Raw genomic sequence first — 72,089 nt, 5'->3', positions numbered from 1 at the left:
ATTCACAATAATAAGATAATATGTTTCACTTTCAGCAGAATGAACTTCTTAAAGCTTTTCTTTGATTGCATGAATTGTATGAAAAGAAAAACCATTATTGGAATTCACTTATTTTCTACCTGAAGCATTTAATGATGCTAATGTTATCCTCGCATCATTTAACTGTCTGTGATTTTTTTTTTTCTCATAAAGCCACCACATTAACTACCATCACTTTAGGTTTCAAATATGTTAAAGAAAACTTGGAATAGACATAAACACCACTAATTTAAAATAACAGGTAACTTTATCTTAGATAAAAAGATGTGTTTCATGGATCGATATATAAACACACCTTCTGTAGTTGCTTCTGTACCATCCATCATAGTGAATAGCAAATGTCAACAATGTTTGCAAGTTACACATTCATCGTCAACTATCTGGAGAGATGGAAATTCAGTATTTAATTTTTCATTAAACATGCACTCTCATTGCTGCTGAAATAATTTATTGCAAAATAGAAGTGCATCATAAGACATAAAAAATAGTAACTTGATTTATTATTTATAACCAATAAAGGACAAAACAATTCTAGCAAGAATTTCCAGATTCTTCCATGTGAGTGCTATGGCCATACTATTTATCCTCTATTTCGTTCATGTCTTGGTCTTCTCAGGCTGCCAAAACAAAAGACCATAAATGGCAACTTAACAGAAATTTTTTATTTCACAGTTCTGGAATCTGGAATTCTGAGGTCAGGGTGTTAGCATAGTCAGGTTCTAGTGTAAGCTCTTTTTCTGGCTTATAAATAGCCACCTTTTACTGCAAAGAAAGAGGGAAAAGGGAGGAAAGGAGGGAGGGAGGGAGGGAGGGAGGGAGACAGAGAGAGAGAGAGAGATCTTTTTCTCTTCTTCTAAAGTCACAGTTCTGTTGATTGGGGCTTTACCCTTATGATCTCATTTAACCTTAATTATTTTCTAGAGACTGTATCTCCAGGTACAGTCACATTGGAGGTTAAGGCTTCAACATAGGAATTTAGTGGGAGAAGGGGAGCATCTCTGACTACCCAAAACATGTCCTCATGACAGGCAAAATACATTAATTCCATCCCAACAATCCCCAAGTTTTAACTCATTCCATCATTGACTCTGAAGTCTAAAGTCTCATCTAAATATTTTCTAAATCAGACATGGAAGAGGCTAGAGGTTTGATTCATCTGATGCAAAATTCCTCTCTAGCTGTGAACCTGTGTAACCAGGTTATGTGCGTCCAAGATACAACAGTGTGACAGGCATAGGATAGCCATTCTCATCCCAAAAAAAGGAGAATTAAGAAGGAAGGAAGGGGTGATGGGTCCCAAGCAAGTCCAAAACCTAGCAAAGTAAATTCCATTACATCTTAAGACTTTGAAACAATCCTCTGTGGTTCAATGATCTGCCCTTCAGGCACACTAAGGTACCAACTTTATCCCCATGGCTCTACAGGGTAGAAGCATCCCCTTGGCTCTCTATGAGGGTTCCACCCACACAACTGTCTGCAAGGTCCCACCTCCTTCTCCCTAAGAAGGGCCTGTCTACCCAGCCCTCCATAAGGGCATCCCAATCCCTGAGACACTAGCAGCATTATCCTAGCCTGCTAAAGCCAGAGTGATGACTCTACCCATTAAAACAGAGCAGGAAATAGCTTTGTCCTTTGGGTCTGTGGTGGACTTGGCAGCTCTGATGATCTCTGACTTGCCCTCAGGGTCAGTCTTCCCTTTGTTGCATAGTTCTATCATCTGGTCCTGTAGAATCCAAATAGTCTGACAGTGTTCCTTTATTCATCCTTCTTTCTCTGTTCTCTTTAGTACAAACTGGCAGTATTTTGCTGGCATAATCCCCTCTGTATCTCTGGCTTCTTAAATCCATGAATAGCACTCTGGATCTCTTTATAAAATGGTTGTTTAGCCACACCCTGAGTGTTCTTTTGAAAACAAACTTTCTCATTGTTTGCAATATGGATAGGCTTCCAATAAAGCAGTAAAAAAAAATAGTAACTGTTGATTTATTATTTATAACTAATTCTTATTTTTCAATCCTTCAAATACTGATTATTTTTGACAATCTCTTCTTTAATTCATCTTTCCCCTTTTGTATTTTCCTATAAGTAATCAGGAGGAACCAAGCTGCTCCTTCAATACTTTGTTTAGAAATCTTCTCTACTAATTTCATCCAATTTTATCACTTGCACAAAACACTCCAACACCATTTGGCCAAGTTATCTGCTACTTTATCACGGGATTATCTTTTCTCCAATTTCCAACATGTGTCTCATTTCTATCTGAGACCTCGTCATAATCATTCTTGATATCTATATTTCTTGGATGCATCTCAAACTCTTTACCCTTTACTTATTATCTGGTTCCAAAGCCACCTCCACATGTTTAGGTATATATTGCAGCAGCATCCTCATTTACAGTACCAAAATCTAGTTAGAGCTCTCAAAAGAAACAGAACAAGCAAAATATGTGTATGTATGTGTGTACATATTTTGCTGTGTGTGTTTACACATACACACAGACACACACACATAGTTGGGGGAAAGAGAGATTTATTATAAGGATTTGGCTCATATGATTATAGATGCTGAAAAGATCTGTAGTTGGCAGACCAAGGAGAACCAATAATATAGTTCCAGTCCATGTGTAAAGGCCAGAGAACCAGGAGAGCTAGTGGTACAAGTTTCACCCCGGAAGCCTGACACCCAAGTAGAGCCAAAGTTTTAGTTTAAATTTGAAGGCATGAAAAAAAAAAAAAAAAAATCCCAGCTCAGACAGCCAGGCCACAGTTCCCTCTTATTCAGCCTTTTTTTTTTTTTTTTTTATTTAGATCTTCAATTGATTGGATAAAGGCCACTCACATTAGGGAAGGCAATCTGATTTACTCAGTATGCTAATTCGAATGTTAATCTCATTCAGGAATACCCTCACAGACACACCCAGAACAATGTTTGGCCGTGGCTGGATGTCCCTTGGCCCCATAGCGAACTCAAGTTGATGGACAAAATTAACCCTTACACTGCGTATATTTTGCATACACCTAGCTTGTAATTTCCCATGAATCCAACACTTGGTGGCTTGCCAACTTCATGAATCCACTAGCCTTAACATGTTCTAGGCTCAAATATTAAGTATTCCCCAAGCCTAGCTGATATTTAACCTTCAGTTCCTCATATGTAATTGTTCTCTCACCACAAGGATTTTACACATGATGTTCTTTATGTCTGAAAACACTATTTTATATGCACTTTACTTTTATTATTTTAATCATGTATATTAAATAACAAGTGCACAAGACAAACCAAAAATGAAAGAAGGGACCACCATATCATGGAATATCTGATGTGTCATGTCGAAAATTATCAGATTCTTAAGGACATTGGGACATCACTGAAAGAGTTTAAGAATGGGAGGTACATCATCAGATTTGACATTTTAAAGTTCCATCTAGTACTGTTGTGAAAAATAGATGAGCGGGAAGTAAAAGTTGATGTGAAGGGACTGTGAAAATCTCAGATGACCCAGGTAGGAGGATGCATTAACTTCTACCAACATGATAGAGGTGAGGATGGAAAGAAATTGATTTGAACGATATTTAAATGTGGACTTGATCGAACTTGTTGGGTCCTCAGGAGGGGAGTGTGGGCTGTGTGTGTGTGTGTGTGTGTGTATTTAGTCTTTGTGTGTGTGTATATATATATATTTAGTGTGTATATACATATACATATATTTAGTCTGTATATATATATATATTTACACACACATATACATAAAGTTTGAATAGAGAAGGATGTGTCAGCTAAGGAGACTATGAAGGAGCAGATAATGGCAAGAGGACAACTAGAAGAATGTAGTATTCTGGAAGAGAAAGGATGTGAAGATTTCAGATGGGAAGGCTCAAATGGAGGGAAAACTGCTAGAAGTCAAGCAAGTAGGGAGCAGTGAGTGATATATATAGTCACTAGTGATTTTAACAAGATTTTTGATGCTGAGATGGGGCAAAATTCATATTGGAGTAGATTGGGGAAGGAAAGAGAGATAAAAATAGCAAATGGAAAAATTTTTTAAGTTTTTCTGGGGAAGCGTGAAGTAACTGAAAAAGAGTTGGAGATATGATTATTATTTTGAATTGAAATTTATACATACAAATAAACACTGACATTTTCCCACCACTATTCCCCAAATTACATGTGGTGATTACAATTTAGAAAAGAAAACACAAATTGCCAATAATACGTCCTCTTAACATTGCTTATTTAACTAATATCATTCATAGAAATATTCCAGAGGATTTTAAGATGAAAGGGAAACAATGCACTGATTTCTTAAATTGGAAAGTAGTGACATTAACTCACAGTATTTCTTAAGTAACTTTTTAAAGCTAAATGAATCCTTGCTGAGTATAGCCATATGGTATACACTTTTGGGCTATGGGAATTAGGGTGAGTGGTCTTTAGGATTCCCTCACCTCACACAGAGGTGAGTAGCTCAAAATGAGAGCCTGGCCTTCTTCACACATCTGGAGTTGGTACATGGTTTAAGTTCTCAGTTTGCTAGTGTTTTGCTAATTTATAGTCACAATGAATTATTGTATCAGATCCCCTTGATGCCAATTTGTTCTTTGGGTCTGACACCACTTCTACTGTTTATTGATCTCTTTTTGTCCTTACTGTTCTAGTTGGGGAATGCTGAACTATGACTCTTAATATATAAATGTAGAGACTATTACATGTGCAATTTATTGATAAGTTTAGATTAAGTATAGGTTGCACAGTGGCTCCCAAAGGGCTAAACCAGAGCAGATAAACAGCTATATTAAGTCAAATTAATTAAATTAAATTAAATTTCATTGATGAAAAGAGATTGCCACATTTTTTGTTCTAATAACTTACATTAACCACTGAAGTAGTTGTTTCCATTTGAATGATAATTAGTATTGCATTAGAACAATGGGTATGAATTTTGGGTTTCAAAATGCAAAAACATTTTCCCCATCAAAACAAATATTCATTACACTTGGGCATTAAAGGAATTCAGTCTTCAGCTATCCTTTTCCATAAACAAATTCACTGTGTAGGCAAGGAAAAACTGTTCTAAGTTACTATTTAGAGGAAATAAGAATTTATATCAGATTCAGGTATTTTTTAAAGTGAAATATTCCTTTTATTATGGAATATGTGGAGGTCAATAAATAATGTGTTCTAGTGCAGAAACAATAACAAACTACTTCTTATAAGAAACTGCTCATTTTATAATGAAGCACATTTTTTATATGGATGTGTACCATTTGGTGGAATATACTCTCTCTAGAGCATTACATGTTCTTTGGGAAAATGAGGGTAGTCATTCAGTGAATGTTATAGAAATCTTTCAAGAGTCCAGTTGAATGTTTCAAAACGGTATGTTTCACTCATCCTAAATTTAGTGGAACTTGAAGACAGTTGATGTTTGGATATAGGTGATAAACATCTTGAATTTTTATTAGAAACCTAATAATAAAAGGCCAGTTAACAATTATGTAATACAGCTGTTTGGGATTTTTTGGCTTTCTGTCATTCACCAGCCACAATATTTAAATTCTGGCTCAGACATGCACTTAAGTATTCATTAGGAACAAATCGATAAAACATTTACTGCCAGGTTGTATTAAATAGTAGAAAATTGCTACAAATGAATACATTCTACAGTGTTCTTCTCTTCAGTATTCTAGAAATGTACCACCAAGATCAGAATTCTAATTGATATTTTATGTTAGAGAAATAAGTTAATATGAGTGTCAATTTGTAAGTAAAATTACTATCTTCCATTTAGAAATAGTTTACTTCAGGTTTTACACTGATTTCTAATATTTTTTCCCCAATAAGAAGGTAGACCAAAAAAGGAGATGCTCTGTTAATTATCTCATTTTACAATAAATTTACTTTTAATTATTTCATAGTTCCCATTTAAAAGGTAAGGCTTTAGTTTATTATAGTTTTAAAATGAATGTATGTGTATATATTTAAGTATACATGTATACATACAACCTTTCATCTCCACAAACCTAAAAGTCTTTTATAGGCTGGGCATGTGAGTCACACCTGTAATCACAGCACTTTGGGAGGCAGAGGCAGGAAGATCTCTTGCGCCCAGGAGTTTGAAAGCAGCCTGGGTAACATGGCGAGACCCCGTCTGCTAAAAACTAGCAGATAGTGGTAGTGGATGCCTGTAGTCCCAGCTACTCAGGAAGCAGGAGGGCCACTTGAGCCTGGGAGGTTGAGACTGCAATGGGCCAAGATTGCAACACTGCACTTCAGCCTGGGTGACAGGGCGAGACACTGTCTTACAAAAAATTAAATGTAAGTATTTTATAAACCTCACATTAAGGACTGTTTCTTATTTCAGATGATAAACTCAGATAATCCCTCTTCCAAGTTAATATAATGAGTGGTTGGTTGTAGAAAGGCAATGCATTCCCTGAAGTGACTTTCTCTGTAAACACCCTTCCTTCTTCTGACACATCATGCTTACTCCCCTCACCCCTGCAAGTAAGCCCAAATAGTTCATTCCCAAATCCAAAGTTTTACTCGGGCATCCGATTCAGATCAATCACATCTCGTCGGGTGTCTATACCACTGAGGTGACAAGGGAGAGTCTATGTGCCATGAAGAGGGAGCAATTTAATGGGTCAGAATCTCTCTGAAGATACCTACAACACCTCTGCTTACAATTTGCCCCTTATGTTGACCACAATACTCAAAAGTAATCAATCTATCAACTGTAAGTTTTTCTAAGGAGTTGAGAGAAAAGATATCATGACACTCATTGGGTAGTTATTAGCACTGCTAAACTGAGAGTCATCAAAGTATGACAGTTAAGAATAAAGTGCTTAACATTGGAGTGATTGGCTTTAATCCTGCTCTGGATTTTATTAAACTATGTGACCTCGAATAAAATTGATACATTTCTTGGACCTCAGGTTTCTCATCTTTACATTAAGCATTATAATCACTAATTCCCAGGGTTGTCATGAGGATTAAATCAGAGAATGCATGAAAAACTGAGCATGTAATGAGAAGAGTGCTATTTAGTTAGCTCTCTATAATGGTACCAATGTGGGGCTGATGAATATAGTCCTAGGAAATAATTAGAGAAGAATTTATAAATTTAGGATGATTCTAGATTTGGTAGAAATGGTCAAGTGGCTTTGAAAGAACAGAGAATCTTAACTAAAATATTGGTTAACTCTTACAAGAATCTGCAATATATCTCTAGTGATTACTTTTATAAAATCTTTATTAAAAGCCTGTAAGCAGCACAAATGCCTTGCATATTCGTTTCGTTGTATTCTGGAAATCAAGGAAAAATGTGCTCAATTCCACATCTGGGGTTGGGTGTGGGAGTAGGGTGTGTGTTTGTTTTCTGTCGCCACATAACAAATTATAGCATATTTAGCAGCTTAAAACAGCATCATCTTATTAGCTCACCAATCCAGTTTAGATGAATTTGAACGATAAACACTCATGTACTAGTTCACAGTTTATATGTCAGAAGTCTAGGCAAGTTTGATGGAGTTCTCTGTTTAGGATCTTCCAAGGTCAGAATCAAGTTGTCAGCCCAGCACCTTTCTAATCTGAAGGCTCTGGAGAAGGATCTGCTTCCAAGCTCTCAGACTGCTGACAGAATTCACATTCTTGCAGTTGTAGGACTAAGGCCTTCTCTGCTTGCGGGCTCTCAGCCAGGTGTTACTCTCAGCAATTAGAGGTCACTTTCCAGTCCTTGCACATGGCCTGCTCCATCTCCAAAGCCAGCACTGAAACCTTCTCAGGCTTTAAATCTCTTTCCTGCTATCTTTTGGTTAAAACGCTGCCTTAAAGGGCTCATGTAATTAGGCCAGACCCACCCTGATAATATCCCTTGTCATTATCTCAAAGTCAACTAACTTAATTACATCTGCAACGTCCCTTTTACCATGTCATGTAACATAACCACAGGAGTAACACCAGGGACAAAGGTTAAGGGGCCATTTAAAAATTGGAACCAACCCAAATGCCCATCAATGATAGACTGGATAAAGAAAATGTAGCACATATACACCATGGAATACTATGCAGCCATAAAAAGGGCTGAGTTCATGTCCTTTGCAGGGACATAGATGAAGCAGGAAACTATCATTCTCAGCAAACTAACACAGAAACAGAAAACCAAACACCGCATGTTCTAACTCATAAGTGGAAGCTGAACAATGAGATCACATGGACACAGGGAGGGGAACATCACACACCAGGGCCTGTCGTTGGGTGGGGGGCTAGGGAAGAGATACCATTAGGAAAAATACCTAATGTAGATGACAGGTTGGTGGGCGCAGCAAACCACCCATGGCACGTGTATACCTATGTACTAAACCTAAATGTATCCCAGAACTTAAAGTTTATAAAAACAAAACAAAACAAAACAATTCTGCCTACCACAGAGAAATGGGGATAGTTCTGGGAGCTGAGACCTAAGAGAGATCACGAGTTTTATCCAAGTACAGAATAGAAGTGATCATGAAGACACAAGCCCCAAGGGGACCCAGCAGAGGGACTTGGCTGACATCTGCCTTACACAACCTTGTTACAGATTATTTCAGGGCACCAGGAACCCTGACACAAAATAGATTTCACTGCCAAACCCATCAGTCGTAAGAGGGAAATCCAGAACTCCTTAATGGCAGGCAGCTCTTAGTGAAGGTTTCACATGCCCACTGGCAAGTCGTGTTTTCATCAGGATGGAACGCCATGGACACAAATATGCTGTAAATAAAATTGGAGACATATGTTGCTGGAAACACAAAATAGAGAAACTCACTGTGAATTGAGGAAAATAAACCTTAAGATGGTACTTTCAAGATATTGTAAAAATGTTGCAGCTCTTGACTGTGATTTTTATAACAGTGTAAGAGGATGACTATCTAAAGCTGTCACAAAGAGCTTCTTGAAAATAACTGAATTCAGAACATGACTAATAAAATCTCAGGGATGTATATCAAAGGGGAGACCCAGGAGACTCTCACCTTTCATCCTCCATCCTGGAGGGCCACTTGTTCCTAGTTAGGGGTAGGGTATGGAGATTAACAGGGGAATATAAGTTAATTTTGTTAATAAAGCATAATTTATATTGAGTAAAGTACACAGATAATGTGTCTGATTCAGTTAATTATAACAAAATGAACACAATGTAACTCAGTTACTTATCACAAAATGAACGTAAATGTAACTCAGTTAATTATCAAAAATGAACACACACATATTGTTCTAAATCAATAAAGAGACTGTCATCTGTGTTTCAGAGGCCTCCCCAAGCCTCTGTCCATTCACAGTGCCCCATCCCCTCCCTTGATAACTCTTTCCCTGACTTTTAATATCCTAGATGGATTTTGCCTGGTTTTCAATGCTATTTAAATGCAGTTATACACTACAAATTCATTTGTGCCTGGCTCTTTTGATCAGCATTATGTTGTCAAGTATAGATGTAGCTCATTCTCACTGCTACATAATATTCAATTGGATGAAGTCACCACAATGTATTTATCCATTCTACTGTGGTACATTTGGGTTGTTTCTAGTTTGGCTACTAAGAGTAGTGCTGGTATAAATATCCACACACAAATCCACACCTTCTCACACCCAATTCTGTTTGTTGTATGCCTAGGAGCGGAATCGCTACATCATAGTGAATGCATATATTCGGCATTAGTAGATGATAGCAAACCCTTTTCCAAAGTGGCTGCACCAATACATCCACACCTTCAGAAGCACTGTATGGATCTGTCCAATATATGGTATTGTCCATCCTCCTAATTTTAGCAATTCTTCTCTATGTAGTGGTATTTCATTGTGGTTTTCTTTTGCATTTCTCTGATAACAAATAAGGTTGTGTACTTTTAATATGCTTACTAGCTATTTGGATATTCTTTTTCTTTTTTTTTCTGAGACGGAGTTTCACTCTTGTTGCCCAGGCTGGAGTACAATGGCATGATCTTGGCTCACTGCAACCTCTGCCTCCCGGGTTCAAGTGATTTTCCTGCCTCAGCCTCCCGAGTAGCTGGGATTATAGGCATACACCACCACACCCGGCTAATTTTGTATTTTTAATAGAGACAGGGTTTCTCCATGTTGGTCAGGCTGGTCTCGAACTCTTGACCTCAAGTGATCTGTCCGCCTTGGCCTCCCAAAGTGCTGGGATTACAGGCATGAGCCACAGCACCCAGCCTATTTGAATATCCTTACATGGAGAGTGCTTATTCACTTTATTCACTTTCGCTCATGTTTCTATTGGGGTTTCTGTCTTTTTGTTATTAATTTGTGGGATTTCTATTTTTTTGGATTTGAGCCCTTGGTTGATTATAAATGATGTACAAAATATCATCTCCCACTTTTTGGTTTCCTATTCATGCTGTTTGTGGTGATTTATTTATTTATTTATTTATTTATTTATTTATTTATTTATTTTTGACACGGAGTCTCGCTCTGTCTCCCAGGCTGGAGTGCAGGGGTGCGATCTCGGCTCACTGCAAACTCCGCCTCCCTGGTTCATGCCATTCTCCTGCCTCAGCCTCCCAAGTAGCTGGGATTACAGGCGCCCTCCACCATGCCCAGCTAGTTTTTTTTCATTTTTGTTTGTGTTTTTTTTTGTTTTTTGTATTTTTCATAGAGATGGGGTTTCACCACGTTAGACAGGGTGGTCTCCATCTCCAGAACTGGTGATCTGCCCGCCTCGGCCTCCCAAAGTGCTGGGATTACAGGCGTGAGCCACCGTGCCCGGCCTGTTTGTGGTGTCTTTCTACAAATAAGAATTTTTAATTGTAAAGTCCAGTTTATTATTATTTTTTCTTCGTTCTGGTTAGTGTTATTTGCAAACTGATTGTGCCACATTTCCTGGGAGGTTCTACTTCCACTTAGAGACTAGAAAGCCACAAGATAGCATTGCTCCCATCCTGACAAAAAGAAAAGGCTGAATCATTTACAAAGCCATATTTTTTTGAAACCATCAGAGATCTGAGATTGCATGACAACCAAGTGAATTTAATGCCAAAATGACAGGCCCCTTTGAGGAAAATCAGGAAACTCAAATTGTTTCAGGTTTGGCGAGGCACAGGAGAAAGTGGCAGAAGCAAGTAAGAAGAAATCATTTCACATTTTCACATATGCCTAAGGGCTGCATGTGAGCTCATATGTCACTTTAGAGTAGGGGTACCCATGGTACGGTCTGGTCTGTGGCCTGTTAGGAAGCAGGCAGCACAGCAGGAGGGTGAGCAGTGAGAGCATTACCACCTGGGCTCCACCTCCCATCAGATCAGCAGCAGCATTAGATTCTCACAGATTCCACAGGATCGCCAGCCCTACTGGGAGTGTGAGCTGCACATGCAAGGAATCTAGGTTGCGTGCTCCTTAAGAGAATCTAACTGATGCCTCATGACCCGAGGTGGAACAGTTTCATCCTGAAACCAAACCTTGCTGCCCATGGAAAAACCGTCTTCCACAAAACTGGTCCCTGGTGCCAAAAAGATTTGGGGACTGCTGAATCTGGGAGCCCAGACAGAAGGGGAGTGCACACTCACTCTTAGGCTCATTTTCGTGGGTCTGCACTTGGGACTTACAGGACAGATTGGAGGCAAGCAGTAGAGTGAGAGAGTGGATCTCACTGGAGCAGGCATTCAAGGAGGGATCCACTGCTGCTGGGGTATAATACAAAACTTCATCCAGTTCCCTGGATCATTCACTCACAGGAAGCGAATGCCATAAGGGCAGGCACAGCAATCCTCCTTGCACCCCAGGCTACCAGATAAAGGGTGGAAGTGAAATCAGCCTGCTTCTGCTAGTAGGATCCTGGGTTCACGCCATTCTCCTGCCTCAGCCTCCTGAGTAGCTGGGACTACAGGCGCCCCCCAACATGCCTGGCTAGTTTTTTTTTTTGGTGTTGCTGTAGGTTTTTTTGTTTGTTTGTTTTTTGTATTTTTGTATTTTTAGTAGAGATGGAGTTTCATCACTGTAGATCCTACAGTGATCTGCCACTGTAGGAGAGACAAAGAGGAGAACAAGATGCTGCCCACAGTGGAGGTACATAAATTGCTAAAAACCAGGGGTATGGAAAGAATAGTGAGACAACCCTTCTGGCATCTGTACTTGATCAGCTGGCTGTAAGTATTTGGCTTTATCTCTGGGGCCTCCATCCTGTTCCATCACTATGTGCCTATTTTTATACCAGTATCATGCTGTTTTGGTGACTATGGTCTTATAATATACTTTGAAGTTGGGCAGTGTGATTTGTCCAAATTTGTTCTTTTTGCTTAGTCTTGCTTTGACTATGTAGGCTCTTTTTTGGTTCCATATTTGTTTTAGGATTATTTTTTCTCATTCTGTGAAGAATGATGGTGGTACTTTGATGGGAATTGGATTGAATTTGTAGATTGGTATTGGCAGTGTGGTCATATTTACGATATTGATTCTACCCATCCATGAGCATGGGAGATGTTACCATTTGTTTGTATCATCTATGAATCTTTCAGCAGTGTTTTGTCGTTATCTTTGTAGAGGTCTTTCACCTCCTTGGTTAGATATATTGCTAAGTTTGTTTGGTTTTTTGTAGTTTTTTTTTTTTTTTTTTTGGCAGCTATTGTAAAGGGGATTGAGTTCTTGATTTGATTCTCAGCTTGGTCACTGTTGATATATAGCAGTGCTACTGATTTGTGTACATTGATTTTGCATCCTGAAACTTTACTGAATTCATTTATTTGCAAACTGCATATGTAACAATGCACTAATATCTAGAACAAATAAAAACACTCAACAATTAAAACAAACAATCCAATTAGAAAATAAGTAAAATATATGAGAAGACATATTGTCAAAGAGGATTAGAAATGGGCACTTGTCCCAGAGAAATGAAAACTTGTTTTCACGCAAAACACTGGGCACTATTTTTTTTTGATAGCCTTCTATATAATAGCCCCACAGTAGAAAATATCTAGATGTCTTCAATAGGTGAATGGTTAAATAAACTGTGGTATATCCATACCGTGGAGTACTACTTAGCAATAAAAAGAAAGGATCTATTGATTTATGCAACAACATGGATGGATCTCCAGGGAATTATGCTAAGTGTAAAAAGCCAGTTTCCAAAGATTTCATGCTCTGTAATTCCATGCATACAACATTCTTAAAATGACAAAATTATAGAAATGGAGAACAATTTAATGATTGACAAGGATTAAGGAGTGGTTGGAGGTAGAAGGGAAGCAGATGTGGCTATAAAAGAGCAACATGCTGGGTGCTTGTGGTGATGGAAATGTTCTATATCCTCATTATATTAATGTCAATATTCTGGTTTTGATATTATACATTATTACAATTGGAGGAAACTAGGTAAATAATGCATACAGTCTCACTTTATTTTTTCTTACATGAATCCACAAATCTCTCTGTATTATTTCTTTCAAGTACATTGAAAGCACAATTATCTCAAAGTTTAATTAAGAAGAAGTACATAAGAAGAGAACACGACATGACTTAGCAAGGGCATTAGAAAAACCCAGAGATTTCAAGTGATATTTTGCACTATATAGTGAAATGATATTGTGTTACCAAAAACACCAAACAAATAAAACTCATGTAATTTTAGGCTTCATTCAGTGCCTAGAACATAGAAACTCGTGGTTTCTATTTTTAGCTGGCCATTTTTAAGTGGTATGTTGCTAAATTCTGGGTACTGCACTTTAAGAGGAAGTTAAAGGAAATTCAAAACCAAGATGTAGAATGAAGAAGACACTGGAAACCTTGCCATACATAAAATATTTGGAGAAATGACAGAGGTTACCCACAGGAGAGGACTCAGTGGTCACAGCACTGTACTCTTTAATTGTCTGAAGAATTGCCATATGGAAGAATTACACCTTCTCTGTAAGATCCTAAGAAATAAAAACAGGACAAACTGGCATAAGGCAAAAGGGAGATTTCAATTCAACATACTCTGCCCCTTACCTGGAGTGAGTGGGAATCCTCCAACATAAAGTAGGCCTATTACACTTGTGTAACTATGAACAGGCAAATGTGGGTTGGTATATTACAACAAGAGTGTGGGTGTGAGGCATGATTGCAACTTCTCAACTACATTGGCTTTCCCTGGGGGAGAGTTATCACCACAGACTTTATTCAGGGTATTCATTGGTGGGCTGGCCAGCTTGAAAAAATATCCAGTGGTTCAGCTTGAGTCTGTGTCACTCAAAATCCGGAATGACAGCATAACTTTGGTGCAGCTTGAGTAGAGATAGTTTATAAATATCTGCTTATGTCTCTAAGGAAAGTGGATCTGCACCAGATACACAACTCTATAGATGTGATAGGATATGATCTGCTGGTCTCTCATTACATTTAGAATGACCAAGGATAAAATTGGCCTATTTCATACATAGGGATCTTCTTCTGAAAGTGGTGTTCACACATTACAGAAGCAAAATGGTGATGTACAAAGATTATGGGCTATGGGACATTCTAAGCTTGATCTCAAATTCTGGTCATTATGCATTCTAGTTGTATGGACTTGATCCATAACCTCTCGGGAACTCAGTATCCTTAGTCTCTCAGCAGAGATGATAAAAATATCTACCTCAAAGGGTTCATGTGAGGGACTAGATAATGTATGCAAAGCACATAGCAATAGCAGAGTATCTAGAATCACAGCAAGCATGCAATAGATAGTATTACTTTTCTTTCCCTTTGCTTGGTTGATGAAGTGTTAGGTATGTTAGAAATGAAATTTGGTCATGTAATGGACTTTTGAACTAAATGAATGGCATTTAAGGCCCATCTATGCCCAAAATAATTATTACTGATTAGAAAGAGAGAGAGAGAGATGAAAACCAGTAAGCTTAAACTTTTCCTGGGAAAATCAAAATGTTAATAGGATATTATTCAACTACCATTACTTAAGTGTGTGAGTAATCCCCTAACTTCTAATCTTCCACTGGCTCAAGTGGTGAGCGGTTCTGTGTGTGGCCTGGGAATAGGCCCTCATCCCAACCCTGTGCCACTCCATGATCAGGTCCTTGAAGGGCCTTCTTCTGTCCACAAGCACACAAAATCACTTTAAAAGAATACCATTAGCTTTGGTGCTACCTTTTTCCCTGCCTGGTGGCATCATTCCACCTCTCCAGCCTTCTATCTTCCTTTCTGACTTTTCCTTTCATCCAACCTTTCTCTTCTCCCAAAAGTTCTTACGGAAATAATTGAAGACAAATATTAGTGTATACAGATTGGTATTAAGTATCTAACAACAGTGTGGTACGGCATCAGACAATCAGAGTAAATGCAAACAACAGAAACACTGAAACAAAGTCTTGAAGTTCCTCTTCCATGAGGCATTAACCCTTTAGTTGCTGGATCCTAGAGCAACCTTGTAGAGGGGCTGGGCAAGAGTAAATAACACGTAGGGGCCCTGGGAAGAAGCTATATATCGACCAATATGAATATTAACAATCTGTATAGCCATCCTGATGCATACATGCTCAATATCACCCCTAATCTGAGGGAAAGGGTGGGTGTATATCAAGTAAGGGTGTATGGGACAGGGGAGCAGTGAAGGTAGGATGCGTTCAACAGAAGCCTCAGGTACTTATATATACATTTGCCTGTGACTTACTCATAGTGAATCTTTAATCTTGTTGGGAGGCCTTTTCCCAAAATTTCTGTGGGCTTCCAGACAAGAATCCTCTATTTTTAACCTCCCTTCACATCCACCCACCTAATTCACGTGTACAGTTTAAGAATGCAAACTTATTCAAGTTTTAGCCTACAAAAATATAATTAGGAACCTCCCTTGCAAATCTGCTGGAGAAAAAAAAAAGCATTAAACAAATTCAATTTCAAATAAGTTAAAGTATATTTAATTTTCCTCTGCATGATATCATAGCTAAAAGGCTGTGATGCAATGGATGGAGAACAAATAGAATTGTGTTGTTTCTTATTGTCCTGCTAACTATTTATGTTGCTTAACTTCCCTGTAAAGTGAAGGAGTGTGGCTAAGACTATAAATTAATAAGTGTTTAAAAAGCACAAAAAGGGGACAGGAGTAGGAAGACAAATGATATATTGAATTGCCGGTAAAATAGGAGTGAACAAAAACATTGCTGAATTTAGGATATTTCTTAGTTTTGTAATTTTTGGGAAATTTTATTATAGCTTGTATTTAGATTTATTATGCTGAATATATGTCATGGCTAAAGTCCATCATTATTCATTGGGATAGTAGGTTGAAACTACATTAACTCTTATAGCTAAATGGTTTATTTTACTGATGTTTGGTATTCTCATTAAAAACAATTAACATTCAAAGGTAAGGTCAAGAGAAAAGTCAATAAGCCTTAGGATAAATGAAAGTCAAAGTAGAATCTATCATTTACAACCTTCAAGGAGAAATTTGCAGCTTAAAGATAATCAGTGAAAGTCTTTGCTAACATTGGTTATTGCTTGGTACTAAGCTTAAGGACATTTTTCTTCTTTATTCTCTTTGAACTTTTCCCACAAGGAGTATACATTAATTTTATTATCAGAATAATAAAAAATTCATTACAAATAATTAGAAAACCAGTAAGTAGAAGATAGAATACTCATCTAGTAATTTGATGTATTTGATGGATATTAGCCAGTTGGTAGCCTTGGGTCATTTTTGGAGGCTAATACATTGAATTTATATAATATAGCATATAAGTAATCAAAGTGATTTGAACTTTAAGTATATATGTGTATATTTTACAATGGGCTATAATATGACATAATGTAGTATAGAAATGGGAAAACAGGCTCTTGGATAAGTTAAATAACTTAATCAAACTCACCGTCTAGATAGTGTAAGAAAGAAAGATACATTTAGATGTCACATCTTTTTATTCCCACCTGGATATTGAGATCTAAAGCAACCTCTTCAGTCTTATAAATGTCACTGGGGTCACCACAGAGATGGACAGGTTCTTTAGATGACCAGAGGACACTTCTATCTCACTCCTTTTAACATAATGGAAATTAAAAAGCAGTCTAGATGAGGTGAATGCAAGAAATATGCTTCCAGGAAGCAAATCAAATAAAGGTCCTTAAAAAGAACCTAAAATTCCCAAATGACGGAAAATGACAATTTACTGCATTCTTTTCTCAGGAAAGAGAAAACAGTGGTATATGAGTTTCAGACAATAAGGAGATGTCACCCAAGAGGTCAAGAGCAGGCTTAGGACATGTGGGTGCTAAGGCAGGAGCAAGGAAATTTGGAAGTAGGCGAGGTGTGGAATTCAGGAAGGATTTTTCAGCAGCTTGTAGTAGGACTCCATCTTGGAGCTGAACTCCAATTTTAGTGTACAAAGAATAAAAAAGGATAGAAATAGAATCTCAATTTGAAGAAACTAGGTTACTAAGAAGCTTTTATTGCTTGTCATCAGACTCTATACAATAAGGTAAGAACTCAGTGATGGATTCTGGCATACAAGCAGAAAGCTACATTTAGGATGGCTCAGCATTTCCCAAGAGTTTTTAGACACTAACCTATGTAGCAAAGAGGGGGTTATAGCTATGCTTCTTATAATTATAGCTACAATTACTAAGATGTATACAATATCTGCTAAGCTTCAGACACTGTATTTTATCTTTTAATGTTGATTATTTAATCCATTCAACCATCTTCCAAAATTAATACATAAAATTTTATTAAATAGTAAAAACACATATCTTGTTCTCATCTTGATATTCTGATATTTTATGTTCATTTGATTTCTAAAGAAATAAGACTCAATGTTACAACATCTTCTCAGCCATACAGCATTCATTACAAATACAAGTTGTATCTCAAGGCTAAGTATCACATTAAATACCTACTGAGATGTGCAGGTCTTTATAAAACTCACCATTATTTGAGAGAAAATAGAGGCTGGTGAGGAGGCGTAAACTGACCAAGGGAGATCTGCACCATTCTGTCTAAAACTCAGAACCATTTTCTATATTTGATGCCTTTATCATTAACTTCTTGGCCATTGCATTGTGTCTTGTTTGCAATAGAGATTCCTAAGGAAAAAAATGCTTTTATTTATGATATTTGAGCTCTCTCTGTTGATCTGCATTGCCATCTTTTATGTCCTTCACACTATCACTATTTTGTCCCTTCCTACTGCCATGCTGAGAATTTTCTACTATCCTTTAGGTTCTTACTACCTTCACTCCACCCTAAGAATAATATACATACAGATAGATGCACATAGACACACATATGCAACTTTCCTGACAACCACAAGTATCTTCTGCTTTACTATGAAGATCTTAACTCCCTCTTAACATTCATCCCCTATGAAAGAACAACAGTTATACTTTCCTATTTCTGCTTTACAAAAATAAACACAAAATATGCATTCTAATTTTTGTGGTTTTATATATATATATACACACACATTGACCTATACTGACCTACTGACCTAATAATATCAAGCTTGACAATTCCCATATAAAACTGTTTAATGTTTAATAAATAATTCAATCGTTTTGTGGCTGAGAATACTCTGAAAAGATCTACACACTCTTTCCTAATTTAACACACAAAATGGTACGCATAGTCCATTTTGGAATTCCTGCTCTTGAAACTGGAATTAATTCAATACCATATGGAAAAGTTCCCTTATATTCTTTTTGCATATGGCCATTCTGTAGATAAATTGATAGACACTTTTTATAGAGCTTTCCTGCACTGGGATGATTTAAGTGGTATATACATTGCATAATAACAACCTGAGCTTCATTTTAATGCACACTATTGAGGAAAGATTTTATTGCTTCTCATCAGGTTCTCTATATTATTACTAGTACTGAGAGTTAAAAATGACTACAATTCCCCTCATTATAGCCAAATAGATATTTTTAAATTGATTTATCCACATATAAGTGATTCATAATCATCTCCATGATGAGCTATTTTTTACCATCCTTATATCATAAGAGATAAATATAAATCCCCATTTTATGGATTAGTAAGCAGGCCACCCTTGAAATTAGTAATTTAAATGCCAAAATGAGCTCTCTCTATTCTGAGGTATTATCAATATCTCTTAAGCTTTTGAAATACTTTTAACTGATTTGGCAACCTAACCATGAACGAGTGTGAGAAGTTGATTCAATCTGTAAGTTGATGGGGAAGACTGTGAATTACACGTGAGGAGAGAGACTCCATCTGTTGTGCTCTTTGCAGTGTCTCTCTCCCCAGGACTTGTTGCTGACACAGCGTAGGCACTCAATAAATACATATGGAGTAAAATAATAAGCCTCAATGCTGAAGTAGTCACATTGTTTTAAAGTGTTTTTTATTAGCATAATGAAAAAAATTACCAACCGGAATAAATAACCAATGCCTAAAACATTTTATTCTAAAGCAAAGATTTGTTTCTTCCTCCCCGTGCTAAGGTACACATCTATAAAAGCTGGCTTCATATTTAACACTTAAACATAGAGAGTGTATCGGTCAGATACAATTGCATCAGTTAGAGTCACTGGCAGAAAACAAAAGTCACTCTACTAAGATTAAGCAGAAAGGATTTATTCTAGTGTAGTAAACAGCAAAAGGATTGTTAAAAGGACTGCAGAAACAGGTTTTAGACTGAATTTCCAGGAAGAACAGTGACAAACTGGGCTGCCATGAAAATTTCGCCTTGACTAGGAAGCTGTAGAATCAGAAAGTTGACAAAGAGATTGAGAAATTGGTCATTACAGTTGTCATAATCTGCATAAAGAAAATCGATATTACTGACTCCGCCTCTTTTCCAAACTAATTTGGTTCTATAGTCAAGACTCACAGAAATATATCTGATTGATGGAATTTAATTCACGTCAAGAATGCTCGCTGCAAGGGGCTCTGGGAAAAATAATTTTAGCATTCCAGCCTCAGCATTATATCAAGGCACACAATATAAGTGGCACAGAACTTTCGTGTCCCCATGACATGGTCCTCCACTGAATTCAGTTTTTAACTCCTTCCTACAAAATTAGAATTTCAAGCAATATGACATCACACATTACGCAAATCCAAGGTTACTGGATATGCAAAGTCTGACCACGTTCCTCATCACCTGCCGTCATAGATGAAATGGTGCTGCCACATTCCCAAAACAAAATGCCACAATTTAGTTAGAAAGTCATACTTAATGCAACACTGCTCTCAGATTAGACATTTTGCTCAATTAACAGTTACAAAGCATAGAAGATAGTAGAATGCTGTAACTGAAATACACGTATAAACAGAACAGCAGAAAAGAAAATGCATAAGAAAGAATAATTTCTGAAGCTGTAACACAGCTGTAGCACAACAGAGACTGCAGCAGCTGGCAGAGCAGCCTGGCATTCAGACAATACTAGCTCTATGATCTTGGGTAAATCTCTTAAATTCGCCAAGCCTCAGTTTCCTCATCATGAAAATGGAGTAAATAAAGGTACATAACTCATAGAGTTTTCTTAGGATTAATTGGGTTAGAATTGTGCCTTGAAGATTGTAAGTATACAATAAATGTTAGCTGCTTTAACTAATCAGTTAACTAATAAATCACATTTTCATCTAATACCTCCTCTCAGCAGTCCGGCCTGAGATGGATGCATGACAAAATACGACCCAATCCTGAGTCCCAAGTGTATTACTCAGGGTTCTCTAAAGGGACCGAACTAACTGGATAGATGAATATACAAAGGGGAGTTTATTAGGCAAATTGACTCACACAATCACAAAGTGAAGTCCCACAACAGGCCATCTGCAAGCTGAGGAGCCAGGAAGTCAGTACGAGTCCCAAAACCTCAAAAGTAGGGAAGCCGACAGTGCGGCCTTCAGTCTGTGGCCAAAGGCCTGAGAACCCCTGGCAAAGCACTGGTGAAAGTCCAAGAGTCCAAAAGCTGAAGAACTTGCAGTCTGATGTTCCAGGGCAGGAATCATCCAGCACAGGAGAAAGATGGAGCCCAGAAGACTCAGCCAGTCTAGTCCTTCCATGTTCCTCTGCCTGCTTTTATCCTAGCCACACTGGCAGCTGATTAGATGGTGCCCACCCAGATTGAGGGGTATGTCTGCCTCTCCCAGCCCACTGACTCAAATATTAATCTCCTTTGGCAACACCCTCACAGACACACCCAGGAACAGTGGTTTGCATCCTTCAATCCAATCAAATTGACACTCAATATTAACCATCACACCAAGATACTTTGAGTCGAATTTAGAAAAATTAACAATCCAAGGCATTAGAAAGTGTTATATATGACTAGTGAACATAACAGAGAAAGTTTTTGTTTTTCTTTATTTTTAGGAAAGGCCTTAGGAAGACGAGAAAGTAGAATATTCATAGATAGCAGCAGCTTTGACCAGTAGTTGCCAGTATAAGATCAAGGATAATCTAGGGGGCAGTGTGGAAAACTCGGTTGAACTCATGTGGATGTTTCCAGCCGAAGTAAAATCTAAAAACAGAAACCATCACAGGACATAGCATCATCTAGGACTCACAGGAAACATGGTTTGAGATAAAATGGATGAAGCATTTTGGTTTTTGTTTTGATGCTATTTTTCTATAAACAAATAACATAAGTAATCAGGCGTCTATTCAGAGGCTCTTATTCAGCATTTGTATGATAAAGAAGGAATTAGACAAACATTGAAAACCAAAAATATATCAAAGCAAGTGACTTCCAAAAGTAAATTCAAATTATACCTATATGGTATAGCATTGAAAATGCCCACAGGAGATGTGATCATAAGTTCATTGAAAGATGCATAACTATGGCAACGTGAGTCTGGCAAAGAAGAGTCCAATTTATGTAGAATTTCATATTTTTGTAAAAGTCTTAAAAGAATATTCATTTTGATTAGTCATTGTTTTGGAAGATATTTTAAAGAGGATATGTATGACTTTTCTTCCCAAACCCTGTTAGAATGAATGAACTTACCTCTTTTTATAAAGCCAGGTACTTCACAGAAAGGAATACTCTTTCAGGATTAATTTAGCCTAATAGAAGTTCTTTATCTGGTGTTGCAATAAACATCAACTTCCCCAAATTCAGGAAAAACAGTATGTTCAACATACATTTACTGAGCCTCTATTCCAAGCTTGTCCCTTACCAGATGCTGTAGTGGGGGTACAAAGTTTAAGATGAGATTCCTGTTTGTAGAGATTATTCAATCTAATTGGGAGTCAAATTATATATGGATGAAAAGGTGAATAATAAAAGTAAAGTAAATCAGACAAAAATACAAGAGATATTGTTGGGTAATGCATGAGTATACACATGCATACACACGCATGCACACACATAGACACTAGGTTTTACAGGTGAAGTGTTACTATTCAAAGACGTGAGATTACTAAGAGCTGACATAGACAAAATCTTATTTGTGGTGGGTGAAAGGATGACAAGAGTTGAACAGTTTTAATAGAGAGAAAGAAAGGCTACATTTCAAGTGTTGGAAACAGAATGACCCAAATGCATTTTAAGAATATATGAGGCTAATATTTCTCAAGTCTAGAATATTTAGAGGGAACCAATGAAAATAAAAATGAAAACACAGTTTGGGGATGGATTGCGGAAGTGCTTGAGTGCCAGGATAAGGAATTAGTATTCATAGACAAGGGAACAGAGCACCACTGCAATGTTTTCAGCAGGAGAAGAAAAAGATAAATTAGTCTGGCAACATGCATGGGGTAATCTGGATGGAGGGAGACAAGCTGGATGAGAATTTTACGGAAAACCAGTGTCACATGCTGAGGGTCTAAACTAGACTGACATCTGTGAGTGGAGAGAGGAGAGTGCAGAAGTGGAAGACATTCTTAAAGGAAAAAAAAAAAAAAAAAGATGGTGCTTATTAGGAAATAACTGGTCTTGTAAAAGTGATGAAAATATTTTTCATTTCTGATGAAATAGAAAGAGAAAGATAGAGCAAGACAGAGACCAGGAGACAAAGACAGAAATTTGGCCTCTCTTCAGACTGAATTACAAAGGGGAAAAATATTAAAAATTGTAGTCACGATATTTGCATCTTAATTCTCTAAAAGAACAAGCTGGGGCAAATGTGTGTTTTTATCTTCTAAATAGAAACAAACTGAGAGGAGCTTTTTGACGTTACTCAGTCTGTCATTAAGGCTCTTGGATTAACACGCTGCAGAGGTCCACTAATGGTGCTTTTGTTAAAAGAATTAATTGAAGAGGAGAAACTAATTGCTACACAATGGTCATCTAAAATATTCATCCATTACTGGCTCAAGGGATGGCCCACTGGGATGGCAATCACGGCACCAGTGGCTTTCTAGAATACTTGTTGGAGCTTACTCTAATTCCTAAGAGTCTTCTGGATCATTTACAAACAACTATCAATTTATCATCAAATAATCTCAGTAAATCAGCCTACAATAAACATTATTAGAAAAAGAAAGAGAATGCTTGCAATAAAGTGGATTTCAGAGAGGAAGAACTTGAAGCACTCTGCATTGGCACAACATTCCTTTATGGCCAGTACTGTGGGAGCAATAACAGAAACGTCAGGCATTGAATGGAAACTACCTATGCATTCTCCATTTAAAAGTGTTTAATTTAGCATGAGAATTAACGTATTCAAGTGGCATTATCAAATACATTCTCTGAATTATTTGAAAGGCATATTTTCGTGGGTTAAAAAGCTTCACTTGTGACTATGCTTACTATAAAACCTAGCACTAACTGATACATCTCTCCAAAGCCAAATGAAATATTAAATAAAGACTCAACACAGGGGGGTTTAATTCTGGTTTCTCTGATAAAAGCTGTCTGCTGACAACTATCAAGGGTTCAATGGTAGGAGAAAGATACACTTGCAGGAAAAAAAAAAATGAATGAATGAATGAATCCTCCTTGCTGGAAGTTCTCCACAATGTAGAATCTGTACAATTTTACATTGTCACCGGGCACTGTGAGCTCACTCTCCAAGTGGTGCCCTTTCAGTTCTGATACAAATCACTGTAAAGCAAAATGCAGTGCCCAGCTGGGAAAGCAGGTGTAAAATGGACCAACTAATCACAGCCTTGTCAAGTAATGGCTACAAGGCAACCAGTGACTGCCCTGCTAGTGAATTTTGGGTGATTTCAACCAATTGGATTAAGAAATAACACAAAGGGAAAGCATATAAGCCACAGAGAGAGACGAGACCAAGATTGTAATGTTCTTTGATCAGAGAAGAGAAAGGGCAGAAGATTTTAGGAAATGGCCCATTAAGCCAAACATGGAAAGAAAAAGATGGATAGCTTGTTTCAGGGCAACTTGGAGGTCTCTCACTCTAGTTTATTTGCTGGAACTGCTGAGTTAGACTGGATCAAAAAAGGAGCCCCAGATGGACGACACTGCTTGCTCATTCGCAATCCACACTGGTAGATTTAACAGGCTTCCCAACAATCTTTTAAGAAGCTATAACTATGGAAACTTCTATAGATTGCAACCAGAAAACAATCTCTAGTATCCTGAAACATTCAACAGCAAACAAAGCCTGAATGGGACAACAGCCACATTTCAATTTCCAGATCTTAGGCCTTTACTTTAAAATCTTCACAAAATGCAAATGGACTCTAACTCCCAAAGGGAAAAGAAAGTTATTACCAGGATCTACAAGGCTGCTCACTCTCCCTAGTATTCTTTGCCTGGGGGCCAGGAACACAGCATTTTAGCAGAATCCTGCTCAGTGAAGTGGAGGACATCGTCCAGATGGAGGAGTCACCTGCTTCCAGGCAATTCATAGACACAATTATTATTGTCTGGCTTCTATCCAGAACCAAAATAAGGAGTTTAATATGCTAGGTCCAATAACTATATTCCAGTTGATTCAGGAAGTTTTAGAGAAATAGTACAACATTTTCAGAAAGGAGTTTCATTTGGAACTACGATGGCAAAAAAAAATACCATCAATACTTTTAGTAAAAATTGTACTGCATTATTACATTGACATCAAATCATTCCTTTAGAAAATCTCCAAGTCAGTGTTGTCCTATAATATTTTAGAGTTTGTCTTTATGTATGTCAATAAAGATGCCAACAACAACTTCAACAAAAGAGACTGACCTATAAGGCAATCAACTGCTGCAAACATAAGTATGTGCACACTTGGAAAATAGATTATTTCAACTAGAGCCAAGGTTTCTTGAGAATAACTCAACATCTGGGTAACTGTAATTCCTGTCTTACTAAGCTAATCAATGATATGTGAACTAAAGATTTCTTAACAGAAATTATTTTTCCATTAGATTTGTGACCATAAATTGCTTATTGTTTCCTACATGGTAAGTAGTTTTCTAACATAATAATTATTTTTTAAATAAAGAAGAAAAGTGTTCCTCTTCCTACACTGTTCCAAAAAAAGCATTTAAAGAGGTATACAAGATTTAAAAAACAGATGAAAAAGTTGGGAAGCATAGCGACAGACATTTCCAGGTTGCAGTTCAGAACTATTGAGTCATACTTTGCTCCTTCCCCAATTCTGTATTCTCCCTCTATTCTATGATGTTGTCGCTAAAGAAAGTGTGCTAAAACATTATGTTTGTACCTACCATCCCTAGAAATATCCAGAACTGTTGTATCCATGAGCGATATATGACATGCCATCTTAAACGTTAGCCAATTGCATTCTAATATTCTTATGGGCATGAAAGACTCTTCAGGCTCAATGCACCAACATTTAGAATAAAAGCATGCTAAACACCATGTTATTGGTAAAGTCTTAACAAATGAAATTTCTTTATATTTTCAGGATAATGTTTTGAAGGTGTATAAAAGACTAGCCTAAAATATTTTAGTAAAATCCTTTCTTCCTCTTTTTCTCACTCATTTAAATCACAGTCTCTCATGGACTAAGCACCTGCCCCAGGAGTCCAAGATGTATTTAGTTCCTTGACAAATGTCTATTGAGTGTTGAGTATGTGCTAGATAGTATACTAGGTTCAGTATAGTTCCCAGATGCGTGGAAGAAGCCAACAGCCAACTAGTTTCTTTGTGCTACCTCTGTCACGTTCACCGACTCTGTCCACTTTTGTGACCTCCCTTCCTAAGGATTAGTACAGAATTTGAGAGGCAAGAGCTGATACTAAACCAGAGGCAGTAGAAAGTAGAGAGAAAACTGAGGGCACTTAGAGCTAAAAATAAACATGTCTTGCTTATTGCTCACCTGATGGGTCATAGAAAGGGAGCTACCAAGATTCATTTACAGATTTCTAATTTGTGTGACTCAGAGCACGATGATGCCATTCAATAAATAGGCAACACAAGCAGAGTAATTGGGGGACAGGGATAGCAAATGTGAGCTCAGTTTTCTTTTTAATGTGACATTTAAACTGCATTAAAAAATTTATAGCAAAATGTCTGCTAGAGTGTGAGATGTAGTTGTACAAGTCAGAAGAGTGAAGTGGATGGGAGGAGCAGACTGGGAGTTTTCAGTGATTAGATCATGGTTAAAGTGGGAGAGCATGTGAGATGAAACAGGAAAGGGAATGGAGAAGAAGTAGGCCAACACTGGAGCCCTTTGACATATCAGCCCTTAAAGGACAGCCAACAAAAGAGGAGTGCATGTAGGAAGCTCAGAAAAAAAAGACAAGAGAAATCTGTCTAGCCTAGGTTCCCCCCATAACCAGAGCCTGAGACAATGCCTTGGAGCAGGTAGTTTATTTTGTTAAGTGATTCCAAAGAATAGGGATGGGGGACTGGGGACTGTAGAACAAGGAAGGGGAGAAAGTCAGTCCAAGGTGTCTTGTTGAGCTCACCACCATTATGGGCAATGGGGAGTCGGTCCTACTGTGAATCTCTAAGGAGCCATGCAGAATGCTCCTCAAAGTTGCCCATGCCTTAGGACAGAAAAAGAGGGCATTTACCCATTCACAGGCTTCTGTCCCTAGTGGTTAAAATGTGACCTTTGGTTGTTAATTCCCTTGCACTTTTAGATTTGGTGGTAAGAGGGAAGATGGTTCGTGTGGTAGCAGGAAGGAAGCTCTGAGATATATACATATATATAAGGGAAGATGCTTTCAGTTCAGCAGTATGTGCAGGTAGGTACACAGTCATAGCTGGAGTAAAAAAGAAGGGCCAAGAAAATAAGAGGTGGGGCACAAAAAGGTTTCATATGATCTATTCCTTACTCATGCCCCATCCATCAAACACACTTTGATTTAGCAGCTGTCTGCAATTGCTAAAAAATACTCAATATTACAAGGGTAAGTAGAACAACCTACATTCCCAGCTAATGTCATCCTTTTGCCTTTGTTAAAATTTACCATATCTTTCTTCTACCATCCATTCTAGATTTCCCTCATCCCCCATCAGCACTGAAGTGGGCTTATCTTGCTCACTTGCGGATGGGCTGACTTCATCCATGAGGAGATGGAGTTTAAAGCTGTTTAACTCCGGTTGCATTGTGATTGCTGAAATTGCTCATTTATAGTTGTCATTGGGCAGGAGCATAGGTGTACTTCATGGAGTCTAATGGCAATCAACTTGTCACCAAATGGCTGCCTGGAATCCTCAAGGATAGAACCACAATGTGATCCGAGCTTTAGCTTTTGGTGCTGTAAGTTAGCCACTCAGCAGTGCCAGTAGCATTGATGGACATTAGTAAGAAAGAGCCCATTCAGTTGGACCCATGCATGTCTTCTTCCCCTGCTACCATGGTGTATTAGGCTAAATCCAATCAGGGAACAAAAATCATACTATAATTTAAACAGGGAAAGTTTAATATAAAAATAATAAGGGGATATTTAGGTAATGAGGGATGGGCTAGTAAGAAATCAAGAGAATCCTAAAGAATACAGGAATAGCAGACAAAAGGAATAGCTACTACCCTAGAGGTGAGATAGAGAACCAAGAAGAGGCTTCCCAACCTCAGGGCTGAGACCAAACCTTGGAGAGGATATGCATGTGTCTCACTGGATGGCAGTAAAGTCATTATGGTATCGTACTAGGAGAACTTGCTGGAAATCTGCCCCCTGATACTTGCAGGGAATCTGCTCCCTAGGGTTCTGGGGAAAGTTGTTTATGGACAAACGTACCCTGTAGGCACTAGGCTATAAAGCCACCAGAGTGGGGGAAGCTGCTGGCTGCTGGGTGCTGTTGGCAGCCCTGCACTGCTGGGACCAGAGCTGGAGAGACCAGCAAGCTATAGGAGTCTGCCAAGCAAGTTCAATGGAACCAAGAAGGAACACTGATTCCCCCTGCAATGTCTCTCCCACTCACTCCACTAACAAAGCTTATAACATTGTGCCACCTGGTAAAGGAAAACTATTTAAAGGGACCATATCTATAGTCACAAAGTCAGCAAAAAGGGTGAATTTAGAGCTGAGAAGCAATAACTAGATAACCAGCATACATATCCACACTGCTCATGAGCCCATTGCACAAGCATATGGTCTCAATAGGAAGAAGCAGGCTGACATTCACAGCATGAGCCTACCTGGCTATCAGGTTTGTGAATGGTCCTCTGTGGAGGGCAGTCTCTGATAGATATTAACACAAAATATAAACATCTCCACACTTTGGGTCCATTCCCATTGCCCATTCACATGCTTTATTCAAAGACATCCTTATTTCCAGTCTTTCAATATTGCTTCCTCCTGTTCCTGGATCAAGTGGCTAATGCATTCTTTCCTGTCCAGGAGACTTTGTGCATCTGTACCTCGAATCATATCTACTTCCATACAAACTTGCAGTTCTGCCCACTAGGAGAATTTCGCTTTACTATCATTCAGGGTCACCTCTGAGTCAGATTGTAATGTTACAACAGGACCAAGATATCAGGAATAACTCATCTGTGAATCAGTCTGATGTTGTCCTTCTCTATTCAATATTCAGAAGGACTCCCACTGAGAAGCCACAGTGCCAGTTGAGAGAGAATCATCAGTGGAAGAGTATAGCTGCTATAGGAATCTGGGCCATGCCACATGCTTGCAAAACGTACTTATGCCCCCCAGGCCTGTTCAGTCCCATTTCTAAATGAAGCATCTCCACCGTAGTATAATTGATTGCTACTGCAGTAGGCCAAACTTATGAGTTGTTGGACCTGATAACATCCAGCTCATGATGTTGCCTCTGATCTCACAGTCACTTAGTTTCTCATGGTGAGGCACTCAGTCTTACTAATCCCAGGGGCTTGCCAAGAACTGCTTCTCAACATATGAGTAGTTCTCTGCAGCAGAAAGCATCCCCTGCTTCAGAACCTAGGAATCTGTACTAAACTCTGTACAACTGGGGCCGACCAAATGTGTGCACAGAATGTTTTTTCTCACTATAAAGTCCTCTAGCACCTTAGACCTTCTGAGTCACATGGCGTGAGGCTGGAGCTGATTATTACAGCAATTGCTGGGATAAAAGTGAGCTAAGACGATGTAAGGTACTGAACAGAATGTGCTCAATACAGGCACAAAAAGAAGTAAAAACTGGGATCGCAGAAAGAGACACAAGACTTTGCAGGAAGAAGTGCTCAATAGTGACAAATGTTGCTTTAAATTAAAATGCTTATTTTACATAAAATAAGGACAGTGAAAGGGTATGTTATGTTTAACAGCAAATAAGTCTTAAGTGACCTTGAGTGGAAACAAGTCAAGTTTGTGATGCAGGCAGAAGGTAGGTTGGTAAGAGCTGAATTGAGCAGAGCTCAGCAGCAAGCCTTGGCGGGTTCCAGGAACACCATGTTATTGATTTTCTCAGCACTCTGGAATAACCAGAGGGTCCTGGGACAGCTGGATCCTCTGGAACCATCCCCATAGCCGCTGATAGGCTTAGCCATTTATCATCTTCTCTGTATGCCATGACATGAAAAAAAAAGTGAAACACTGGGAAGTAGAAAGCAAATAAAATGGCTATGGGAAAATCTTTTTATTTTTATTTTATTTTTATTTTTTTTTTTTTTGAGAAGATTAGTACAGATGGACAGATCTCAGCTCACTGAAAACAGCTATAGCCAGAAGAAACTCAGGTATTTTTTTAGAAAGCAGTTTGATCTCCTGACCTCGTGATATTTAATGATAAACGGGAAAATCTTTTTATTTATTAGTATGTCCATGTGCTTAAAAGAGACAAAAAAAAAAAAAAATAGAAGAAGAAAAACAGCCATTAGGAAAAAAGAGGTAGAAGACCCAGGAATAAGTCAGACATGAGGAAAGTTCATTGGGAATCCATCCAGTATACTTGGTAGATAGATTATCCTCATATACAACAAAAGATTGTTTTTACAAAGTGGAAGTGTTCCAAATAAGATTTCAGAACATACTTTTTGAATCTGAATTGCATTCTTATGTAGCATCCAAACAAGGTGAAAACTTCCGAGGTTTTCCTAAGTGTGACTTGAGTGGGTTAAACAAGATGTTCTCAGTTCCTAAACTGTTCCCTGGATGTTAATTAGAAGTTCATGGAAATAGAATTTAAGGTGTGTCATTGAGCTGGATAAAACTTGAAACAGTTAATACACACTCCAGCAATATCTAGGGAAGACAACGGCCCAAAAACTAGCAGCAATATGTTGAAGAGGTAAAGTCATGGTAACCCCATATAAGATCTTGGTAAATCTAGAAAAACTGGCGTAACTAACCGCAGCTGATATTCTACTGGGATGGAAAGATTATTATCTGAAAATGTATTGGCTGTTTCTGTTATCACAGCAGTTTTATTTGGCTCGATTTTCTGAATTTATTGATATAATTGGGGCCTTATAGGCCAAAATACTATTATATTACATACCTGTTTTTCTTTCCATTTTATTGTAGCTATGTTTGCTTCTAAAGATGTCATTATTCAGAAGTTTTTTAAAAAATCTATTAACTAATAGCTCTGTGGTTCAAAGTCCTTCTCTGCATAATTTTTGTAATGTTTGTAAAAATTAGTATCTATTTTTATTAGCCAGCATAGATTATATGTATACACTATATAATAATATCAGTGCTGATTTTATTAATATGTAATATTAACTAATAATATTAATGTAATAATAGCCAGGATAGACTCTATGTATAATGTAGGTATATGTATTTATATGTTAACCTATTATGCTATATATGCATGTATCATACACTGTTCCAAGCTTTTATTTTTGAATAGGCAGAGTTGACAAAAGTTCTAAAGATGGGACATTTTCACATTTGACGTTTTAGTCAGATTCTGCTTTCATTATCTCTGTTGATAGGTTCTGTTTTTAATCTTATTCCATCAATTCTCTTTTTCTGTTTTGCACACTGACACTTTATTTGATTCTGGAAAATGCATCTTTTTTTGTTTGTTTGTATTCTTTGGTATTAGTATCTGTATGCTCTGCAGAGCTTATGAGAATTCCTCACTCCTTGCACCAAATTAGATGCACCAGTCTCTATCCTGTGGGGCAGCTCGACTAGAATCAGTTTACCATAATATAATAAATACAGTGTACTAGTGAATATGTAAAACATCATAAGCAAAATGACAGTTATGGTGAAATCTGACTATAAAAAACAATTTACAAAAAAAATCGAAGAAAAATGAGGTTAATTTTGAAACTGATCATCATTAGAGGAAGACAGTTACAATGGAGAGTGGAGGCAGAATGAGAGGGGAATTGGCAGGAAATAGCCACAGATTAGCTGGGAACACATTAGCTGGAATTGTAGAATACTAGGACTGAAAGAAACTTAGAGATTATTTGGTCTGCTCGCATCAATGCACAGAAGATGAAATAGGTGAAGAGAGAGATGTGCTGTGTTATTTCTAATATCAATCAAAGAACCTGATTTCAACGTGATAGTCTCTCCCTATCAGTGGGGGAATATGTTCCAAGACCCCCAGTAAATGCCTGAAACAGTGGATAGTACCAAATCCTATATATATTATGTTTTTTCCTATACATACCCATGATAAAATTATTTTATAAATTAAGCACAAAAAGAGGTTAACAACAATAACTAATAATAAAAAAGAACGATTATAGCAATATGCTATAATAAAAGTGATATGAATGTGGTCTCTCTCAAAATATATTTTTCTATGTTATTTTTCAGGTGATAACTATTATTATTTCCTCACTGTAGAGAAAATATACTCATGTATATTTGTGCATAATTAATTATAATGAAACAAATTGATATATACATATTGATAAGCCTTTTTTGAACAAAAACATAACCTTACATTCACATATTGTGCATAAAGGATAACTATATCAAATTAAAAAAAAATTTTTGGTGTAAAGTGTTAACCATGTTGTGTTAGGGCCAAATTTTTGAAATTATATTAATGACTAGACTCTCTATGACATGACTCCTGATAATTTATTGATCATAAATGTAAAATATTAGTCTTTAAATTGTATTCATCATTTTAAATTATGCCAGCCAAGGTCTGTGTGCTATTAAATCCATAACATTTAAAAATATTTCCTCATTAGTGACACTGAGGTAGTTATTGCTTTCATTCATGATCTTGGTTTATATTAATAAATGTTATATAAAGTTCAATATCTGTTGCTGCTCATTATTTTTAGTCATGTAGAAGTGAGCAACATAATTTGTTGAAATATGAAGACCAGAGCTTAAATAACAAAAGGCTGTGCCTTAAGACACTTGAAAGTAAGAACTCTTACAATAACCTTATATAAGATACACATTGATTTAAGTATACATACATACATATGCTTTACATTCTTATTATTATTAGCCATAAAGGGAGTGGTAAGAACATTATTTCTTACAGTTATATTATATTGGCCTTCTCCCCCCAACAGTCCAACCATCACTGCCTAATGTGGGGAGAATATCCTTTTGAGACTCCATCTCAAAAAAAAACGGTGGGGGCGCTTTTATTTTCTTTTGGTGTGTGTGACTCAATATCAAGACTTTCATGCTGGCTGGGCGCGGTGGCTCATGCCTGTAATCCCAGCAGTTTGGGAGGCGGAGGCGGGTGGATCACGAGGTCAGGAAATCGCGACCATCCTGGCCAACATGGTGAAACCCCGTCTCCACTAAAAATACAAAAAATTAGCCGGGCGTGGTGGCAGGCGCCTGTAGTCCCAGTCACTCAGGAGGCTGAGGCAGGAGAATGGCGTGAACCCGGGAGGCGGAGCTTGCAGAGAGCCAAGACCAGGCCACTGCCCCTGGGTGACAGAGGGAGACTCCGTCTCAAAAAAAAAAAAAAGACTTTCATGTTTATAAAATAATGACCAGCTCTAGAGTAGTGGCCAGAGTCGACTAAGCCTTTTTCATGCAGTTTAAAACTGCTTCCTCCATAAATATATAAATTACTGATTTTTTTTTTTTTAGTTTTTTCATAGTTCCTATCATATCAGCTTTTGGTGTTATATGAAGATAAAAGTTAATGCTGCTCACATACAGCATTTTAAGCCCGTGAGAAGGAGAATATGTTTATAAGAAAAATGCTTTCATTCGGTTCTCAAATTAAGTTCTGAAAACAGTTGAAGACGCCTCTCCAATCTGGACGGGGAAATATAAATAGAGAGGATTCTGTCTCAGCCAATACCTGTGATGGGAGATTTATGTCCTCCTTTAGACACTCAATAAACATTATCATAAATTGGGAATCAAACGTCTAAGACAGTATAAAAGGAGTTGGTCTTTCTGATGGTGAAACAGACTTTGCATTAAATCTGTGTGGGGCAGCCTTTGCAATAAACATCATTGAAAATTTTAAATTAAATATAGTAAGGAGATATTATAGCCTTATTTTTGATGTTCATACATCTCAGTACAGACTAGTGCTTCTAGATAAATATCTGGAACTGACTGTGAATTACAGATCATGTGTATTCAGTGTTTGTTGCTTTGCATATAACCAGTGCATTTTATTTTATTTCATTTTATTTTTTGAGATAGAGTTTCACTCTTATTGCCCAGGCTGGAGTTCAATGGCACAATCTCAGCTCACTGCAACCTCTGCCTCCTGGGTTCAAGCAATTCTCCTGCCTCAGCCTCCCAAGTAGCTGGGACTATAGGCACGTACCACCATGCCCAGCTAATTTTTGTATTTTTGGTAGAGACAGGGTTTCACCATGTTGGCCAGGCTGGTCTCAAACTCCTGACCTCAGGTGATCCACCTGCCGTGACCTCCCAAAGTGCTGGGATTATAGGCGCGAGTCATTGCGCCTGGCCAAGCAGGGCATTTGATCTCTGTATTTACAAAACCTGATTACAGTATCTTACATATTTGTGTCTCAGCTCCATTTCTTTTCATTACAATATAATCCTTAAGTTATATTGTGTATACTACCTCAAGAAATGGTAAAAGAAAATAATTATTTCTTTAATTCTTGCTTATGAACATAAATTCATAAAGTTCAAAGAGAGGACTTTAAAAATTAAGTGACAAGCAACAGCGGGACTACTCATCCAATTGAAAAGTTTTGGGTTGTTTTATTTATTTTATTTCTGTTTATTTTCTTATGAGACATGTTTATATTTTCACTTAGCCTATAAGAAGTGTTTAGTCCAAGTAATATATTTGCAAATCAGTAAAATTTTTCTTACAAAAAAAGCCATTGAGTTCATGATTACATTTTAGCCTGTAACTGTCAATCATTAAAATTCATATTATTACAGTTATTTCTAAATTCCCAAAAAGATCCCTTTGTGTGCAATGGCCTGGAGAAGTATGTAATGTAATATATAATTATGGTCCTTCTGAAAGCTCTAATTACAGGATGAAGCTAAATATCTTCTCTACCATGACTAGAATAGCCACATGATTTCCCCCTATGTCACAGCTAATCAGGGACACCTACGTCTGGCTTTTAGCAACAGATCCCATGTAAATTAACTGAATTAAATGCCTTGATATAGATTCATACGTATGCTTGATGTGACAACCCAATTATATATTTTCAGTTTCTCATCTATACTTCTCAAAAACTAATTTCCCAAATAAAATCAAAGTAGCATACAATAAAAAAAAAAAAAGCAGAATCGTTAGAATAAGGATCAAAACATAACAATTAAGCAATGAAGGAAGAAACATGTTTGAAAATCTAGGCTAAAATAACTACTCCATGTAATCATTAAAGTCACTTCCAAAGCAAAAGGAAACTAACAAAGAAAGCAGACTGATTGATCAGGAGAAGCTGCTTTTTCTCAAAATTATACTGCCCACGGCAAAGTCTATTCCCACACTGTTTTCTGTATTAGAACTGATGGATATGTTTGCAGAACTTATAATTCCTATAGGATTTGATAAGTTACAATTATGCAAACATTCTTTCTTTTCTGAAATAGCTATTAGTTCCAGGTAAATATGTACAACAGCACTTGGCGGGATGTTGTCAATCAAAGAATAGCTGTTTTGTTAATAAAAGGGAATAAGATTTACCTTCAGAATCACAGTCCTCATGGCCAGCCTAGAAATTGTGATTTTTAAATTTATAGTTTGGTTTCTACAATACCAAACTCATATTGCTATCATTTAAAATTTGGAAAAAGGGAAAAGAGTACTTTGCTACAAGATTCAATCTTACGTTTCCTACACATGAAGCTACTATGTGGTCCATATCAGACATATTTCAACACAAGATAAATGAGTGGATTAATTGGAGGCATTTGTGAACCAACTACTGTGGAACAGGAATAGGTAAGATATTCCAAATTGGGATTTATAAACTTTTTCTGTAGAGACAAATAACAAATATTTTCAGCTCCGTGGGCTGCTCAACTCTTCTGTTTTAGCACACAAGTAGTCATAAACAATATGTAAATAAAAATAAAAATTGGCATGGCTGTGTTCAAATAAAACTTTATTTAAAAAACAGTCAGTATCTAGGCCTGCCTCCTGTAGAGTGCCAACCCCTGATCTAGGGAAATAGAACAGACAGTTACCTTCAAAGTGCTATAAACAAAGGTTTTTTTTTTTTTCCTGCCATGGAGTTATTTTCAAGATTATTAACCACCTTGTGCTCCATTGAAGTGTACTATAATTTCATACTGGGTTGAGAGGGCTGTCAAGAGAAGTACAATTGAAGAGTTCTTCAAGGAGAATTTCTCCAAATCCTTGCCAACTTTTTTCTGATATGATTATAGAAATACAATCTTCAATGAGATATTTTTTATCTTCTATAAAGTTTGGAAAAAATAAACATGATGTTTTCTCATATAACCTCTTTGTTCTCATAATTACTCAACTAATCTAATATAACTAAGCACCAACTATGAGTCAAGCATTATGCCAATTTTTTAATAATAATGTGATGAGTTTTTAGTATAACCATGGCATTAATACATATAAAAGTATTCCAAGACAATACAGTAAAGAAAATGAAACAAAGATGTAAATTATTACATTTCAACAAACATTCAATTTATGCCAAGTATTACATGAGTTTTTATAGGAGATTCTAGTAGGGTTCTCCAAAGAAACAGAACAAACAGGATATATATGTGTATCCATATGCACACAGACACACACATGCCAATAAATATACACACACATACATATATAAAAATAAATTTATTATGAGTTGACTCACATGATTATGGAGGCTGAGATGTCTCACAGTCCAGCCAGAAATCCAGGAACGCTGGTGGCTTCATTCAGTCTGAATCTAAAGGTCTGACAACCAGGGGATCTGAGGTGTGAATCCTAGTCTGGGCTATGTCCCATCTCTCAGTTTGAGAGATATCCCAGCTCAAGAAACAATGAAGCAGAGAAAAAAAAAGGAAGTGGTGTGGCCAAATTTCTTCTTCTTTCACCTTTTTTATTCCAGTCCTCATTGGATTAATTGATACCCCAAAACATTGGCAAGGGCAATCTACTTCGCTGAGTCCACTAATTCAAACACTCAGCTTATCCAGAAACACTCTCACAGACACCCAGAAATGTTTAATCTGGGCAACCTTCGGCCCAGTCAGGTTGACACATAGAATTAACCATTGCAGAGACTTTTTCAAAGTAAGAACAACATATTGTGTTTATTTTCAACAAGTCTATCCTTTCTTTGTTGAAACAAAGCAAACATACAAAAGAAGATGAATATAACCCTGTATTTAATCACTGATACGTTGCATCTTGTGCATATGCTTTAATTAAGAAAGGAGAGTTATCAGTAAGGTCTGGACAAATAAAATAGGGAGGACTTAATAAAAGTGAGAGAAAATTAAACTTGGAAACATTGTTAGAATACAAATATGAAAGATGTATGGGTCCTTAAAAGAATAAAGATGGCTTTGAACTTAAGACTTAGGAAATTGGTATCTATTTCTGTGTCCTGAAAAAGAGAGTGATGAAACAAGTTGATACTTGTTTACTTATGTCATCTCCAAGCTAAAAAACAATTAAATGATAAAAACACATTTATGTATGTATTAAGTTCTTAGCATAAAACAGAGCCTAATACATCTAAGCTGTTAATATTATCATTTAATATAATTTCCTCAATTCACAGATATGAACACCAACTCCCTGAATGGTGTAGTGACTTGCCCCATACAAGATCATTGCTTCCAGGGCAGGTCTCTTTCTCCTAATCCATGATTAAGAGAGATTAGCCTAGACTATTCTCAATGTCTTTTCCTGGAGTTCTACAATCTTCTAGGTTTAATGGACTATATAGTGGCCTTGCATAATAACAGCTTAAAAATAGAGGTAGAATTGAAGTGGAGAAAGAAAAGATAACAATCTGACTTCTACTTGGGCCACATCCTAACCACGAATCCCTGTCCCCAAAGAAGATACTAGTATGCTTCTATCTCAGATCTAAAGCCGCTTGGGGTTGAATTCCACCTCTACCATTTAGAGGCTCTAAGACCTCTAATTTACAGAACCCCTCTGTCTGATTTTCTTCATCTTTAAAATAGAACATACCTTATATGGATGTGAGGATTAAATTATTTAAAATAGAAAGAGATTAAAACAGAGCCTGGCTCAATAAGTGATAGCTATGATTGTTTGCCTTTATTGAGCCCAATGTCTATCTTACATTTTGCTCATTGGCTACAGTATTACATGGCTTTAATGACCTTAAATCATACCTAACTCACCATCATAGTTTCTCAGAGACTTAGAAATGCTATAGAAGGAATGCAGTGGAATATGTTAGATAAGATATATTTGTTTTTCTCTGCTATATGCTGAAACTCCACTATTACAAAATTAAAGGGATAAAGAAGATTTAAAGGTATAAAATTTTTATAACAAGAGCAGTGATAAAAGAAGAGGTGAAAATGGACAAGAAGAGTTAACACATTTTGAAAGATGAAAGCAAATAGTTAAATGGTAACTATTATCAGAGCAGCGATATTGAAGCGTAACTTCCTACAGTGAAAGCCAATTTTCATCCCAGGATCCTAGAAAGAAGCAGAAATTGGAAGCACCAGTTACCTGTCGGGTGGGATTGAAAACAGGATGATTTTCTGAAGGTTTATCTAAGGAACAGCTAAAACGCCTATGCAGCTGGGCAACCCCAAAACTCCTGCTGCCATATAAGACTTGAGGAATTCTCACAGAGGGCTGCAGACACACACGGCAGGGTCTAAAAATAAGACATCATGAAACTCATGGCTTTCATCAGCTGATTAAACAAATTTGCTTTTTATGCATAAAGTTGATTGAAGGATTGTGAAGTCCATCATAATCCAATGCTCAGAACGAGAGCTTCTATAAATATATGTCCATTTTTAAATCGCATTCAATTAAAAGTTTTGGTCAGTGAAAGTCTTTCAAAACGTATTCATGCTCTTCACCATCTTTGATTCCGGTTAGTAGTTTATATGAGCAACTATTATAGTAGTTGGTAAGCAAATGGGCATCCTCAGAGAAGTGGACAATTCTTGAGTAGCGTAGATTTGTGTTCTTCTTGTCTGATACCTATATGTCTGTAGCCTAAATAAGTTTGCTGTGCAAATATGGCAGGAATGCACGTGGCTGTTTTGAGTAGTATTTCTCAGAGTGGGCCTAAGGCAACCTCAAAGATTATCCCTCAACACTAGAGATACCTGCTTTCTACAAGACAGAAGAAATTAGTTGAAAGAGGGCTGGAAGAAGTAGTAGTGATATGCTGGTCAGGTAAAAGGAGTTCAGACATCCCGTAAAGAATGAAAGTCCACCATATCCCACATGGACATATGGGTAAACCCTACCTGAGGTGCACAAGAATCAAGTAGTAAGAGTTACAGCTTGGCCCACTCTGACAACCAAGCACTAAATGCTCCCTCCCCACTAATGCCATGGCACCATGTGAGCCTTCAAGGACTAAGATGGCTCCCAGGGTGGATTAGTCCATTTTCATGCTGCTGATAAAGACATACCTGAGACTGGGCAATTTATAAGAAAAAAAGATTTAATGGACTCACAGTTCTGCATGGCTGGGGAAGCCTCACAATCATGATGGAAGATGAAATGCATATCTTAAAACATGTCAGCAGACAAGAGAGAATGAAAGCCAAATGAAAGCAGATCAGATCTCGTGAGACTTGTTCACTACCACGAGAACAGTATGGGGGAAACTGCTCCCATGATTCAATTATCCCCCACCAGGTACCTCCCACAACACGTGGGAATTATGGGAGTTACAATTCAAGATAAGATTTGGGTGGGGACACAGCCAAATCGTATCACGGGGTCTGGCATAAGCAGGGAGAAAGATGAATTAACTGAATATTAAACATGAAATGACTGAAAACAAACTGGAATTTATTAGCCACAGTAAGGTTTCAGAAAAAAATGGAAGTTCGAGACATCTATTAAGTATGGAAAAGTAATTTTTTTGTTTTTATTTTTTACAAAAATGGTGTTTTTTGACTGAAAAATGTATACTCAGCAGTCTGGTTACTCTTTCTCTACTCAACTTTTACTGGAACCCATTTCACCAATATTGCAGCATAGATCATTTTCCCTCTCTACATTTTTTCCTTTCAGTGACATAATCTTTCTCATGCCATTAACTCCACCTCTATGAAGATGAATCTAGACTATGTCCACTTTTAGCCTCCCTCTTTCCCCTGAATTCCAAATCCAATTTCAAGCAGTTTGTCTATATGTGTACCTCAAGCTCCCTCATAAAATGCAAAAGTGATTCTCCTATTTTGGTTCTTTAAGCTGGTCCAAGTTCACCCTGGCCAGTTGGGACTCAGTGGCAGCATTTCCCCAGGACCTCTGCCCTCCTCTTCTTGGCTCACGCATACTTGCTGTTTCTCCTGGGACCTAGATTTCTGACTTCATACTCTGAATTTGGTACTTTCATCTGACATCTTAGCACTCTGTACTTCAATTTTGTACCCTGACTTTCTGTGTAATCCCCTAGTTTTTTACAATGCCATCGCCTCAAATGTCAATCTTCCTTTCCCATTCCAGTCCCAAGTGCCAGCCCAGAGGTGGCAAATTTGATAATCAGAGCCCCTATGTGTGCAATTCTCTTACGTCCTCATCTTGGAATGGAATTCTCTTCAGAAACTTTCTTCTCAGAAACATCTGGGTCTCCTTACTCTTTCCCTCCCAGTCTTCATGCTCATTTGGTGGCTGTATTAGTCCATTCTCATATTGCTAATAAAGATATACCTGAGACTAGGTAATTCATAAAGGAAAGAGATTTAACTGACTCACAGTTCCACACCATTGGGGAGGACTCAGGAAACTTACAATCATGGTGGAAGGGAAAGCAAACATGTCCTACTTCACATGGCAGCAGGCAAGAGAACATGTGCAGGGTAACAGCCCTTTGTAAAACCATCAGATCTCATGAGACTTATTCACTATCATGAGAACAGCATAGGAAACCTGCCCCCATGATTTAAGTACATCCCACCGGGTCTCTCCCATGACACATGGGGATTATGAGAGCTACAATTCAAGATGGGATTTGGGTGGGGACACAGCCAAACCATATCCGTGGCTAAGTGCTCTTAATTCTGTCCTCACAGTGTCTTTCATATTGATTTTCTTCTTTGAATTCTCATTGCTTTCACCTTAAGGCTGTCATTTAGATAACTGAAATGGCATCCTGACTGGTTGCTCTACTTCCAAGTCTCTACTACTAAACTGTAAGATTTATTGTTGTTAGAATAACCCTTCTAAAACATCTTTATTTATTCTTAATTTTATTACATAAAAGATTTAAGTGAAAAATCCAAACAAAAGAACATTACTCCTTCCACCAATTTTCCTCCTATTGCCCACAGTACACAATTCAAACACTACTGTTTTGTAGTTATACCCCCACCATAACTCCATAAATTCAACTTTATGGCCTAACATACCCCTTTCCTTATACAACCCAACATGTACTGTTATGTTTCTAAGCATTTTCCCCCACTTTTCCATCTGTGAAGAAGCCTGTTCCTCCCAGGTCTGCCTGTCAAAATTTTGCCACCCTTCAAAGTCAAACACAAGTGTCCCTTGCTTAAAGTTATTACCTAGGATGCTCTTCTCATCCACCCTAAACTTTGCAGATACCTCTCCTGAGCATGGATCTCACTTCAGGGGCAGGGAACTTATTCATGTACATCTTCATCACTAGATTATTGCCATCTTTAATGATGACGCCCACGTTTCCCCCATGGCATTTAAGACTGAGTCTTGCACATAACAGATGCTCAGTATATGTAAGTTGAATTGAACGTACTAGAATTTCAGAAAAAAATAATACCTACAGAAATCTCTATCTCTGGTTAAATACAACTGTTCACCCTCTCTATTCTTCCCCCTCCATTCTGCCTCCACAACTGCATAAAGCTAGAGAAAAAGGTACAAATACAATGAAATTCTTACCTTGGAGGCATATCTCAAATGGTCCCTACAGATCTCAGACAGCCAAAATGAGATACATATCATTAACATAGAGACCAAGGAAGTAGTATCCGATTTTCAAAGATACTACTTAGAATTTACAGGGAGAAGATATTAACTTAGTCTAATGATTTACTTATAAAAAGGAGTTTGCTTACAGCCATTATGTTTAGGATAACTCCATCTCACCCTAACATTCATTCCAAAAACAACTCAAGCGAATTTGCAAACTGAAAATGACCCATACTGCACATATAAGGCCGTGACTTTAATCAAACCCAATAAAAATCATGATTTTATCTGAATTGATTTTGGTGCAAAAACTTTCATAGAGTGGATAAATATTTAAAATAAACTCGTTGCTTACAATAGTTTTAACTTAGAAGTTGAGAAATCCCCACATTTATTTTTGTTAAGTGGTTAGGAATATATATAACTTTAAGAACTCAGGATATTTATTCAGGAAGAAGAGTTTAATTGGGCATACGTAGTTTCTAGAAGTAAAAAAAAATTACAGACAGATTATTTTTGATGTTTTCATTCTGAAAGTATGGCTAACTTCAGTTATTCATTAAATATCCACAGTGTATTTATGAGACAGCTCCCATGAGCTAGAACCTAAGTGAATGTTCAAATGGCTACAGTTTACTCAGACTTCACCAACCTTTAAATAAGTGCCTCAAGCACCTAACATGCTTAATACACTTTTCATATGTTGCTTAAGGAAGATATTACTGAAGTGGATTGTTTTTATTTCCCACATTTTGACAACAGAATGAAGTATATTAAATCAGAATAATGGAAGGGATATTTACAACTAAACCCTAGAGAGTTTGTTTAAACAAAAGATGGAATATAGAAGTTAAAGTCTCTTATATTAGTACAGGGCTTTTGTGGCACCTCCTTCACACAAGCCTTTCTGATGTGCCAGTAGACCCTGTTTCTTCTAATAAATTTGCTGTGACTCCTCTCTCCTTATCCTCATAGCAAGTAAAATCATGAGTTTCCCCACCTTAGCCCAGGATTAGTCTCTTACCCATTTGTTCCATGAAATCCAGCAAAAGATTCAGTTAGTTGTGATGAGGTGAGAACCCATGGTGACCACTGTTCACTGTGCAGGTGGAGGATTAGAGAAAGAAATTAAAAGCTGTGGTTGCAGCAGGTAAAAGAGGCTCTGATCTCCTGTCAATTATTGTGGAAACCTCTTGCATGGTTGTCCATATTCTGTTTGGGCTTAATCTTTTAAAACAATGCAAAACAACAAAACAACTTAAATGCTATGTATAAGACACTCTTCATGCAAATGTACTATATATGGGAATAGAATGATGGACCAGTCAAAATCCCATCCCCAAGAAACTTGATTCTAGTGAAGGAGATAAATTTGAACAAAAAGGACTATAAAATGAGGCAAAATGGTAAATTCTGTGAGAGTAGTGTAAAAATGCTATGGGAGGGAAGAACAGTATTTGTGTGGGTTTTTTTGCAGGGCTAAGATTTGGGGTGTTTTGTTTTGTTTTGTTTTTTGAGAGGGAGTCTCACTGTGTCGCCCAGGCTGGAGTGCAGTGGCGTGATCTCGGCTCACTGCAAGCTCCACCTCCCGGGTTCACGCCATTCTCCTGCCTCAGCCTTCTGAGTAGCTGGGACTACAGGCGCCTGCCACCACGCCTGGCTAATTTTTTTGTATTTTTAGTAGAGACAGGGTTTCACCCTGTTAGGCAGGATGGTCTCAATCTCGATCTCCTCACCTTGTGATGCTCCGACCTCAGCCTCCCAAAGTGCTGGGATTACAGGCGTGAGCCACCGTGCCCAGGCGGTAAGGGGTGGTTTTAATGAGAAGTTGGCTTTAAACTGGGTCCCAAATAATTGTTAAGACCTCAGGAAGTGGAGGATGGTGTTGGGAGTGGAAATTCAAAGGGAGTTTCGAAGCAAGGGGGCCACAGTGGGAGAAACAAATCAAAGCAGAGTGTAGAGATTTTAAACCATTATCTCTCTTCAAGTAAGAAAGAAAGGACAAATGAGTTCTATAGGTCATTTCCATCTATTTTCTGGAAGAAATTGAACTTGTTAACCTCTAACTATATAAGATATTCTTCTTCTAATATGAATATGAAGTATATGTTGATATGCTCCCATGCATTATGTAGAAATTTAGACTGAATTAATAGTTATCAATTTATAAGGTATTGAAGACATTTTCCTTTTTTCAAATGAAAATGAACTTTTTAATAAGTATTGAATGGTGCCAGGCATAGTGGCTCAAGCCAGGCCTGTAATCCCAGCACTTTGGGAAGCTGAAGTGGTAGGATCACTTGAGGTCAGTAGTTCAAGACCAGGCTGGTCAATGTGGTGAAACATCTTCTGTACTAAAAATACAAAAATAAACCGAGTGTGGTGGTGTGCACCTGTAGTCCCAGCTACTCAGGAGGCTGAGGCAGGAGAATTGCTTGGACCCTGGAAGTGGAGGTTGCAGTGAGCTGAGATAGCGCCACTACACTCCAGCCTGGGCAACAGAGCGAGACTCTGTTTCAAAACAAAAACAAAAAACAAAACGAAACAAAAATACAGTACAGAATGGGTACAACATTTGGTACTGATAAGAACCTCAATAGTATCCCTGATCTACCTGGAGTCTGAGCCTTCCTAGACCCTCTCTGTTTCTGGTGGGCGGTAGTCCTCAGTGGACGCAGAGTATAAAAGAATGTTGCAGTCACTGCGCATCTGGACTGAGAAACGTGTGATGAGAGGCTCATAAGCCAAAACATATGTGCTTTCCAGCTGTGAGCATGTTGGATCAGGCTGACTCCTAGTTTTCTGATTTGTATGTAAGATAAGAATTTTCTTAACGTAAGCTTGTGCATTCATTACTGTAAACATATAGTACTATATTGGTACTATAAGTTCTCCTAGATATGTAGCATCATCTTTTATATATTTGGAAAATGTATAAGCTCAGAAAAATGCTGGGTTGGGAAATTATTTGAATTCATTTTAGATTTCTCAGAATATAATCATGTCAAACCTAAATATAACCACATATAGGACAAGTTTTACAATTTCTGTGTATGCCAAGTCCTTTAAATACTTTTTTGAATGAATTTGTGTATTTCAAGGTTTTCAGAAAATTATGTGAATAGTAAAGTAAAACAGCAAAATGCATGAATATAATTACTATTTCTTTTAAAAATAAAAAGCTAACATGGAACATTGGAGTATTTCCATAAATATCTGAACCCCTCAAATCTACAATGAAATAATAAAAAATATGCCAGCCTGGATTAATAACAGACATTCCTGAATATAACTTGCAAATGACATGTTATAGCAGATCTTCTTTATGGCGATTCTTTGAAAAGTATTATGGTGCAATCACTCCTCCAATAAAGTGGGGAGGAAGATTAGGAATTAGTCAACCTGGCTTTTGCCAGTTAATGGGGCAGGTTTCTGAAACCCTCTGCTATGGTCTGAATGTGCCTTCCCAAAATTCACACGTTGAAACTTAATCACCAATGTGATAGTATTAAGAAGTTGGGCCTTTTAATAGATGATGAAGTCCTGAGGGCATGAATGGGATCAGTGACCTTATAAAAGAGGTACAAGGGAGTTGTTTGCCCTTTCCCCAACGTGAGAGCACAGCATTCGCCTTTTCTGCAGTGTGAGTGAGCACGAACACACAGCAAAAAGTACCATCTATGAAGCAGAAAGTGAGCCTTCCCTAGACACGGAATTGGTTGACACCTGGATCTTGAACTTCCTAAGCTTCAGAACTGTTAGAAATAAATTTCTATTATTTACAAATTACTCGATCTTTTCGTTATAACTCTTTTGTTATAGCAGACCTCTCCAAATCAGTTTATTCTTGCAGAGTTAAGTAACAATTTAATGACATAAAATAGATACTGTGTTAATTTAATGCTTGGTACATACTAGGATTCATAAAATATGAGTTTCTTTTCTTTCTTTTGTAACACAGCTGCAAACAGAAAGGGTTGAGGCTTGTCCTAAGGGCTGTTTTTTTAAGACAGTGTACAAGGAGTTAGCTAGTTAGGTACACATTTGCAGCTCATTAACAAGAATTGCTTGCAGGCCAACTTCTTAAACCTCAACAATGTAATCTTTAGCTTACCTTTCAAGGAGCCTTAAGTTTAAATATAAACATCTTTTGTTCATCCATGAACCTACCTACTTGCTGACCCAATTATTTGCTGTATGAACAGATATAGAATATATGTATATTAGTCTTTCATATCCACCTTCTCTCAATGAAACCAAAAGTGTTTCTATTACCGTTGGCAGGACATAAGCAGCCCACCTTGTTTGGAATTTACCTTTAATTTTTTCTTGAGATCTTTAGATTATAAATGGTAAAAAATTAGAACTGATTATAGAGAACAGAAATCCTAGGTAGGTTATTTCTTTTATTATTATTATTATTATTATTATTATTAACAGGGGTCTCTGCAACATCTGTTCTATCTTATTGAAATTCATCAAGCTAAACACAGCTGCTATTTCATAGGAAAGTGGGAATAAGGGGCGGAGGAAGTGAGAAAGAAATTTTTTCCAAAGGAGGTGGCTTGGAGAAAGTAGAAAAATTTGCTGTTGGTTTTTTTTTTACTGTTGCCTAACTTGGGTGTCCTAGGATTTTCTTGAACTTCCTGAGAACTGTTGTGTAACAGACAGATGTAATAAGTATACATTCAAAACACCATTCAGAAAAAAATACATTTGAGGCATCTTGTAAACCAGAAAAAAAATGGCACTAAAGTCTATTTTGTCTATTTCTGTTTCTCAAAAAATATTTATGTCTTTGAGTAATAATTTACAGTTCTCTTTTCCCCTAAAAGCATAAGAATTGGTCATATAGCACGACATTTTCTCAATAACTGGCATTCATAGGCAGCATATGAAATGGTAATCAATGGCTATGGGCCAGGAGATGGCCAATGATATCATGAGAGATAACTGAGAAGCCATTTTTAGCCACTGAATCCGTGTTTCTTACTCTTTCCTATCCTGTTTTTCCCGCTTAGTAGCACACCTTGATCTGTATTAAGAAGCTCAAGCACATTAAAAGCCATTTTCTTTACTGAGCAAATGTTTTGAAATAATCTGCAAAAGTGTACTAACAGGTAATATTCAAATTTTACCTCCTTTTAAAATGTGACCAGTGGATATTACCAGAGTCACCATCTTTCTCCCCACATTTCTTCCCTGAGTTGATTTTTAGAAAGGCAAAGGCAAGGCAAGTTCTTGCTTTGTCTTTTATATTACAGCACCAATGAATGAGAAGCCAACGTCATTCATCTCCATACCCCCGTTAACAACTCAGCATATTTGCAACTGTAACACTAAACTCAACAGCAGCATTTATCATGTTTTTATTTGAAATCTTCATACAAATAAAAAAAGATGAGATGATCTATAATATATTTAGGAAATGTTTCAAAAAGTGAATAAAATCTTGCTCAAGGGAAGGCTCTATTCTACACAGCTTAGAATCCACTGCAGTTGGAGCTGAAGTTAAAATTATTCAAATGATGATTTAGCACCAAATTTCAGAGACTTGAATGATCTTGATAGTAGGTGAAAATCAGCACCATGACATAAATTGTTTAAAGCGTCAAGATTTTCTTCGATTTCCCTCTCTTTCATTGTAAACGTGTCCACTCTATGTGAGTGCTAACCCATGAGACGCTGAGAAACAAGGTGATCAGAAATTTGTATGGTTTAAGCACTCTTGTTCATATTTTTAAGTGAGGAAAACTATTCGGAACCACACTGATGGGCTGAAAAGGCAATGTAAATGGGAGAACAATTCTAGCAAAGCTTTCCACATGTATTGCTAAGGGTTCTTCTTAACTTGATGACATATTTCTCTTGACACCCTTGGACACACCTGCCATTACATTCCCATTTTCCTAATCTCAATAGGATCATTAGGAGAGTCTCTGAATGATCAGACAGGCAATTATTGTAGTGTATTATCAACACTAGCTGGTCAATGTGGCATCAACAGCCTGTGCACTTAATTCAAATAGCACCATTGCCAGAAAAGGGTTTAATGCTTGCAGAGGGTGAGAATATGCAGGAGAAATGAGGTTCAAATGCTTTGCAAGAGCCACCCACCCCCCTGCCTTTGCTAATTTCCATGGAAGGGTTGGCTGTGCTGAATATTTAGGAAAACAATATTAATGCTGCTGCTTCAGAGGATCCATGGGGAAATCTGATAAATATCTGATTAAATTAGTCTCCAACATAATTACATTAAAGTCAAATTTGTTTAACTTTTTCTATGCTTGGTTATCCCTGCACAGCCAAAAAGATGTTAATTGGCAACCTAGCTTCTAATGTATTTATACCACTGGTGGTTTATTAAGTTCAAGTTTTATAATGCAAATGAAAAGAGATTGAAGTCATTTTTTTATAGCTAACAATTAAACTTTGAGGTTTTGGTTTTAAATGGAGCCTGTGAAGTCTTTAGTTTACACTGATAGTTTTACTATAAATCTGTTAAAGAATATCAATTTTAAAAAGATATTATGTGTTCATAGAAGTTTTCTTTATACTTCTAGACATTAGAAAACAGAGCTAAGGAAAATTGAAACCATGAAAGACCTTACCCTACTGACTCTGCAAGTGTGGCATTAGAATTGAGAAGGTGCCATAGGGAAAGGTTCTTAACATGTAAACTACCTTCTTCAACTCTTTCATTGATTATATCTCTTAAGCATGCCCACAAAGAACAGAAAGTTCGAGAAATGAAAAATAATACAAAAATAGTGTTTTAAAAATAGAAACTCAATTCATTAAATTACTGTGTTACTCCATTTTCATTGCTGTAAATGAATACATGAGGCTGGGTAATTTATAAAGGATTATCAAGAAGCATGGTGCCTGCATCTGCTTGGTTTTTGGTCAGGTCTCAGGAAGTTTTTACACATGGCAGAAGGCAAAGGGGAGCAGGCACTTCACATAGTGAACGAGGAGCAAGAGAGAGAAGGAGACCTGTTGGGCTCCTTTTTAAATAACCAGATCTTAGGTGAACTTATTACCATGGGGAGGGCATCAAGCCATTCATGAGGGATCTGCCTCCATGACCCAAACACCTCCCACCAGGGCTCACCTTCAACACTGGGAATTGCATCTCTACATGAGATCTGGAGGGGACAAACATCCAAACTCTATCAATTACTATACATGCAAAGAATATAATTGATATCTATACTCCTAAGTTTTGCTGAGAATCCTGGTGGATTTTCTTTTCCCCTAGTAGATTTTTATATGACAATGAAGTGGGATGTTCAAATTGGACTTATCCTATCCTAGCCTTTGTGTTGGATGAAGCCCTAAACTTAAGATAATTGGTATTTGTTCAGTGCTCATACATTTGTAAGAGTCGTGCATAAACATACATGCACAATTTGCTAAGGGGTGACACGAAATCCAGTCTGGTATACCATAGACCATTGTTACTTCCAGGATATAAATGGGGACATAACTGGTGAAGGTGTGTTGGTAAAGAGGATTTCTTTACAGAGACTATTGCCAGAGCATTGTATTCTCTTTCACCTACACACTGGGGGATAGTGACACCAGTCTAAAAGAAGCAAACTGGAGGAGCCTGGGGCTCCACATCTTAGAGACAGTGCTACACTCACGGAGTAGCCTATAATCCCAGAGTGTGGCCAGAGCAAGAAAGCTTATGTTTCCTGTGGGTCAGATCTCAACCCAGTAGAAAGGTGGGGAACTTGGCTCATTTCAGAGGGACTTTGACCATGAGGACTGCTCAAAAGAATGATGCAGACCTTGCAGGGATGGACTGAAGGAATCCAGAACCATATGGAGAGTTGTAGGCAGTCAGCATAGGAGACATCAACCTATCATAGAGCGGCAGGTGGAAGATTCCCACTAGGGATTACTGAAGAACCATCAGATTGTCCTGTACCCAGCTAGACAAGGGACCGATTGAGATCTGACACTCCTAGAAGGCATGAGTGTCAGATTCCAACTGGAAATTCAAGAGCTTTCTGAACCTTACCTCTCCTCCGTCTCCACCTCTCCAACAGAGGAGGGGCAAGAGGTTGCACAGTGAGAAGAGCTGGCTGGGGAAATCATAAAGAAGGTACTGTAAACCCTTTCCCCACTGGAGTGTTCCCATTCTGAGCCAGGTTTAGCTTGGGGGAAAAGGGAAGCTTTAATCTGGTTGAGAACAATTTTGATATGACATTGGGCTAACAGAAATAAAATAAAATGTAAGGTACCTAGAAAAACTTTAGGACTAGCCTAGGATTTCATCCAAGACCAGGCAAGGAGACTGCAAAGCAGGGAGAAATTAGCTGTCCTGAAAAAGGAAACTATTTGAGCGCAAGTTATACGCTGTTATACAAGATTTAAGAGGCAAATCCAAGGGCAGCCGAATGACTCTGTCTTACAGTGAGAGAGGAATTTGAGGTTTGTAAAGGGAAACTTGAGAGAGGGAGAGGAAATGGGAACTTGTCAGGGAAAAAGGTACAAAATCAAAACTGTTGTTGACAGAGCTGCTAAGAAGGACCTTGACAGAATAGAAATGTCTAATAAGAATTTTCTTTTTGTTTTCTGGAAGGCATATCATATCAGCCTCTTTTTTCTATTACAAAATCTTTCATAAACTAATGTGTGTAAGTGGAATTGTGTAACAGAACTTAAAGAGATGAAGTGGCTGACCTCTGGGTCACTGTGGGGCAGCACTAGCATAAAGGCAGACGGGACCAGGACAAGGTAAGTCATCAATATCAGGACAGAGGTGCCTAGGAAAGCATCCTGAAGAAGGCAGTCTTTCAGCCGATTCTCCAATAAATAGGGAGCTTCTCTTGTGGATTCCACAATTAACCTTTTAATTTAACCAGGCTTCATTGATCTTTGTATGTACAATATTTTCCATCAATGCACATTTCATTGTGATGTGATCATGATTATGGTGCTGATGGTGGTAATGGCGGTGGTGGTGATGATGACGAGATTGGTGATGAAGACAACCCCTACCACTTTTATGGATGCGTAATAGTTGTACATATTCTGGGGATACGTGTGCTATTTCAATACCTGATGCAATGTGCAAAGGTCAAATCAGGGTAACTGGGATATCCATCACCTCAAATATTTATCTTTTTTTGTGTTGGGAACATTGTAATTCTTCTCTTGTAGCTATTTTGAAATATACAATAAATTATTGTTACTATAATTTCCATGTAGTACTATTGAATATTAAAACTTATTCCTTCTATCTAATTTTATTTTTGTACCCCTTAGTCAACTCCTACCATTTTAGAATGCTTAATGTACTAAGTGTTTTTCATGAGTTTTTAAACTTATTTCTTGCAATAAACATGAAATGAGAAAATTGAATCTCAGAGAGATTTGATGACTTTTTGATGCTACCAAGATATGAAATGGTAGTTACAGAATTTGAACTTTTTTTCAAAAATACAGTAAAAATTTCACTTGGAATTTTTTACCTCAATGTTCTATGTAATGGTACTTCTTACGAATGCAATATATGCCAAATCTCTTATTTCTTTTCTTTTCCCTACTCATTTTCATTTTATTTTACTCATCTTTTTATAGTTTCTTAAAGTAGAAGCCTAGATTATTAATCTTAGATTTTATTCTAATATAAATATTCAATACTGTGTATTTCCCTCTAAGTACTATTTTTACTGCATCGCACACATACTAATGGTCTGTATTTTATGGCCCAGCATTTGGTCTGTTTTGGTCACTGTTTCTTGTGAGCTTGAAAAAAATGTGAACTCTACTGTAGTTGAATGTCAATTAGATCTGGCTGATAGATGGTGCTGTTTGGTTCATTACATCCTTACTGATTTTCTGCTTGCTAGATCTGTCAATTACCTAAAGATAGTATTAAAGTCTCTAACTGTACCAACTATTATAGTCAATTCAATTATTTCTCCCTGCACTTCCATCAGATTTTGCTTCACATTTTTAAAAACTCTGTTTTTAGGCACATATATATTAAGGATTGTCATGTCTTCTTGGAGAATTGACCCCTTTATCATTATACAATGCCCCTCTTTATTGCCCTTGCCCTGAAGTCAGCTTTGTCTGTAATTAATATTGCTACTTCAGCTTTCTTTTGATGAGTATTAACATAATATATCTTTCTCCATCCCTTTATTTTTAATCTATTTGTGACTTTATATATCATATAGTTAAGTCTTGTTTTTTTTTATTTTCTACTCTGCCAGTCTCTGTCTTTAATAAGGATTAGACCATTGATATTTAAAGTGATTATGAATATATTTGTGTTAATATCTATAATATTTGTTACTGTTTTCTGTTGATTCCCCCTTATCTCTCTCTCTCTCTCTCCACCACTCTCTTTCCCTCTCTGGTTTCAACTGAGCATGTTATATAATTCCATCTTTTTATCCTCTTAGCATATCAATAATACTTCTTTTTTATGCTTTAGTGGTGCCCCTTGTGTTTGCAGTATATGTTTATGACTATAGCCAAGTCTTCTTTCAAATAACATTGACCCACTTCATGGGTAGTACCAGTACCTCATAACAGAGTATTTTCAATTCCTTTCTCCTATCCCTTATAACATTTCTGTCATTCATTTCACTTATTCATAAGCAATAATCACTGAATATATTGCTGCTATTATTCTTTTGAACAAACTGTTATCAGTTAAATAAAATAACAATAAGAAAATAAAAGATTTTATTTTACCTTCATTTATTCCTTACCTAATTCCTTCCTTTATATAGATCTGAGTATCTGACCTACATCAATTTTCTTTCCCAAAAAATTTTTGAACATTTCTTGCCAGGGGGGCCTACTGGTGTCAAATTCCCTCAATTTTTGTTTGTCTGAGAAAGTCTTTATTTCACTTTCTCTTTTGAAGGACAGTTTTGCTGGATACATAATTCTAGGTTGGTGGATTTTTTCTTTGAAAACTTTAAATATTTCACTCCACTCTCTTCATGCTTGCATGGTTTCTGAGAAGTCCAGTGTAATTCCTATCCTGTTCCTTTATAGGCAAATGTTTTTTCCTCTGACTTCTTTCAAGATTTTCTTTGTCATTGACTTTCTGCAGTTTGTTTATGATATGCCTTGGTGTCACTGTTTTGGGATTTATTCTGCTTGGTGGTCCCTGCACTTCCTGAATCTGTGATTAATTTTGGAAAATTCTCAGCCATTATTATTTTAAATATTTTTGGTTGTTTTCTTTCTTCTCCTTCTGATATTTTCATTATGCATATGTTGCACTTTTGAAAAATATTTTTGTTTTTTTTCTTTCTTCTCCTTCTGATATTTTCATTATGCATATGTTGCACTTTTTTTTTTCTTTTGAGACAGATTCTCACTCTGTCACCGGGGCTAGAGTGCAGTGGTGCAATCTTGGCTCACTGCAACCTCCGCCTCCCGGGTTCAAGTGATTCTTCTACCTCAGCTTCTGAGTAACTGAGATTACAGACACCTGCCACCATGCCCAGCTAATTTTTTGTATTTTTAGTAGAGATGGGGTTTCACCATGTTGGCCAGGCTGGTCTCAAATTCCTGACCTCGTGATTCGCCCGCCTTGGCCTCGCAAAGTGCTGGGATTACAGGGGTGAGCCACCGCGCCCAGCCTGTCGCACCTTTTTTAAATATCCCACAGTTCTTGGATACTCTGTTCCATCTTTTTCATTCTTTCTCCTGTTTTGTATTTCAGTTTTGGAAGTTTCTGTTGACATATCTTCAAGCTCACTGATTCTTTGCTCGGCCATGTCCAATGTCCATGACCATGTCCACTGAGGTGTTCTCTGTTTCTGTTAGTGTTTTTTTATTTCTAGCATTTCCTTTAATTCTTTTTGGAGTTTCCGTCTCTCTGCTTACATTACCCATCTCTTCTTACAAGTTGTCCACTTGTTCCATTAGAGTCCTTAACTTATTAATCATAGTTACTTTTAATTTCTGGTCTGATCATCCCAAAGTCTCTGCAATACCTGAATGTGGTTTGTGTGCTATGTTGTCTCTTCAGGCTGTATTTTTTGCCAGTTAGCATGCCTTGTCATTTGCTATTGAACACGAAACACCCACTTCCTCGGGTAAGAGGAACTAAGGTAGATAGGCCTTTTGTATGGGATTTTACCTTTATCTGGCTGGGAGTGGGACTATTTTTCCTGTTCATATTAGCTGTGATATCAGAGGCTGAAATTTTCTGTAATGTGCTTGTTTTCATCTCCACTGTTGTCTTTGAGTTTTCCTAGGTACTTTTTAAATAGACTCTGAGGTTTGCAGGTTTTCTAAGCTATGATCCCCTGTCATTTTTCAGGAGCTCTATTAATGTGGTAGTAAGGTGTACAGGGCAGAGAGGCATTATCGGTTTTTTTTCTTAGTGAGGCCGAGTTGGTATTTCCCTTTCCCTAGGTTGGTTAGATTTGGGTAAAACTCCGGTTAGTTAGGTTCTGGTAAAGCAGTTTTCCCTAAGGTTCAGCCTTGGTTAAAGATAACGGGAAACTCTGGTTATATTTCGGAATGCTTACATTTTCCCTTCTCTTGCTGGAAGCAAGTGAGGAGTTTCCTTAGATTTTCACAGTGAGAACCTGGTAGGGCATTTGGAGGAAGATAAACTCTCAAAAGTGTGGGGGTCCCCTAAGATTGGACCCCATGAACGTTTTTAGCTTTCAAGCTAGATCACACTGAGCCTCCAGCATTTCATGAATTGGAGTTTAACGTGTTCCTACTGATTCTGGCTTCAGCTGTGGGCTTCCACTCCTGGGCTTCTGCTAAAGGTGAGCTGTGACTCTTCCCTGTCAGTCTTTCCAGTTTTGTGGCAGTGGTTTGCTCCACGTACCCAACTGTCTGATGGATCTTAGAAGGGCTGTTGATTTGCAGTTTTTTCAGCATTTTTCTTGTTATGAGGGCAGGAGTAACAATTTCCAAGCACTTTACATGTTGGTTTGGAATCCCTAAGACTCTGTCCTTTTTTATTCTTCATTAATGAACTGAATTTCTACTGTGTGCCGTGGACATTTATGGTTGCTGATACTACAAAGGCAAACAAGATATGATCACTGCCTTCAATGGACATACAGTATGAGAATCCTAAATTATTCACTTCTATATCTTTTCTTATTTTTACCATATTTATGTTTGCTTTGCTTCACTTCCTGCAAACATCTGAGACCCACTTTTTGTGCTTCTTTTATATCATTTCTATTTTGCAATCAGACTTCCACCCTCCACCTGGTACGCATTCACTCGTTCTCTCATTCTTACATTGGTTGAGTACTCTTCTGTCTTTAAACTCTGTATCGCAAAGGCTCTCTCTCATTAGTGCTTTACTTTAGTTGCTATTAGACACTGTGGCAACAAATGACTGGCTAAGTCTCAGAGATCAGAATACTAAGAGATGTACTGAGACATGGCCTCACTCCTCAGAGCTGCAGCAGCACGTAACTTATGGATACCAAGCAACTCATCAAACTGAAGGCACTGACAGCAATTTTGGAGGTAATCGGTAGTGCCCAACAGGTAATCACCTCTTGCTTTTGAGTTGTTATGAGTAGACAGAACTTGGGAAACCATTTTTTTTTTTTTTTTTTTTTTTTTTTTTTGAGACAGAATCTTGCTGTATTGCCAGGCTGGAGTGCAGTGGCGCAATCTCGGCTCACTGCAACCTCCACCTCCCAGGTTCAAACAATTCTCCTGTCTCAACCTCCCAAGAGTAGCTGAGAATACAGGTGTGCACCACTATGCCCAGGTAATTTTTGTACTTTTAGTAGAGACGGGGTTTCACCATTTTGGCCAGGATGGTCTCAATCTCCTGACCTCGTGATCTGCCTTCCTTGGCCTCCCAAAGTACTGGGATTACAGGCATGAGCCACTGCACCCTGGTGGAACCACATTTTAAACTTCTGAAAATAACATATAGGCCTGGTGTGGTGGCTCATGCCTGTAATCCCAGCTACTCGGGAGGCTGAGGCAGGAGAATCACTTCAACCTGGGAGGCAGAGGTTGCAGTGAGCCAACATTGTGCCATTGCACTCAGCCTGGGCAACAAGAGCGAAACTCTATCTCAATAAAAAAAAAAAAAAAAAAAAAGGAAGAAAGGAAGGAAGGAAGGAGGGAAGGAAGGAATGAAGGAAATAAAAATGATTTTATTTATATACGGGATGCCCAGATGCCCTAATTACACTGAGCGATAATGTATTTTAGGAATATGTACTCTTATCAAGCATTTCACATTAAATGGATTAAATGGGTTTCATTTCTCTGCTCCTCATCAAATTTTTCCTCATGTGAGCTTCTTGAGAAGAAAATATGAACATAATTTTGAAATTTTTTTGATAATTTTAATATATATTTTCTGATTTACTATTCCATTTCCACTTTATAAATCCAGAAAAGGTATTACCATATTTTATCAGTCTTTGTAAAAAGTCTTATAATCAGTGTTTTGTCATAATTGAATGGACAGTGGCTTCTTTTCTGATAAGTGGCACATACGACTAATGTTTTATAAAATATATACATTACATTTAATGAAATGTACTGTTTTAATATATATCCTGAGCATTTAATTTTTGTCACACTTTTCATTTTCAAATATTTCACTCCTATGAAAAAATTTACACCTAATGAAAGCTAGATGAAATAAAGTTATTACATGAGACAAATGCACCCTGAGAAAATTAAATGTTATTCTTTAGGCCTCACAAAAACTTCACATTGAAAGGATGAGACATATTAAGGAAAGAAAAGAAAGTAAATATATAGATAAGTCTAAATAAATAGTCTATTGTGGATTGTACAAAATGTTATACGTATATATAATTAAAATATATGAAAATAATAGCATCCAAATTGTGAGATTGGTAAATGGAGTTAAAATTTTTTAAGCTCAATGTAGTGTCTGGCACGAAAGTAAAAGTAAAATTAATATTAAATTTTTATAAGTCAAGAATGCATGTCGTAATCTCTAGGGTAGCCATTAAAAATAGTAAAAAGCATTTATACTTCAAATGAGAAAATAGTGAACTGACAAAAATTACTCAAACATGAAAAATATTTTAAAACTTTAGAACAAGCAAGATGGACAGAGTAGTCCCAATAACAATTTTTAAATAAGGTAATAAATTTAAACCCAACTATACTAGTTAATTACATTAAATGTTAAAGAATTAACTGCTCCAATACAAGCAGGAAAAATATTCATCTTATTATCACTGACAAAAGGAAGCTTGTATGTTCAAAAGTTTGAGAACAAAATCAGTACCAATTTTGCGAATACTCTAAACTGAAGTGTTAGATAAGACTAACAAAGAGGATGGCCCCAAATTGGTTCATCCAGCATTATCTCAAACCTACTTCTAAACTATGGATAAAAAGTGGAGAATCCAGGAGTGGAGATAAAGGATCTGGAGAGAAAGTAGATGTTGTCTGTGTACATTATGTTTATCTAGTTTCTCCTTCATATTCATGGTGTGTGGTGGTATTTCTTCTACCCTCAACTCAAGGCAAATCACTAGTGGTAGTTGGAGGGGGTAGGGTCAAGAAAATCTCTTAGGGAGTTTGATTTGGTGTACTTAGCATTTATTGAACAGCAGTGCATGATACTGGATACTTGTCTTTTACCTGAAGAGTCTAAAAGCAAGAGCTATTCTGATGGCAGACTTTCTTGGAGCCATGAAAGTGTAAGTTTTCTGTGCACCAACTATAGACCCAGTTAGAGGAAATTAGATTGGTCATTGTGAAAGGAATTTCACTTGAAGAATGTCAGGAAAGGCAACAAGTGTTCCACAGTGGATGAACCATGGAAAATAAGAGACTGAGGATGGAGTTATAAGTGTCCGACTTGAAAACATCACATATATTAAGATATTTGCAGGTGAGGGGTCTGCAACAGGAACCCATAAAACCACAAAGAGGTAGACCCACCATTTAGAATCCTCCATAGTCAGAGGGCTTTCAGGCCTGTACCAATCAAGTAACCCATTTTACCCTATGTCCTATGTCACATTTGCTTCCTAGTTCAAATTCTGGAGCAGCTAGGTGAAGGCTGGTGAGTGATGAGAAAGAGTAGAGAGTTAGGTAACAAAATAAAGACTTATCATCATACCTGCACATCCCCAAATATAACTGAGAGAGGATAGAAGATTTAACAAAGATGGTTTGGAGTCATATGATTATTAGACTGGGTTAAATTGTTTATTATCTAAAACTGACAGAAAAACTATGAAAAATGGCTGAGATTTCATCTAAAGGATTGGCTAGTGGGGATGTGGTATAAGTTGAGAGAATACATTTAAAGGAGTCATCTTTGGAATGACAGGAATTACCTTGTGCTTATGTCCTATGAAGCCCAGTTAATTCAATAAGCCAGTTACACTTACAGTAAGACCACACTCAGTAAACATGAACACTTGAGTTAAACTTGATTGTGTTACAGAAGGATCTGGGTATACAGAACCCCTAAGAATGCAAAGGTCCATCATTTTAAAATGTGAAATAAAGTCACAGTACTACTGGGTCTTTTGTGCATTGTTGGGACCAATTTTTGGCACAGAAAATAAGTTCTCCCTTTATGGGATGAGACTGCCAATTTTTCTTTAAACAGATGGCTGTTATTTCGTTATTCAACATACCTTCCCTTGACACTTCTGTCTGCCAATTATTGTGGCAAATATAGTCTTTTATTCTGGATAAATTACTGAGGTACTTTTTGAGACACAGTATCCAGAGGGGTGAAAGATTTATATTTCTTTACCTACCAATCAATCTACACCTGAAAGTAGGTGTGAGATAAACTGGAACTGATTTCAATTATTGATAAATCACAAAGAATAACATAAACCATTACATGATTGATCTTGGAGACTTTTTCAAACCCTCTTTGGAGTAGAATAAGATACCTACTTTAGATGACCACTAATTGGCTAGTGTATTAGTCCATTCTCACTCTGCTATGAAGAAATACCTAAGACTGGATAATTTATAAAGAAAAGAGGTTCAATTGATTCATAGTTCTGCATGACTGAGGAGGCCTCAGAAAATTTACAATCATGGTGGAAGGTACCTCTTCACGGCGTGACAGACGAGAGAATGAGTGCCAGCAGAGGAAATGCCAGATGCTTACAAAACCATCAGATCTCGAGAGACTCACTCACTATCATGAGAACAGCATGGGGAAACTGCTCCCATAATCCAGTTACCTTCACCTGGTCCTGCCCTTGACACATGGCAATTATAGTTCAAGATGAGATTTTGGGTGGGGTCATAGCCAAACCAAATCATTCTGCCCCAGCCCCTCCCAAATCTCATGTCCTCACATTTCAAAACACAATCATGCCCTTTCAACAGTCCCCCAAAGTCTTAGCCCAGTCGAGCATTAACCCAAAAGTCCAAGTCCGAAGTTTCATCTGAAGATAAGGCAAGTCCCTTCCACTTAGGAGCCTGTACAATCGAAAGCAAGTTAGTTACTTCCTAGAGACGATAGGGGTACAGGCATTGGGTAAATAAACCCATTTCAAATGTAGAAATTGGCCAAAACAAAGGGGCTACAGGCCCCATCCAAGCCAGAAATCCAATAGGCAGTCATTAAACCTTAAGGTTCCAAAATGATCTTCTTTGACCCCATGTCTCACATCTGGGTCACACAGATGCAAGAGGTGGATTCCCAAGGCCTTGGGAAGCTCTGCCTCTGTGGCTTTGCAGGGTATAGGCCCCCTCCTGGCTGTTTTCCTGGGCTGGCATTGAGTGACTGTGGCTTTCCCAGGCATGTGATGCAAGATGTTAGTGGATCTACATTCTGGGGCCTGGAGAGCGATGGCCCTCTTCTCACAGATCTGCTAGGCAGTGGGTACTCTGTTTTGGGGCTCTGACCCCACATTGCCTTTCCACACTGCCTTTGCAGAGGTTCTTCATGAGGGCACCGCCCCTGCAGCAAAATTCTTCCTAGACATCCAGGCATTTCCATATTCTCTGAAATCTAGGCAGAGGTTTCCAAACCTCAGTTCTTGTCTTCTGTGCACCTACAGGGCCAACACAATGTGGAAGCTGCCAATACTGGGGTCTTACACCCTCTGAAGAAATGTCCTGAGTTGTACCTTGGCCCCTTTTAACCATGACTGGAGCAGCTGGGATGCAGAAGCACCAAGTCCCAAGGCTGCACCCAGCAGGAGGGCCCTACACTCAGCCCAGGAAACCATTTTTCCCTCCTAGGCCTCTCTGCCTGTGATGGGAGGAGCTGCTGTGAAGCTCTCTGACATGCCCTGGAGATATTTTCTCCATTGTCTTGGGGATTAACATTTGGCTCCTCATTACTTATGCAAATTTCTGCCATTGGCTTGAATTTCTCCCTCAAAAATGGGCTTTCTTTTCTACTGCATCATCAGGCTACAAATTTTTCAAACTTTTATGCTCTGTCACCTTTTAAATGCTTTGCTGCTTAGAAATTTCTTCTGCCAGATACCCTAAATCATCTTTCTCAAGTTCAGAGTTCCACAGATCCCTGGTCTCTTTGCCAAAGCATAGCAAGAGTGGACTTTTACTCCAGTGCCCAACAAGTTCCTCATCTCCATCTGAGACCACTTCAGCCTGGGCTTCATTGTCGATATTACTATCAGCATTTTTGTCAAAGCTATTCAACAAGTCTGAAGGAGGTTCCAAACTTTCCCACATTTTCCTATCTTTTTCTGAGCCCTCCAAACTGTTCCAACTTCTGCCTGTTACCCACTTTCAAAGTCACTTCCACATTTCTGGGTATCTTTATAGTAGCACCACACTCCAGTTGCCAATTTACTGTATTAGTCTGTTCTCACACTGCCATGAAAAAATATCTAAGGCTGGGTAACTTATAAAGAAAATAAGTTTAATTGACTCACAGTTCCATATGGCTGGGGAGGCCTCAGGAAACTTACAATGATGGCAGAAGGTAACTCTCTACAGGGTGGCAGGAGAGAGAATGAGTGCCAGTAGGGGAAATGCCAGACACTTATAAAACCATGAGATCTCATGAAATTCGCTCACTATCATGAAAAAAGCATGGGGCAAACTGCCCCCATGATCCAGTTACCTCTACCTGGTCCTGCCTTTGACACATGGGGATTATAATTCAAGATTAGATTTGGGGTGGGAAAACAGCCAAACCATATCAGCTAGATACCAAGGCAGACGTTGCAATAAAAACCTAGACCTCCACAATTGAAAGGAATTATTAAGATCATCTATCTCCCATCTAATGAAGAAATCCAAATTCAAAGCTATTTCAGGTGACTTGTGGATATTTTGTAAGCAGAGTAGAAAAAGAGGAGGTTGACATCAAAATGCTTTACTGAGAATTGTTTTTTTCTAGATAGACTGTTTCTTGGACAATAATTTCCCACAAAATGGAAAATAAGGTTAGGGTAACTCTAGGTTGTATCATCCTGCAGGTAACTATCTAAGAGAAGAGAGTGCCATTTTCACAATAATCCCCAAAAACGTCCTGAGGAGGACTCTGACTTGTGTCATGGAGACTCTGCCTGGAGCCAGAGGTGGTATTTGGTTTGGATCCAGAGGTGGGGGATGTGGTATGACTTAGGGGAGTAGATTTAAAGGAGTCATCTTAAGAAAAATGGAGTTACTTTGTGCTCGCTTTCTGAAGGAGTCCAGTTAATTCAACAGACCAGCTGTACTTATACAATAGCACCTCAAGCAGAGAACAGGAAGACTGAGGTTCAAGTTGAATATGTTACAGAAGGATCAGCCCCACTTGAACTACAGGAGCTAAAGATGAGAACAGGGATCTGATCCAAAGAGATTCTTACTAAATGAAAGCTTATGTTTACTATGCTAACATAAGGGATATTTTTGGTGACTTTTATTTTAAAATGTTCTTTCTCTCTTGCTTATTTAATCTTTCCTTCCTCCATTAAATTTCTTAAATGTCTCCCAGAACCAAGTGGATGAGTGGCACCTCCATCAAATGATATCTCTTGCATTTTGGTTTCCAAGAAAAGAAGCTTCTAAAAACATTCCAAAGAATTTCTTGAAAGGTAGAGAAATTCCTGGGATCTCAGGGGTTAACAGGACCTAGTATTATTCCTAACTTGATCACTCCTTTCACTGTGGATTTGGAGATGATAACATTGTGGTTTAGTAGCAGGTTCATGACCTATAGGTCTTGAGACCCTGATTCCATATTTTTATTTCAGGATTTAACAGTTTAAATGAATTAGAGACTCTGATTAAGGGTATCCTCTCAAACTATTGTTGAACTTTGCCTCATAGTTTCAGAAAAGACACTTAATGCCAAAGAAACACATAGGACATCTCTAGGGTATTGAAAATTCAGAAGTGAGAAATGATTTTACCAGGAGACCAAAGCCCTTCAAATTAAAGTGAGATTGACTGACCCTTCTGTAGAACATGCAGTCTTATAGTATCTAAATGTATGGTGATCACATATTCCAGATGTTAAGGATCAATTCTAATTTCAAATATTTTATTCCATTGTCCTTATAAGTGTATTCATACTGTCAGACAATGTATCTGGGACAGGAACTCATATAATATGGCCCATAGAGTTAAAGCTAGATCCTTGGTAACTTTATTTAATCAGAAGGTCCTACATTCTATGTTTCAAGGGAACTCATAGTCCTTATTTCTAAAGCAAATGTAAAGGTTTCTGTGGAAGCAAGCACTATGCAGTTTTACTTGATGATAATTACCCTGAGTCTCTAGCGTACACCGATGCATCTTTGCTGTGAGAGACACATCTTGTGTCATTTCCCTGACTCAGAGAAAGGTTTTGAGAAAAGGTCAGTGACTACCCAGGTGAGTTCAATCTTTATAGGCAAGTGAATGAGAATAAAGTTGAATGCAGTTGTCTTGTCCAAGTAATCCTCTATCTTGACAGCATATTTGAATCACCTAAGAGCTTTGAAAATTACCGACTTATTCCCATCTATTTCCACCCTAGACCATTAAATGAGAATCTTTGGGGGTGGGGAACCTGATAGTCTTCCCAGGTGATTCTAATGTCTGATCAGGGTGGAAAACCAGTGTTTGACAGATATACAAACACCAGATAAAAAAATCTGTGTTAAGCTAATTGAAATGTAAGTTGCCAATTGAAGTATAGATTTTGGTAAGCTTTTTCTAGCACTTATTACGCGTGTAATATGTGTGTGCACTATTCTAGAGACTCTCTAAAACATGCCTGTGACATAGAAATAATTATCTTCCTTTTGATAACTGAAGAAACTGATGCCTAACCAGAACAAATGGCTTGAACAAGATCACACACTAGTAAGTGGCAGAGATAGGCTGTGACTTCATAGTTGATTGACCCTAAGGAGCCCATGGAAGGCAGGGTCTGTGTCTTACTCATCTTTCAATTTCCCCCACTTCCTATTGTACCCAATAACAGCCTCTAGCAGAACATCTGCTCTAGAATAGGGCTTTGTAAAAATACACTTGATTTAGCAAAATGGACTGTGACTGTCTTGCCATGCATACATGGGCATGGATAAGTTAGTACTTTTTTTTTCCCCTGCATAATCTACATCAAATACCTCTATCAGTCCAACTGATACCTGACTAAGAGAGAAGTTTTGGTGTCTTCAGTACCGCTTTGGCCTAGGCATGCTATCATGACAAGGACTAGGAAGAAGGCTGGTCAGTGCAGGACTAGGGAAGGTCTTGGACATTGGTAGAGATAAGGGCACATCTAGGAACACATAGCCAAGGAACAGTAGATTCAAGGCCAGAACTCAGTTTGAGAGTAGTCATGAGTTACATGAAGGCCAAAGTGAGATCAAGATCTCACGAAGTCACTGTTTGAGAAAACAACCTTGAAGTCAATACTGATATTGGCAATACATTTCCAGAGTATATTTATAATATTTGTTGAAGTTGTGTGACATGAGAAAAAATTGTTGGCTATTTGTTGAGGGCTTATTGTTTCTATTACCTATCTGAGCTTCCTCTGAAAGGAATCAGAATATGCCATTCCAAAATTATGCTACATTGGCATTAGGATTACTCTGAGCTAAAGACAATTGTGACTCAACAGAACAAGAAACGTTTTCTACCCTTTAAGGCTATCTCTACCTAAAAGTAAGGCATGTATTGCCTTTGTGAAAGGTGCCTTCCTTAAATCAGGGAGAGAAGAGCTACTGTTCTCATTGAAGGCAGGGACATCATCAAGATGAATATGCACAAACAGACTGTAATAAAATAGCCCTTGTCTTCATTACTTCACCCGTATACTTTTATACTTCCTAGTCACTTGAAACCTGATTAGAAACAAAGATCAAAATCATAAAAAATTTGTTATAAACATATAATTGGCTTTTTCTTGAATCATTTCAAAGTGAATTACCTTAGAGTGATGACACAGAAGGGACTGTCTTATGCCGGTTCAGGCGTCCCTTCAGACTGGTTGCTGTGAATCTTCTGCTTTTTGGAGGACTGGCCCATTTTAAAAATAGATTACATGACACCTAGTTCCAGAAACTCCATTCTGGTTTGGTTATTTCAAACAATGGCCTCCCATAAACTTTGTTGAGCAAATCTAAATGTGTTTTCCTGCATTAAGAAGGTAAATAAGCCCCTGAGTTTAATCTCTTCCATTCTAATCAACATATTATCTTTGTGAACCCCAGTGCATGTAAATATTAATAAAAGGCATGTGCTTTAAAATACAATCTCACCGGGAAGGTGAGGAGCAATTGTTTTCCTACCAATTTTAGGTAATCAGCATTAGGATGCTATAGTAATCAGTTCAGGAGCCAAAGAGCCCAGAAACAAAAGCCAGGTGCTAGGAACCTGAAAGCATTGCAGTGACCCCACAGTTGGGATGCAGGTCAGGATACTGGGAGATCAAATAAAATTAAATCCTGTAAATATTTGTCACATAGTTATTATGTGCAAGCCACTGGGTACTGTAATGCAAATGCAAAAGTGAATGAGACACAGACTTCATCCTGAAGGAGAAAATAATCGAATAGAGGGACAGAAGGAAAGGATATTATGGAATACCATTGAGGAGATAAGTGAAGATGTGTTAAAGAGTTACTAGTAATTAAAAATGTTTCATGGAAGAGGTGAAATAAGAAATGTGCCTTAAGGCTGGGTGTGGTGGCTCACGCCTGTAATCCCAGCACTTTGAAAGGCTGAGACTGGTGGATAACTTGAGGTCAGGAGTTTGAGATCAGCCTGGCCAACATGGTGAAACCCCATCTCTACTAAAAATACGAAACTTGTCCAGGCATGGTGGTATGTGCCTGTAATCCCAGCTGAGATGGGAGGATTGCTTGAACCTGGGAGGCGAAGGTTACAGTGAGCCGAGATTGGGCCACTGCACTCAAGCCTGGGTGACAGAGTGAGACTCCATCTCAACCAAAAAAAAAAACAAAAAAAACACACAAACAAAAAAAGAGGAAAGAGGAGGAAGAGAGGGAGGGGGCAGGGAGAGGGAGAAGGGGAGAGGGAGGAGGAGGAGGGGAAGGAGGAGGAGGAGGAGGAGGAGGAGGAGGAGGAGGAAAGAAATGTGCCTTGAACAATAAGTTATATTTTGATAGCCATGCTTGGGGTGAAATGAGAATTTTTAAAAGGTAAATGGAGATCTCAGACCTGTTAAATAAAATTTGAAGGATAGGCTTCAGATTTTGGAAAACTGTTATTGTCAAAGTCAAAGACATCAGCAGCATGGCTGACTTAAGTGGGAATTTTGAAACCAATACAGGGAATGGTGGGAGGCAAAGGCAAATGGCCAGGTTCTTGCTTTGAAGGGACTGTGCTTTATCCCTGAGCCACTGGTGTACCCTCCAGAGCACAGTACACATAGGACTCAAGAAAGTTTGATGGATAATTTTTTGTCAGAGATCAGAGAACATACGAGGGCACTCAAAATTCAATGTTGCTTAAAAGTTTGTTTTTTTCAACCACTGAAAACACTAGCATCAGAGCATCTTTGTGAGAGGATGTATATTTTAGACAACAATCTCCTTCACATGGTGAAAAGAAATTATTTCTTTTTCTGCTCCCTTAGCTTTCTAATGAGTTTAGTGTCCAGAGCAGCAACTTGGGGAATTGTTTAGCTTAAACATTTTAAACTAAGAGTAGAGAATTTTTACACTTGCCTATGACTTTTAGCCATAAGTCAAACTGTCATTACTGCAACAACAAAATATTTTTATCTGATCTTACTATTGTTAAATTCTGATTTGCAGTAATCAATAAATGAGTAAGTAAAATTAAATGAATTTTAAAATTAAGATGATATTTTAATGGTCATAAGTGATCTTTTCCAGGGATATTTTCTATTCAAAACATTATTTCTGCATGTTTGAGATGTATACCATCATTGTGAGTTCTCGATTTTTATAAGTTAGCCATATATCAGGAGACTCTTACCCTTGTGTGATAAATATGGACATTTTGGACACCATTTTTCTCTCAGACATTGAGATTACTTTTTATATTTCATCACGTCACAGCAATCTCAAAATTGGTAGCAAGTACTTCCTGTGTTACCATTGAAAAAACAGTGGGAATCTCAGTTTGATATCAAATTGTAGCCATTCACTCATTTGCCATTTGGCAAAGGATTTCATCCATTGTGATTGTACCCTAGCAACTATACTGATTACCTGTCATTTTCCTAATTCTAAACCCTAGGAAACCTTGGTTACCATAGAAATTACTTTTCCACCTATGTACAATTTAACTCAGCTAGGCTATTTTTACTAAGAGATCCCAAATTTGAGCATTTTTAAGCCACCTTCATATTTCCCTTAAAGAATTCACATTTCTAGAATTCTACTCTTTCTCTGGGTAAAGTTACAATTTATACGACTACATAGTACATTTGTAAAGGTCAGCCATGGAAGAGCTTTGTGAACTTGGATGTGCGTTCTGATGACCTGGAGACCTTGTTAAAATGCAGGCTCTGATTCAGTAGATCTGGAATGGGGCCTGGAATTCTGCATTTCTAGCAGGTTCCCAGATAATGGTGCTGCATTAATCCTCGGATCACATTGTAAGTCTCAAGGAGGTGCTGGATCCGTTTTGTTGTTCTTTAGAAATTTTAATTGATTTACATTATTTGAATAGCTTTTTATATTTGATATTTGGAAACACAAAAGTTTTATATGTTTCTTCTTTCAGTTGGTCATGAAATAAGTTAATAGAGCAAAGATACTTATGATTATGTTAGTTTGGAAACTGAGAACAATGCAGATTAAAAACAAAGTAAAAAACACCATATGGTTGTATCTACCACATGAGCAAAGAACAAGTCATGACATCTTCCCTTGGAATTTCAAGAACAGCATTTATCATAGGTATAAATTCTGCTAACATTCATCGTAGTATAAATTCTGCTAACATAGTCTCTGCAGTGCAGGACTGTAAGAAAGAAGTATCTCTAGTAGTAGAAATGTTTATTTCATCATTCAAAAAATACAGAGCTCCTTTGAATTTTTTTCTTCTGATCCCAAATTTAAATATAGAATACTGATTTTCATAGTATTAATAATGAGGTTGGTATCTGACTCCAAAAATCATTCTTTTAGTGTTAAGCTGGTAAAGTGTTATTTCTACAAGGATAAAAAATATTTATAACTCCGCCTCTGCAAGACAAGTAGAGATGTACAGGTAAGATTTTGTAGTTGTTTGGAGGCTGAAGAGCTCTTCTCCAAGGAACAATTTATAGAGCTTGGATCAAGGCCCTTTTCTCAGTGTAGCTGGAGAAACCCATGCGAAGACACTAAAATTGACAGACGCAATTTTGAGGATCTGCCAATCACTGTTGGTTTTTGTTTTTTTTTGATGTTGTTTGTTTGTTTTGTTTTGTTTGTTGAGATGGCAGCATCTAGCTGAATGCTTCTAATTCTTGTTTTCTGTAACTAAATCTTCAGTGGCTCAAATTTAAAATGTAAACAAGACCATTAGAATAAACAACTCAGCCTTTGGCTCTCCCAGCTGGAATAACAGTAATGATTTTAGATACTGCTTGTTCAATAGCTTAACACTGGTAATGTTGCGTCCCATTTGAATTAATGTTCTTATGCAGTAGAGACTCTAAAGCACATAAGGCCTCAATGCCATGTACTTAAATGTAAACATTATGAACTGTTCCTTAAGGAATTATGAAGTCAAAGATAAACACATTGTGCCAAGACAATCTTTGCTTTAGGTTTACAGCGAGACTATGGTGCCTTTAGCAAAATCTTCTATCGCACCCTAGTCTATCCAAAGCAATCTTCAAAGATCCTACTATCAAAAAGAAGGAGAAAGAAAATCTTCTACGTATTCATATCTAAATCATGTGCTCAATTTTAAAAGGGTCAAAATTTTGATGATGGTTTAATTTTTCAACGTTGCTTTCATGGCTCCCCATCATTTTCTGTTTTTATGCTCCATCTCTTGATAAGCTTCATGCTTGCCTTTTCTTTTCCTTTACCCCCAAAGACATGCGGCTTTACCTTGGCAGTGCCTATTTGAAATGTTTTAATGGTCCTCCATCAGCTAGAGTCCAAATACCATAGAACAGTGTGACAACTGTCTCCTTCAAAATCTTTGTTCCTAGAAAACCAGCTGTAGTCATATTTAAGAACTTTGATAATGCCTTTTCTCCTTAAGAAGTAAGCTTTTGGGTTTTTGGACATTACTTAAATATTATCAGGGATTTGAAAGCAAGCATAGATCATTGTTTTGCTTACAGAACCAACTCAGCTCTCCTACCAATTTATTTACATCCTTTTCCCTCCTTCAAAACCTTGTCCTTCTTACAATTTCATGTGTATTTTATTCATGTCAATTACAAAAAGAACTAAACTGGATGCAGCATAAATTATTTTTTAAAAAATCTTTAATGCATACATGAATATAATTCTTTTTCTTTTGGTAGATTTTGTGGGTGAGAGTTAGGAATTAATTTGTCACTGAAGGTTTGTCAACAATATGTAGACCTTGAAAAGACTTGCCTTTAAATACAGTACATATTAGTTACATAATGCTTTGAAATGCTAGGCATTTTTTAAATTATGAAATATATTCATACCTTATCAGAGTATGTAAACCCTATATGTTTTTTCTTCATAAAGACAACATCAAAGTAGCCAAAATCCTCATTAGATAATAAGCATTACCAATAACTTAGAAGCTTCTGATCTCTTTCATTGCATATCCTTTCCTTTCTATCCCTAATAATTACCATCCTCACTGACGTGAGACTTTTTATGATTTTAGTATCTATGTATGTGCCCCCAACAATACATTGTATGGTTGTGCTTACTTTTGAACTTTACTTAAATGGAATTGAGTCTCATATTGTTTACTCACTATTATGTTTGGGAGATTAACCACTGGTGATACTAGTAGCTGTCGTTCATTCATTTTTATTGTTGTTTTATGCCACCAAATGATTATATCTCACTTTGTGTATGTGATCTACTCTATTTAGATCTATGCTGCTGTGAACTTTCTTATACATGTCTTCTGGTACACATAAATAAAAGTTTATCTGATTCAATTTATTAAACCTAATTATAGAAATAATGGGTCATGGGGCATATGTGTTTCATATTCAGGTAAAATCAAACTTTTTTTGAAAAGTTCTGTGTGGAATCTAAAATACCCAATCTCATAGAAACAGAGTAGAGTGGTGGTTACCAGAGGCTACTAGTGGGGAGAGGTGGGGAAGGGGGAGATGTCAGTCAAAGGCTACTAGTAGGGAGGGGTGGGGAAAGGGGAGATGTCAGTCAGTTAGATAGGAGAAGTAAGTTTTAGGGATCTATCACACAGCATGTAGCATGGCGACCACAGTTAATAATATGTATTGTATAATTGAAAATTGCTAAAAGAAAGATTTTAAATGTCCTCACTACAGAAAAATAAGGAGATGATATTGCCTAGGTTTTCTTCTGGGGTTTTTATTGTTTTAGGTCTTACGTTTAAGTCTTTTATCTATCTTGAGTTAATTTTTGTATAAGGTGTAAGGAAGGGATCCAGTTTCAGCTTTCTGCATATGGCTAGCCAGTTTTCCCAACACCATTTATTAAATAGGGAATCCTTTCCCCTTTGCTTGTTTTTGTCAGGTTTGTCAAAGATCAGATGGTTGTAGATGTGTGGCATTATTTCTGAGGCCTCTGTTCTGTTCCATTGCACTATATATCTGTTTTGGTACCAGTATCATGCTGTTTTTGTTACTGTAGCCTTACCATTCAGGACATAGGCATGGGCAAAGACTTCATGACTAAAACACCAAAAGCAATGGCAACAAAAGCAAAAATTGACAAATGGGATCTAATCAACCTAAAGAGCTTCTGCACAACAAAATAATCTATCATCAGAGTGAACAGGCAACCTACAGAATGGGAGAAAACTTTTGCAATCTATCCATCTGACAAAGGGCTAATATCCAGAATCTATAAAGAACTTAAATTTACAAGAAGAAACCAACGCCATTAAAAAGTGGGCAAAGAATATGAACAGACACTTCTCAAAAGAAGACATTTATGTGGTCAACAAACATAAAGAAAAGCTCATCATCACTGGTCATTAGAGAAATGCAAATCAAAACCACAATGAGATACCATCTCATGCCAGTTAGAATGGCAATCATTAAAAAGTCAGGAAACAACAGATGCTGGAGAGGATGTGGAGAAATAGGAACGCTTTTACACTGTTGGCGGGAGTGTAAACTAGTTCAACCATTGTGGAAGACAGTGAAGACAGTGTGGCAATTCCTCAATGATCTAGAACCAGAAATACCATTTGACCCAGCAATCCCAGTACTGGGTATACACCCAAAGATTATAAATCATTCTAGTGTAAAGACACACGCACACGTATGTGTATTGCAGCACTGTTCACAATAGCAAAGCCTTGGAACCAACCCAAGGGACCCTCAGTGATAGACTGGATAAAGAACATGTGGCACATATACACCATGGAATACTATGCAGCCATAAAAAAGGATGAGTTCACATCCTTTGCAGGGATGTGAACCTGCATGAAGCTGGAAACCATCATTCTCAGCAAATAACCCAAGAACAGAAAACCAAACACCGCATGTTCTCACTCATAAGTAGGAGTTGAACAATGAGAACACAGGGACACAGGGAGGGGAAGATCACACACCAGGCCTGTCGGGGGTTGTGGGGGTAGGGGAGTGATAGCGTTAGGAGAAATACCTAATGTAGATGATGGGTTGACGGGTGCAGCAAACCACCATGGCACATGTATACTTATGTAACAAACCTGCACGTTCTGCACATGTACCCCAGAATTTAAAGTATAATTTTAAAAAAAAAGAATTTTTTTTAAAAAAAGGAGATGAGGTGATGGAAATGTTAATTAGCTTGATTTAATCTTTCTACAATGTACACATATATCAAAATGTCAGATTGTATGCCATACATATATACAATCATTATTTGTCAAGTAAACAAAGAAAGATGTTTTTCAATTTATGGTCCATCTACTAATATACGAAAATTTCTGTTGATCCATATCCCCTCCAATATTTACTAATACATAGACTTAAAATTTTTGCTCGTCTGGTGGGTGTGATATGGTAACCCCTTTTACTTTTTATTTACATTTCCTGATTATTACCCATCTAGTACATTTTTCAGTGTTTTTTGTTAATTTAAGGTTCCTCTTCTTTGAAGTGCCTATTGCCCAGTTTTCTATTGAACTGTTTGAAATTTTCTTTCAGGTTTTAGTCCTTTCTACACTTTATGCAATAAAACTATGTTCTTAGAGTTTGTAGATTGACTTTTCACTTCCTTTAGGGTGTCTTGATGGGCAGAAAAATCACATTTTTAATATAAACGAACTTATCACTCTACATGTTGTTTTTCACAATTAGTTTTTTAAACTACTCAAAGTTAATGTTTTGGTTTGGTAAGACTTTGAAATATAATTTTTCTTGTTTTTTCAGTGCATTAGCATCATTTATTGTAATGACCATTGGACTTCCCCCACTTAATTTCCAATAGCAAATCTGTCAAGCAACAAGTGTATTTATATGCATGAGTTTGCTTCTGGGATAATTCAGTTTCATTGACCTCTTTCCTTAATACGATAATTTAACTGGAGAAGGGAGAAGTAGAACAGGAAAAGAAGGAGAAAAAACATAACTAATTTTATGGTTGTGATACAAGTATTTGGACTCTTTATTTTTTAACACCAAATGCATCAGTATATAAACCAATTGGGCAGAACCAGATAAACAGATAAACAGAACCAGATATGTAACTTGGAGAGTCCAGTGTAAAATGAAAATTCAAGGTCCCTTGTTAAAAAATTACAGAGGCCGGAAGCAGTGGCTTATGCCTGTAATC

The sequence above is a fragment of the Macaca thibetana genome, chromosome 17, assembly GCF_024542745.1.
Source record: "Macaca thibetana thibetana isolate TM-01 chromosome 17, ASM2454274v1, whole genome shotgun sequence".
In the NCBI taxonomy this organism is placed as follows: Eukaryota; Metazoa; Chordata; class Mammalia; order Primates; family Cercopithecidae; genus Macaca; species Macaca thibetana.
Note: the sequence above shows the minus strand (reverse complement) of the source record.